The sequence below is a fragment of the Chenopodium album genome, chromosome 17 (assembly GCF_948465745.1).
Source record: "Chenopodium album chromosome 17, dcCheAlbu1.1, whole genome shotgun sequence".
In the NCBI taxonomy this organism is placed as follows: domain Eukaryota; kingdom Viridiplantae; phylum Streptophyta; class Magnoliopsida; order Caryophyllales; family Amaranthaceae; genus Chenopodium; species Chenopodium album.
The window spans coordinates 45,725,771-45,797,859 of NC_137850.1; the positions used below are offsets into that span (position 1 = coordinate 45,725,771).

A 72,089-nucleotide genomic window follows, 5' to 3' on the forward strand; every position below is an offset into this window, starting at 1 on the left:
GGGGTGGTAGCGACAGCCACCACGGCTGCTGCTTGCTACCGGCGGTTGGCGCTGCCGGTGGTGGTCAGCGGTGAGGGGGAGCCGAGAAGGGGAAGGGGGAAAAAGAGAAAGAAAAAAAAAAGAAAAATAAAGAGAAAGAGAAAGAAGTTTACCTTGGGTTTTCTCCACTCTGAGCAAAGTTTGATTTGTCTCAAATGTTGAATATTTATATCCCTTCTCTAGAAACTCTTCTCCCTAAACTTTCCTTTTTTTTTTTTTAATCTTTCCTAATCCCTTCCCTAATAAAACTTTACTAAAATAAAACTTTCTTAAATTAAATCCCAACTTAAATAAAATAATTAATTAAATAAATTTTCCTTTTATAAAATATTTTTAAACTTCTTAAAATGAATAATTAAAATACTTTAAATAAAATATTTCAATTTAGTTAAATACTTCTCAAAATACTTATTTTAATTAAAATACGTATAAAAATACGAGGTATTACAGTCGTGGGCCGTGCCATGAGCACGATTTCAAGAATCTAGCACGAGCACGGCACAAACACGCGGGCGGCACGGTAGTTTGGCTCGCTAGCACGTCACGCCAAGCACGACTATAAATTAACATAAATAATAATAAGGAACTATAATAATAAAAATTAGAATAATAAAAAGAACAATAATAATATAATAAAATATATATATAAATTAATAAAATTATTTAAATAGTATATCCATTTAAAAAGTTGTTCAAAATTTTTTTAAAAAATTTAAAATATTATGGGTGGCTCGATGCCTGACACGTCAGACACGTGGGTTGTGCCGTGCCGTGGGTTGGGGTGTGCTAAATGGTGGCCCGTCACGGCACGACACGCCAAGATGCAGGCACGGCACGGTACGAGCCACCAACAGGCACGGCCCATAACGGTCCAGCACGACACATTGCCCACCTCTAGTACACCGTAATAAAATATTTCAACGTTTGGTTTGGGTTGCGTTTGCGCTCATGTCATCAACCTAATAAAACAAAACGAAATTAAAAGTAGTCATAACGTGAACACTTAGTGGTGTGATTTTTAGGATAACGGCAAATTATGTACACAAGTACATGCTATACACTTAGGTTTATTTTAATGCAATACGTTTTATAATCACTGACATTTTTGGTTAACCAATTAAGAAAAAAATGAATGTATGGAATAATTGATTGATAAAGTTTATTTTTAATACAAAAGGATCATGATGTGAATTAAAGTACTCATCAGTACTTTAATAGTAGTTTAATCTTCCAGAAAAAATTGACAAGAATATTATGACCTTTATCCGGTCCATCATAAATAAAATCACCTTTTGATAACCCCCAGGCCAATAAAACGATCTTTGCACATTATCTTTAATAAATGGGGCAAAACTGGTTGGTAACTTGTTGAATGGGTTAGTATGACACGTGTCACTTTGTAATTGGTTTTTTTTTTACATTTTTCTTATTTAGAAAAAATAGATTTAAATTTTAAAAAAATTGATTTTAATTTAAAAAAAAGAAAAAAAAAATTAAAACAAAATGTCCCATTTATGTGAACCCCCATTCCCGTGAATCCCCACACCGTCACCACCGGATTTTGGAGGGGTCTCGGCTGGGGTTTGGGCAGCAAAGGAAAAAGAGGTGGTCGGGTTTTGGAGGGGAAGGGGGTGGGATGGTAAGAGGTTAGAGGTGGATGGAAAGGAGGGGATTTTGGAAGGAGAGGTAGCAGGCTCCGATTTACTCTTTTTTTGCGGTCTAAGTTGCTGTGAGCTTCTTCGTTGGTGTGCTTTGGTGGTGGTCGGAGTTTTTGATGCTGCTGATTGTGTGCGATTGTTGTTGGTGAAGGTAGAACGGGGGTGGAGATTAGCTCGGTGATGGTGGGCATGAAAGAAAGCAGGGGTTGCGGGTTGCTTTACGGTGCTGCTGAGTGGTTTTGTGCGGCTGTTCGATTGCGGCATGGTGGTGGAAATGTGGAGGTTGGAGTTGTGTGGCTGAGAGAAGGTGGAGCTGTGACTCTTTGAGGTAGTTGATGGCTGGGCGGTGGTGTGGTTGCTGCCGGATTTTGGAGGGGGTGGGGAGGTGGTTGGAGCCTGGAGGGTAAGGATTTCTTTTAATTAATTTTTTTATAAATTAATTCTTTTTTAAAAAAGAAATATGCTAAAATTGAAATAAATAAATCTACCCAATTATAATGTGACACGTGTACAACAAATTACCGGTTTTTTATCCTATTTTTGAAAGATTATGTGCAATGATCGCTTTATTGGGGGATTATTAAAAGATGGTTTTATTAATAGTTGATCGGACAAAGGTTATAATATTCCTATCAATTTTTCCAATAAAGTACTCGTTAGAATAATGTGGTTCAAACTTACTCCTTGCATCAATATGGAACAAGCAGTTAGTTGATCTGATGATAGGTCAAATTGATATATTTGAGATTTCAACTTTAAATGGCCATCTTTTCCTCACCTTACAAAAGGATTACATTTTGGGTGGATCAGATCAAATTCAAAATGTTTTTATTTACAGTATTATCTTTATACATTTCTAGAGTACACACTGCTGCTTTCCATTAACTGTGAAATTGAGAAGCAAACATTTAATTCATTCCATTAATCAAGAAAATAATACTTCCTCCGTTTCAAAATGAAGTGTTCATTTCTAGTTTGCATAGTCTTCAAATTGTTTATTATTGACAAAAATCATAAAATTTGATATCATTGTGATAGACAAAAATTATAAATATTTGATGTTATAAAAGTATACATTGAGATGAATTCAACAATAACGCACTGACATTAATAACTTAATAAAGAATACTTAATTCTCCCTCTATTTATATCTGTTTGCTCCATAGGCAAAATGTGCTTTATTAAGCTAAGGATTAAATCAAATTACAAGTGAATGAAGGTGTACTTATTTTTAATTTTTCACTATTATGAGTGAATTATAATGGGTTTAGTGATAAGAGCATGTTACAATATTAGAAAAAAAAGGACAATCGATCTTTAAGAAAAAAATCAAAATAAAATATGGGGTAAACTAAAAATAGAAGAAGTAAAAGTTATTACTCCCTCCATTTCAGAATATATGAGACGTAAGACTTTTTTCACCATTTATGTATTAACTTTGACCATAATTTTTTTACTAACATAATAAAACATATTTTATTATAAAATACATTGTTTAATAGGTATTAATATAAAATTTTATAATATAATTTTCATCAATATTTAATTATATAAAGATTAGGTAAAATTAGTGCATTAACAATGTTGACTGTGTTATATATTATGGGACAACGAAAGTAAAATTTAACAATAAAAAGTAAAATTAACCTATTACTTTGAAACAAGGAGAGTCTAATGTCATAATCAACCTGTCAATAGTGTCGACAATATTAACTTTCCACGGTTCCACTTGATTTCAAAATTATTGTCGACTAACATTATATGGCCGGTTGGCCACAAATAGAGCTCGTATGTTCTTGATACGTACCAAACTTTATTTCGGTTTGGGAATTGAAAACTCCCGCTTCTTATATTGTTACCAAATTATTGATTGCATTGCAATAATCAATTATTTTAAGTTAATTTTTTATTTTTTATTTTTTATTTTTTTTTCGATTTTTCAAAAAAGGTATTTGCTTTTGTGCTTATGTCAGCATTCCTCAACATAATTTTTTTTTTTTTTTTTTTTTTTTTTTTTTTTTTTTTTGTTTTTTGTATCTCTAGCCTCTCCTCTTCTCTCCCCCTCTCTTTTAGGGTTTCTCCAAAATCTTGACTGTTTAGGTCGGAAATAGTCAATTTCCGAAGATATTAGACTATTTCCGACCCTTTCACTAAATTTTCTTTAGTTTTGCAATTTAGGTTTCAACAAATCTACACGAGTAAGTGTAGATATGTCCGTCTCCCTATGGTGGAGTCGTTACTTTTTGTTGGTTTAGTTGTTTGTTTATGTTTAGGGTTTCTTTGTGTTTTAGGGTTTATCAAAAAGGTAATTATCTTTTTCTCTATTATCAGTTCTTTGGTAAAGATTTGTTCGGGATAGCAACGGTTGTCAAGTTTTCAAATGCGTTCAAGCGAATTAGATGAAAATCATCCTTACGGCTACAACAAATCGTTAGATCGTCTCTCCAAAAAGGCTGTATATTCCAGCGATGTGTGCGAGAGATGTACCACAGTGCAAGATTTTTTCAACAATCGTAGCTTTGATGAAAGAAACCCCAATTTGATTCAATTTTATGTATTTGTTAATGTAGATTTCATTTGTAGATGCCGGATGACTTTTTATTAATGAATTGATTTGTTAAAAAAAAAAAACAAACTAAAGAAGAAAAGGTCTGGTACATAAGGTCTGGTCTGATTTGATCTGATCTGAATTTATTAAGGAATAAGTAATAAGTATCTGAAATAAGTTGAAAAGAACAAGTCCTTACTTGCTCAATCTAGTGACACATAATTCATGAATTTTGAATCAGTTTCAAGAGTAGCCATAAAACTAGGTCTTAGGCAAATTTCCAAATCAACACTTCCACCACCTTCACGTCCTGGGTTTGCAGTCACCTTACCATCTTCTTTGTTTGCATAGCCCATGCGAGCGGCAACAGCCCGGCCCAACCCAAATTCAGGCCCAAACATATCAAACCTCATTGACCCTCCTATAATTACTCGGTTCGGCCCATGAAAGTCCGATGTCGCTTGGCGCCCAAATACTACTGGATTATCAGAAAATTCTTTATACATATCTAGTATTGCTTTTCCATCATGGGCCACAATAGTTTTGTGCAAATTCAATGAAGCCCAACCCAAACCATGGCCCAATAATTCATCCACGCTACAAACAAATTGAGCTACCGATATAACGTTTCCAAAGTTTTCATCTGATAAAGGTGGGTCCAATCTATTTCTCCCATTGACTAAAATGGAACAACTAATTGATTGATTTAATGACAAATTTCGTGCTCGGGTGATGGATCTCCATACAAGAGCACTTAATGCTTGAAATGTGGATATGCTGGCGTGCGTTTCACATTCTTGGTTAGCTTTTGCCTTGAGTGCAATCAATGATGCAGACGAGAAGTGAAAGATTCGCTCTCTTAACGGACCAGTCTTATACCCGTATTCTATAAACTCCGCTGGTTCTAGATAGGGTAGCTTGAGCGCATCATTCGGACTAACATAGTTATTTATCCAAGGCTTATCATTAAATATGGGGACACGAGATATTTTTGTGGCATGATCATCGGATCTAAAAATTTCTGACAACGTGCTAACAAAATGGGTAAAAGATGTACCATCGACTACACTATGGTTCATAGTAAACCCTATAAACACCCCATCTAGGAGTTCTGTAACCTGGATCGATAACAAAGCCCTCGTATGCCCATCATGATTAACTATTTCTTCGCCGAGTTCAAAGAAAGAATGAACAATTTTACTGATATCAGTTGAAGATATAATATCAGAAACTGTAACCTCTTTCAAATGGGTGGTTGCATGGATGAGCCTTGCTCCGGGGCCTTTGTTACAATCAACGTATATCGAACAAGCGTGCTCGTCAGGGAACTTTCTCGTAGCAAGACGACCTGCTAATGGATAGAAATGAACGAGGGCGATTGAGAGTGAATGTTTGAGCTTCTCTAGCAAGCAAGAGACTAGTTTGGTTCGATCTTTAGATGTTATTGTATTATTATGGGTAAAAAGGAGACCTTTTTGAATGGGATCAATGGATAACATGGCAATCTCAATAGGTGATAAATGGTAAGGATATTTTGAAGCTTTAACTTCATATTTTGGTTTGATAAAGCTTTCTGAGATGAGTATTATATCAGCCATAGAAGCAGAGAACACAAATTATTGTTCAAGTGTTGATATAGCTTGTACTTGTTTTTGGTGGGTTTGTTAGGCTTATTAATTACTTTCGCACCGTTATATATATATATATATATATATATATATATAGAGAGAGAGAGAGAGAGAGAGAGAGAGAGAGAGAGAGAGAGAGAGAGAGAGAGAGAGTTGATTGTTACATTTTTTTTTGTTACATTTGTCATTTATTAAGTCACGCTTACACTGCATAGCTTCAATTGTTCATACTGGGTAATGTCGTTATCTTTAATTTTTTTATTGATACAAATTATTTAAAAATAAATAAATGTAACAATATCTTATACTTTTTCTGTTCTTTAGTTGTATCATTTTGCAGTTTTTGCAGATTGCAAACTTCTAGGTAATTTTTGTAGATAATAATAATAATAATAATAGAAATAAAATTAAAAAAAATGGACTGATGTGATAAGATAGAAATAGAGAGAGTTTATTAACAAAAAAAAATAAAAGTGATGCAAATAATATAAAACTTTCGCTTTAACTAAGTTATGCCAACTAAAAAGAAAGGAGCAAATAAATGTAATTAAAGTGTATATAATAAGATCTCATATGCTTAACTTGTATGTAATGTCAAACCAATTGAGAAAGAATAGTCATTATTAAATTCTAGCCTCTCTTTCCCCTCTTCTCTCTCTAAAACCCTAGCCTCCATTGTTAAATTTTGAAGGGGATTCCATCGATTTTTATCGGATGAAACCTCAATCGTTTGTTTTTGTGTGCTTTTTCTATTGTTTTAGATTTATAATAATTCTTCCTCTTCTAGGAGGAATATTTCTCGCTCGAAAGACAGGGTTTTTCTTCTTCTTTAGGAGGATTTGGCTCTTTTGAAAGACCGGGTTTTTTTTCTCTCTTTTGAGGGAGGATTTTCTTTTTTATTTCATGGATTGCTATAAACTTATTTCATGGGTAAAATTTTGTGCGGGATCGAAAAAGAGGTTAATATTTCGAATACAATCTAGCGAATCAGATGGATATTTTTTAAATGACTACAACAGATCAATAGATCCCCTCGCCGATAAAGGCTGTAAGTCACAGCGATACGAAAAAGGGTATGAAGAATGTACGATTTGCAACAACGATTGTAGCTTTACTTACGGAATATTTTTATTTGATTCAATTATTATGTATTTATTAGATTTAAACCTCTTTGTAGATGTCGTATGACTTTATTTATGAATCAATTTTATTTAAAAAAAAAGAAAAAAAAACTTGTATGTAATTGAAGTAAAATATGTAAATAGTGTACAATATCTTGAATTACTTTTTTTTTTACTTGCAACACTTCTCTTATCACACTTATCAATGCGTTATTTCAATCACTAATATCTTTAATTATCAATATCTAAAAATTATAAACATTTGATATTATTAAAATAGTATAAATCGAAACGAATCTAATAAGATTATATATGATTATATATTTTTTAACTATAAATCATCAATGTTAGTCAAAGAAAAGTAAATACATAGTGTAAAAAATACAAAAGAAGGAAATTTTACACTTGCTTTTATTTAGGATATAAATCTGCCCCTTCTTTTATTACCACAATAAATACCACCTACAAAAATCCTTTTTGTTTTTGTTTTGTTTTTTTTTTTTTTTTTTTTTTTTTTTTTTCTTTTAGTGGTAGGGTCTCGGTGAAAATTAGAAAAGACAATTCACTATATTTTTGCCCCAAAACAAAACTTGCTTCGAGTCTATGAGCACTAGCTTTTCTATAGTAAAGCACAACAATTCAATGAAAGGAAATTGAGAGAGTAGCACAATTTTACACGTCTTAAAAATGGAAACTTCAAAGATGATATACTAATCAAAACAAAAGGCGAACCATTTACTTGACCAAAACTCGTTTGTAGAATCTTTCTCAAAAACAAAAAATAAAAAAAAAAAAATTATTTGTAGAAGAATTTCCTCTATCCTTATCTTAATTACAACAATCATCTAGACTCTGGACTTGAGAGTGAAGGATAACTCAAGCGGTTAAAGCTTTCCTTTCGGTTCTAGGTGATTATAGGTGATCTAAAAGTTTCTAATAACATGCTAACAAAATGGATGAAAAAGGTACCATCGACTACACAATGATTCAATAGGTGACAAATGTAAAGGTTGTTTTAAAGCTTCAACTTCATATTTTGGTTTAACAAAACTTTCTGAGAGGAGTTTGATTTCGGCCATGGTAGTGGAGCTCAAATTGTTAAAGTGTACTTAACTTAGCTTGTTTTAGGTGGATTTATTTGGATTATTACTCTGGCATGCACCGATAAGTATTTCATCCGTCTCAATCAAATGGTGACATTTTTCTTTAAGTTTGTCATAACTCAATCACATGTGGTGCAAGTAATTTAGAAATTATAATGTTTCTATAAACAAATAGTGCAACTAATGTGAGCCGAGAAACACAGAGTATAAGTAGATACACTTGGATACATTCAGTTTTCGAGAGGAAAGTGTTACTCTGAGGATAAGAGTCGTTCTCCTTACCTTAAATACATAAAAGTAACGGTATTACATCAAAGTGATACAAATTTCATAAACTCGAAATCAGATTCAAGGGCAGCCATAGTATGGGGCCTTAAAGAGATTTCCCAATCCATACTCCCTCCCCCTTCACACCCTGGGTTTACAGTCACCTTTGCATCTTTACAATTTGCGCAGCCCATACGAATAGCCAAAGCACGGCCGAGCCCAAACTCAGGCCCAAACATATCAAACCTTCCTGACCCACCTACAATGATACTTTCTGGCCCATTATTAGTTGGGTGCAACGATGTACTTCAAGGGCCTTAGTAGGTTCCATAACTCAAGTATTCGTTTTTCATCTTGGGCTAAAATGGCTTCCTGTAAATTCTTTGCAGCCCAACTCAAACTGTGGCACAACAACTCATCTACAGTACATTCACATTTGGCTTTTTGTATAGGATCAAGTGATAACAAGGCTAAATCCTTAGGCGACAAGTGATAAGGTTGTTTAGCAGCTTCAACCTCATATTTCGGCTTAACAAAGCATTCTGAAATGAGTTTGATTTTTGCCATGTAAAGCTAAGCTAAATTAAACTATGTTCATAAAATTTATAAGAACAATGAAATAAATATGATATATTTCATGGGTTCATCTTGTAATTGTGCTGAATTTTTAGTGCCGTCTCGGAAATTTTTGGAGACCGGAGCGAAAACTAAACAAGGGCTCCTAAATAATCGAGTCGTATTTCATAATAATACATCAACAAAATCTGAGAAGTACAAGTATATCATCTTGATAAAGATATTTTGTTTGTTAAGTGGTAAAACTGTAAACAAATCAACAACTTTTTTTATAAATATGGCGGGCACAGTTGTTGATATAAATAAGAAAATGCCATACTGACTCCGGATACTTTTGTTTGTTTATGAATGTGATAAATTGGGACTTCCTCCATAAATTTTCATTTTTCATGAACTTTATGTTAAAAAGTTTATCAAAATAACGAATGCACGATAGTCATTTGAGATTTTGCTAACTCTTCTTTCTATTTTTTTTTCTTTTTAACAATAATGATTTTAACAACTTGACTAACCTTTACTCTAATAGTTCATAATGTTACTTTTTTGAAAAAAAAAAATTAAGAACTTACAAAAGTTAAGTAAAGAGTTTTAATAACATAATCATAAAATTGGGAAGGGAATGAAATGATTGAATTAGAGAAAAATCTTGAGCTACCTCCTAAAATAAATATTGTGTAATTTTCAATTTATGCCTTGTTTTGATTTATTTTTTTTTTATATATTTTTTATAAATTATTTTTTCTTAAAAGAAAAATAAAATAGATATAGGCCCCTTAAAGTGAGGGCCTTGAGCGATCGCTCAAAGAGCTCATGCTATTGAGCAGGCCCTGTGAAATTTTCATTTTATATACTACTAGTAATTATCAACCTATATGTTTCTCAATTTTCCAACCGACAATGATTAAGTACAATAATATGAAAACACTAATCAACACGGCATAATAATACAACAAAATTATTAGATCTAGCTAGTCATTTACTCAAGAACACAGCTAATAAGACACCTTTCACATTGTAAAAGCTACAAATATAATTGTTTATTGTTATATATGGTCTGTATATACAACTTTAATTTGTCATGTTATAATTGGCTAGAATTATAGGCCCAAGTTTTATTTGAATACAATTTATATTTGACTTCTAATTTTCTCCCCTCTTTTAATGATGTGTCAAATTTATAATGGTGTTGTAAATAGGGACAACATACAATGGTTGCATGTGTATCAGTTCTTGAAAAACAGACTCAAAAAATGTAATTATGTTGTCGCATTTAATTAATTTCAATAATTAGATCTAACGCACTTGGATCGGATTTTGTACAAAATCTTTAATGCATATATTTAAATCTTTAATGCAAAATCTTTAATGCATAGATTTAAATATTTAATTTCAGTAATAACTTTGATTAGGCGACTAAAATCTGTTTGTTTGTAAACTTCCTCTGTGAAGAAAACATTGTTATTATACCCTCATAGAGTCGATGGGTCATGGCCAAGTGCTAATATTGAAAGAAAATTAAGATTTATTTCAAGTGAATTTTATAAAATAATTGACTTTCCAAATAAAAATATAATTAAGAAAAATAAATAAATCATGGTTACAATTATTAAAGTTTTGGGAGATGAATATTCAAAAATTGAAATCAAATTCCATGTACATCATTTTGCCGAGACAAAACTCATAAACTCCTCATCAGATTCAAGAGCATTCATTATCTCCAGTTTAAGACATATCTCTAAATCTACACTTCCTCCTCCTTCGCGCCCCGGGTTCACGGTTACCTTCCCATCAGCCTTGTTAGAGTAACCAGCTAAAACAGCCACTGCTTTACCAAGCCCAAATTCGGGACCATACATATCAAATTTAGCAGACCCGCCTATTAAGACGCCATTAGGCTCATAATATGTAGAGCCTGTTTTTGCCAAGAAAGGAGCCTTAACATAACTACAAAGGCGTTGTCGGATTTTACTATCATCTACAGCCTCTACACTTCGTGGAATCAACAATGCAGCCGAACCCAACCCATGGCCGAGTAGGTCGCCTACCTTGCAAGCACATTGCAATCCTTCAACGTAGTTTCTGAAGCACTCTTGTGTTAGTGTAGATGAACTACTACAAGGGGGGGTGAATGGTAGTAGGTTCCAATCGCGAAACTTAAGCGGAAATAAACAATTAAAACGTAAAGGAACTTAAAGCACACAACAAGTTTTACGAGGAAACCATCTAGTGCCCAACTGGAAGTAAAACCTCGACCCTATTGGGACTTATAAACAAATTCCATTATAATAGGCAACTCTCCTAGTACAACCTATTACACAGACATTTACTTCGCAAGTTCCACCACGGACACTTGACTATATGATAGGACACCTCCTACCAGACCTAAGACACCTCTTAGGACCCTTTTTCTCCCTTAACCCAGGACACTTCCTAGGTGACCCAAGACACCTCTCAGGTTCCTTTCACTCACTGTGCACTCACAGCTACCACTCGAATTTTACGAGATTTCAAACTCATCACTTGCGTGAATTTAAGAGAATTCACAATCTCACCCCAAAATACAAAACACTCAAAACCCTTTTTCCATTACAAGATCTCATTGAACATCCCTAAATACATATCTATGAATAAAGAGATAAAACTAATATGTTGGACACTCGAGACCTGTCTGGAACTCACTGGACGTACTGTGACCAAAACCTGATAGGAACTTTGACCAGGAGAACTGACTTAGCTTCGTGGTGAAGGATAAAACTATTAAGCACGACCACCTCACTTCGTCAGCCTCAACTTTGAATGAATACATATGAGCATATTTATAGTACACTCGAATTATTCATTTCATCTTGAAAAAGATAGATTTTCTGAAAAGATAAGTTTAAAAGATATTTTCTAAAAACAAGTTTTCCGAAAATATATCTTTTTGTTAAGAATAAAATCTGTCAATAATAACACGATAAATTTAACATAAAATCAGATTTTATTTCAATCTTATCTTTTAGTTTAAAAATACTTTTTAAACAAAATTTATCTTTTTCCAAAAGGGATTTATTAGAAGATAAATATCTTTATTCAGTAAAACCAAATCCCTAAAAGATATGCACGTATAAGGTAAATATATATATCATTAAAACCGACTTTTAACAACGTGCACACTTAAGTTCCTATTAGGTTCCTGAACTCTGACAGTCTCCGAGTTCCTGACAAGTCAGTTACTCTAATTTCATTGACTGTTTGGAGTTCACCTTGGTTCTATAAAGACTTGTTCCAGACCGACTTTTATGTCCAACATACTTACATGAATCCTAGAGCAATATACTTCTATTTCTCTGTCTTCATGTTGCTTCTCTGAAACTCTTGTTCTGGAATCCTGTAGTCTTGATATATTCTGGATCTTAGGGTTTGCCCCAGCATTACACTGGAACCAGGTCGTTACAACCCGTTTTGAAGTTCCTGTTAAGAAACTTCTGGAAGTTCCATTTCTGGAACTCTTCTTCTAATTTTACTTGTATCCTCATGGATCTTCTAAAGTTCCTTTGTTTCAGTTCCTACTTCAGCCCTCAACGCTTACTGAACCTGCAAACATCACAACACTAGAAAATCCTTATTAAATGGAAGTTTGCTCAATTCTTAACATCATCATCAAAACCTCATAAGGGTCAACAAGTTGCCCCTTTTTAATGATGACAAACTGAGCAAACTTCTGAGGATAACAAAGTAACTCAAGAAGGTTAGTTTTTTCATTTATAAAAACAATAAAGAAAACTAAACTAAATTAAAAGACTTCTACACATACATGACATATATATGTATAGGATACTTACCTCGTGAAGCTAACATATGTAAACACCTATTTACATAGTTACCTTCATGGTTCCTTAGCCATCATCATGCTTATCAACCGTAACACTTATCATTGTTCTTGGTCCTCTATTGTTTATCCTATATTGCTCAAGTTCCTTATATATATACTTGTCATTGCTCAGGTTCCTTGTATCCTGTTCCAAACATAACTTGCTCTTTCTATGCACAACTTAACATACACGTTAGATAGATAATCATCATTAGTTTATAATCATCAAAACCTAATTGCTCAACAATTTCCCCCTTTTTGATGATGACAAACTAATGATGCTTATCACATATTAAAGGATAATCGTTGTACATTTATTCCCCCTTAGTTTTTCAAGGAAATAACATTTAACAAAGTTAGGAACATACACAGGAACTTAACATAGTTAGGAACTTAGCAATACACATCATTATCAATATATATATACTTTCAACGATCATGATGTAAGAACTTTAGACTTAATTACTGCATACCATAAGCATCATACATAATCTTCCCCCTTTTGTCATTATCAAAAGGGTATTGTTCCACACGTTTGTTTTTCGTAAATTATACACACTTAAAGTCATATGTCACACCTACCACCATATAATAAGTAAATATATAATGGTTAAACACTTGTTGTTCCTAAAAGACTCAAGGTACTCACTTTTCAAACACGGATACCATTTTCACACTAATTTCCAACTCACAATCCAAAGGCCCAACTTCAAAACCCTTAATTGAACTTGACAAATAAGAGGTTAAGAATCAAGTAAATATCAGAGCTAAAAAGTTAGGAATGGAATACATGAATAGACAAATGAAAGCGCAAGCTCAAAGGATATATAAAGAAGCATATGGAACAAAATAAGTAGAGGGAACATGAGGTGGAATTTGTGCTCTTCGTTTAGACCTTTTGAGATGAAGAGGTTTACCACATTAGTTCTTCATTTCATACTCTTGAAACTCCTGCTAAACACAACACATATTCATCTTACCAATTGATAACCAAATTCCCTTACTTCAACCACCAACTTTTTTGAGGAACATTCTGCATACTGGAACTTAAATAGATTTCAGTTTCATCATAGCCAAGTTCCTTCAACGTTTGTCGTTGTTCCTTCACTAGCTCACCAAGTATACGAGTACTCCACATCAAAGTCAATATTCTTCATCTTTAGATATCCAGGAAATTAAATATTTGATCACCCTTTTCTTTTTCTTTTCTTTTCTTTTTTTTTTTATTTTTTTTTATTTATTTTTTTTAAAGGGTGTCATTATACAAATTTTGCATACTTTCCTGGAATAACACATTTTTAAATCAATGAAGATATTACTTACTCATACACTTGAGTTCCACAACCAGATCTGAACCATTTTGATTTCTTAGTTCCTGCCTTATTCCCCCTGAGTCCCGTACCATTCTTCTTCCTTTTCAAGTACTTACTTCTTTCTTTATCTTCAACTTCCCCCTCAAAATATAATCACCATTTTTCATGTTTCATCAAATCATAAAAAATGATCAACAAACTTAGAGCACATGGGAATCAAGAATAAGAAGTAAAAGTGTGTGAACGGAAAGAGGAAATTGAATTGGGTGAATAAGAATCTTCGATTTTCTGAATATGGGACAATTAAAGTATATGCAACACGGACACACAACTTAGAGTTGTAGAATAATGTTGCGATCGAAGATATATGGCGTGGATGCTTGAAAGTTGGCTAAAAGATAGGTTAGTTCCCTCTGAAATTTAAACAAGTGAGTTACAAACGGTCCGGGAACTTACCTGTCTTGTTCCATCAAAGTTTCTTCCATTGTTCCTTTGGCAACTTAGGAACTTCGTGTTTGACAGAACCCATAGTTCTATTATGAGACCTCTAATACTCTTAGGCAAGTGAGTATGTCTTTTACAACACACGAACTAAGTGTGACACATAAACAATAAGCGCACATTCTTTACTTTATGCTTAACATGCATAGGAACCCCAACTTGACATACCTTAAGGGAAAAATACTTTATACTCATGTTATGTTTTATCAAGTCTTGTTCCATTAAGCAATAAACAAGAATATGATAAGTCGAGACAAATCATAAGAGAATCAATTCACAAATTCACATATTGCATTCATACCAAAGATATATCAATTCAATTCATCTAATGCCGACATGTGAAAAGGAACTTATATCTTATGTAGTCTTTTACCAGTAAAAATATAACTTTAAAGCATTGGTTGAATATGATGGCTTACCTTGGAGTTCTTGAAGTGGTTGTTCTATTCCTTGATGATCTCGAATCTAATATGAACTTCCACTTCTAACTCAAGTTCCATTGTTAGTGGTTAATTCTTACAAATATATTTTCTTATCATAAACTAGCAAAAACCAATACACAATGGCTCGTTAGTAGTACCAGAGATATATCAATGTACACAAGTACTACTAATAACTCAGTCCATCTTGAAAACAAAAATTGATACTTTTAAAGCTTAATTTTCAAGAAGGAACTTGGATAGCGATTTATCCTAGAGTATGTTCCACATAGACGTCTACGAAAATTCATCTCGAGACATACAAGACATCCATGTGGTACAACTCTAATCCCATATAAACAGCAAGAACAAATATTATTCAATTTGCTTCAAGTCTTGCTACACACGCAACAAGTTCCTTAAAGACAATACATACCTTTGTATTGGTTGTTTCTTTAAGAACCAACCTGTCCTTGTTCTATTCACGTGCCTTACTCAACAAGCTTTTTCCAGAACACCCTTTTTAATCTCCGATCCTTTTTAGGTGTTCTAGAATAGGTTCAGGATGTGACATGCATCCTCTTCCTTTTAAGCTTATTAAGTTCCTGCTGCACATCTAACTTGATAACAACCAATTATATGTTTACATCTACCTTAAAAACAAACTTATCTTTTATACAACTATGAGTTATGAAGTCCATCTTTTTCGGTTGATATCTCGAGCTCTTCTCTGATCCTTGGTTGTTGAGGTTTTCCCCTTGGTTACATATGCATGAAGGACACTTTAGTTCCATAGTTTGTTGAGATATTGCTGGTCGGAACAAATATTATCTCAGCTCTGGAACTTCGTTGGAACTTGCTTTCTTGTATTGAGTTCTTTAAACTTTGCTGCATGAGTTGGAACTTAACATCTCGAAGTTCCTCAACATATGTAGCTATCCCTTGCTGTTATTCTTAGTGACATATTTCTTTACTAGGAACTCAGTTAGTTCTTCAAGAACTTGCGAGTTCACCTTTTATCACCTGTCTGATGGGAACAAACATGTGAGTCTCAAAATATGTTCACTTATTGCACATTAAACAAGATAGGGTAAACTCTTTATGTTTTGCTGTTCTTGGCGTTTATGGATAAATAGCCTTGGCACTTCTATCATCAAACATCCCTAAGTGGAACATAGGGTGTCTTGTTAATCAAAGATGTATTGCTTCATTGTTGATGATGTAGCAAGAGGCATTGAAAACTATTCCAAAGAACCTGCAAAGACCATTAGTATATAACTTTGTTCTCTTCTTGTCTTTCATGATTCAAAATTGGAAACTTGTTATCAATCCTGTGTTCCTGCAACAAACACTAAACATGACTAGAACTAGGTTCCGTTGTTAGATCTATAACCTCATAGATGATGAACACTTAGCCACTTACCCTGTGATAGAAAAGACTTTCAACAAACAATTCATCGTCTCTTCTATTAAGAAAAGTAACCAAGTGCACATTTGCTTTCATTACTTATAAACAAGACATCTCTTTCAATTAGTCTCTACATATCACATGGTAAACATATCCATATCACTAAGATCCAATGGATTAGTGTTGCTTACCATCTACCTGATGTTGAAAGAGAATGTAACATGTGTTTGATTCTCATGCTTCTCGATCTTAACCTGTTTGGAACTTACATATACATATACCTATTATCGAGTTCCTACTAGGTTTATCAAGCATGAAAAGATTTACATGTTCACAGTTTGAAGCATAGAAGTATCTCATCTTCAATAAAGCCATCGGTAAAATACCGATAGGTCAAAGCCATCGGTATTTTTATTTTACCGATGGCTTTTAACCATCGGTAAAAAACATTAATTTTCTTTTAAAAAATTAGATTTTACCGATGGATGAAAACCATCGGAAATAATTTACCGATGGTAAGGCCATCGGTATTTTAAAAAATACCGATGGCTTGATAAAACCATCGGTAAATTATATTTTTACCGATGGATTTTAGTGGCCATCGGTATTTCCCATCGGTAAACGCGCGTATTCTTGTAGTGGTGGTTGTTTTGAAGCTTCAACTTCATATTTGGGTTTGATGAAACATTCTGAAACTACTTTTATTTGTTGATGATTTAAGTCCACCATATTTGGTTTTAGCAGCAATTAAGCTAGTTGTATGATTAATTATTTGATTTGTTAAGAAGATCAAAAGTTGTGGTAGGTGAGAGAATGGCCAATTTCCATTGTATTAAAAAAGTGAAGCAAAGAACACCAACAAGGTCTTGATGACTTTGTGATTAACACTGAGAGTCTGAGAAGTACGATACATTATAGGTCCAAACCTCTCAATTCACTTGTAATAATTTGTGTTATCCTCATGACTTATTTAACAATAAAAATAAAGCAAAAAGTAATACAATTTTATACGTCTATGATAGTAGTAAAAATGTCCAAGAAGATCCATTTTATCGAAACAAAAGGATAAAAGGTGGACTATTTGACTAAAACTAGTTACTGTACAACAATTTTCTAGAGGATAGAAAAAGAAAAAAGAAAGAAAAAAAGAGGGGGGGGGGGGGGGGGGGGATATTACATTATTGGGCTTATAAGGAAAATTGAGGCCTTTTTGCATTTGGTCTAAAGATAATAATTGGGTCCGTATACTTTGGTTGATTTTTAAGGATTCAACTTCTATTTTGGGTCTAACAAAACATTCTGCAAAAATGATTAAAAATTTGACTAATTACTTCACAATAGTTCAGCTTAATGTTGGATGCTTATTTTATTTTGGATGAAAATGATGAATAAAAATAAGTTTCTATATTTTGTGCATAGGCTGCTAGAGCAGATGATGATTATTTCCTCGCAATTTTCCTACTTATAATTGAAATTAAATTAGAGCGTAGTTTAAAATTATGCATATTAATATATTAAAACTCCTAATACGTATTTTACATAGGGGTAGCATCATAATGATATGTGCTAATCAAGATTAGATCTGCAAAAACTCAAATTAAATTAATAATTCAAAAGTATTAGACTACAGTCTGACTAGTCACTACACCAAAGCAATTGTTTATTTTTATGATTAATCTCCATATAATACACAGTACTATTCGTGATCTTATTATCGTTACTTCATAGATGCCAACTTACTGAGATGGTTAAAATATCAGAAGATAGATAATCAAATAAAACATGAGACCGAATCGATCCCTTCTACATCATTTTACCGAGACAAAACTCATAAACTCCTCATCGGATTCAAGAGCATTCATTGTCTGAGGTTTAAGACATATCTCTGCATCAACACTTCCTCCCCCTTCGCGCCCCGGGTTCAGGGTCACCTTCCCATCATCCTTATTAGCATACCCAGCTAAAACAGCCACTGCTTTACCAAGTCCAAATTCCGGACCATACATATCAAATTTTGCAGACCCGGCAATCAACACTCCATTAGTCTCATAATACGCAGATTTTGAGCCTGTTTGCGCCACATAAGGAGCCTTAGCAAAATTAAGAAGGCGTTTTCGAATTTCAATATCGTCTATTGACTCCACACTTTGTCGAACCAACAACGCAGTCGAGCCCAAACCAAGGCCAAGTAAGTCGCCCACCTTGGATGCACATTGCATTCCTTCAATGTAATTCCCGAAACACTCTTGGGAGAATGGAGGTGTAATTCGAGTCCGCCAACTTAAAGCAAACGAACAAATAATCTTTATACTTGGTTCCAAATTTCTAACACGGGTAATAGACGTCCATATAAACGCAGCTAAGGCTTGAAAGGAGGATATAGTAACATTGTCATCATTAATATTTTCACATTCTTCGTTAGCCTTAGCTTTCAACATTGACATTGCCTTAGACGAGAAATGGAAAATTCTTTCTCTTAATGCGCCTGGATCAAACCTATATACGAACTCGTCTGGTTCGAGGTATGGTAGCTTGATGATCGGACCATATCCTTCAGGAAAATAAGGCTTGTACATTGGTTTTCGAGAGACTGTGATGTCCTTGGAAGAATCTGCATAGACTGCATTATTTAACAATGTCAATAATTTGGCATAGGTTTATCTTATTGAGTATATATACCAAATAAGTGAAATGTATAGATAAATACTAATTTAAGGCCTCATTTGTTTGACACGGAAAATAAATTCCCGTAGGAAGTTGTATTTCATGGGAAATCATTTTCCAAATGAAATTCCTAGGAAATTTCTTTAGGTTGCGTTTGGATACAAGTAATTAATTTTAAATGATTCATTTAAAATCTAGAATTACAAATCATAGAATTCAATTCCAAAATATACGTTTGGGAAACATTAGAATTTCAATTCTATGATTTCAAATTCTAAATGGTGTTTGGAGCCTTGGAGAGTAGGAGGTGAGTAGAATTTGTGAAGTAAATCTGGAAATTTATGAATGATATATCTATCAATTTCTTTGGTAATCAATTAATCATCAAATCATACAATGATGCAATCAATTTGATTATTTGAATTGAAAAAAAAAATCGGATGTAAAATTACCAAAGTAGCTTAATATAGATGACATCAATGCTTTGCTACTTGTAATTTGCTTCATATCTACCAAAAATAGCTTGTAATTACAAGATTTATTGTCAAAATTGTTCGAAGATTGAGATATTCTGTGCGTAGAGCATAGGTTGGTGATAAGGTGCATGTATAACAATCGTTGAACAAAAGTTGGAGACAAGCAAAATTCACAGTAGTGAGTGGTTGTAGTAATGGAGGATAGAGAGAGAAGGTTGTGGTTGTTGGAGCTTTAGAGGAGAGAGAAAGGAAAATAGCACCAAAAGAAATTGAAATGACATGTATTAAGTTGGAATTTGAAATTAATCAAACTTGACTGATTTTGTAATTCACTTGGAATTGGGCCAAATACAAATTTAACTGTTAACATTATCCAAACAAGACACTTGACCCAATTCCTGGATTTGAAATGAAAACCTTAAAACCAAATAGGCCATTAAGTTGTTTGGTTGTGCAATGGGAAGTTGGATTTCCCTGGAACTTTGAATGACTAAGGGGAGCTAGGTAATTCACTTTCTATATTTTGTGGGAAGTGAAAATTCCCATGTATTCCAACTTCCCCTATTTTTACTTTTTTTATGTCAACCAAACAACACTCCAAATTATAAAATCTCATGAATTTTCACTTCTCCCATTTTACTTTGTTAACCAAACAACCCTTAAAACTTTGTTTACATGTGGGAAAATTTGACAATAACCACCTAATATTGTTATTATTTTAGGAATTACCCATACAATATTTTATTTATTTATTTTGATTTCACTACCAACTACTTCCTCCGTTTCTATTTAGTTGATACGTTCAATTTAGGCACACATATTAAAGAGATGAGAGAGAGTGAGAGAGAATGATAAAGCAAGTGGGGTACACTTAAAATGCAAGGTATAAAACTTACCCAAATAGTAAACGTGTTAAATAAAAAAAACTTCCTAAAAGTAAATACGTGTCAACTAATAAAAAACGGAGGTAAGTATATTTTAGTAAATACCAAATTTTCCTACCAAATCGCCCTAAACCTTCAATATGACATGAAGTACGAAAAAAAAAATTACAATAAAAAAATTGTATATCCTTTGTAAATTTCAAACCTTTATCTTTTAAGGACCAAAAAAACTAATTTCCCTCGATGTTCAGATTATTAAAAAAAAGGATATATAGTTAGATTAATAAACCCAATTTTTTTTTTTAAAAGAATCAGAGCTATTGAAATACTAAAAAAAGTCCCTCGTGCTAGGGTTAGTCGTCCCGTACTAGGGTTTGTCGTTTTCCTGTGCGTATCTCGTTGATTTCTGTGCCAATTTCTCTGTTTTTTCGTGTTTTTCTGTTCGGATTCTTATTTTACGAGTGCATACAATTCTGATTTTCGTATGGAGGAAGAGCTGTTAAAGGATTGGGAGAAATTCTCTCTCACCGAGGATGAGAATGTTGTTGTTGGAGGTGCGCTTGATTTTGACGATGGAGGTGGAACAACTGAACCTTGCTCTGGTAGGGAAACTGCTGACTGAGAAGACTTTCAGCGTCGAAGCAATGAAGCGTACTCTGAATTTTGTTTGGCGCCTGCAAGATAGCATCGTTATCAATTCGGTGGACACAAATCTTTATGTGTTTCAGTTCTTTAAGGAGGGTGATAAGCAGCGTATTCTGGCTGGAAGTCCTTGGTTTTTTGATGGAAAACTTCTACTGCTGAAGGAGATTCAAGGGGGCGAACAACCATCTGAGGTGTGTTTTAACGATTCTCCTATGTGGGTTAGATTGCTAGATGTCCCTTTTAATAGAAGAAATAAATCTGTGATGCATGATATTGGTGAAGCTCTTGGTGGTTTTCTTGAATTTGATGACTTTAATCCGTTGGATTGGGGTGAGTATATGTGAATTAAGGTTCGAATTAATGTCAATAAACCGCTGCGAAGGGGTCTATTTATTTCGGTGGGCAGTTCGAAACCGAAGTGGATCGATATCAAGTATGAAAGGCTAGGTGATTTCTGTTTTTTCTGTGGAAAACTTGATCACATTGACAAGGATTGTCACTAGTAGAAAAAACTAAATGGGAAGCCCCTATTGGCAAGCGGTTTTTCAAATCCGCTTCGAAAGACCCAATTTTTTTTTTTAAAAAAACTCTTTTTTAGAATGGCAAGCGGTTTTGGCGCGAACCGCTTCCCATTACAAGTATTGGCAAGCGGTTCGGGGTTGAACCGCTTCCCATTTGTTATAATGGTAAGCGGTTCAACCCCGAACCGCTTGCCAATTCAAAAAAAAAATGCGGGAGATCGGGCTCCTGTACAACACTTATTCGAAATTTTCGGTGAAAATTTCAATCCCCCCCAATTGAAACATACAGTAGCTGCTCAACTCCTCTCTTTCACTCCCCTCTCTTTCTCAGCCATACTCCTTCACCACCACGCCGCCGCCACCACCACTCCTTTCACTCCCTTATCTTTTTTTTTTTTTATTTTTATTTTCATGGGTTTGTATGTAAGTAGCTGCGAATGGACTGTGCGAGCTGAGGGTTTCTGCGTTTGTGTGGGTTGCTGCGCTCGTGGGGAGGTGTTGCTGGTGGTTGCTGGTGTTTTCGTGGGTGTGGGTGTCATCAATTCGTGGGTGGCTGGTGCCTGGTGGTGTGCGTTCTGATTTTTCACCCCACCACCACACCTTTCTCTCTCCCTGCCCTAATTGAAGCTACTACCTCTTTCAAAGGCACAACAATTAACTCTCACTCTCAAATTAGGGTGAGCTCTTGCTAAACTTTACTTCAATATGTATTAATTGTTTGTTTATTCCAAACTTTAAAGTTAGGGTTTCAAATTTAGTGAACACATTTATCTTAATTGTTTTATTAATTGTGATTTTTTTTCCATAATGTATGTTAATTATTACTTTAATTGTTTAAATGTTATATATATATATATATATATATATATATATATATATATATATATATATATATATATATATATATATATATATGTTGTTTGAATATGAGTAGCTTTAAAGTTAATTTTTTGAAGAGAATAGTTATTAGTTAACATGTTAATTAGTTTGTTAAATTTGGTTAGTAAATTATAATGTTTGAATGGATTGCTATGAATGAATGAATGGATTATTAAATAACCTTAGTTTGATTTTAGGTAATTTAATTAGCAATATATGAAATTATGAATGAATGAACTTGTGTATTTTTGAATGTCATATAAATGCAAATTATTGAATGCTTGCATCATCATTTGCCTAGATACCCGTTCGAGTCTTTCTCATTAGGAGAAAGTCTTGAATAGTCCCCGGTTGGGACTGTTCTTGGGCGTTTAATCTCACTTAGGTAGTGAATGTATGTCTCTTTTTCGATTTTAAGGAAATCTCGGCTTATCATTTTCTCACCATGTTCTCTGGGTGCATATTTAGGTAAGTAATTGCCTACATTGTGTACTTGGAGAACTGGGGGGAAATGCTGCCGGATTTTCCTTAAAATTGAAAAGTTGACATACCTTCACTAGTGAGATTAGACGTTCAAGGATGGGTTAGGTTGGAGTGATAAGGACCTTTTGGGAGCATTCATTTTTACGCGATATGGATGAATTATATGATATATGTACTTTGATTGACATAATTCATGTTACATTTATACATTATTTGAAATGTGTCGGTATATTTAAAGGCAATTTAAAACGGCAATGGATCGCGGTTGGATGTATGGTAGACGTGATACATTCGAATTCTTTAATGGGCTTCAAGAGTTTTGCAAGAGTGCTTCACAGTATCAGCTCAGTACGGGTGAAAATTACCTTTATTGTCCTTGTGTCAATTGTAATAATGTCACAAGGGTCGATAGTGTTGATACCATCATGGCTCATGTTCAATGTCATGGGTTTAGGCCTCAATATCATGTGTGGGTTTGGCACGGTGAAAAGGGATCGTATAGAGAGAATGTTGTTGGGAATGAGACGCATTGTAAAAGTGTCGAGATTCGTGTGGAAGAGGAATATGGGAGTGATGATGATGGAGATGGGGATGAGGATGGGGATGAGATCGAAGATGTTGGTTATGATCACTTGGATGAGATGATGCGTGATGTTGAAGGTGAATTTAGTGACCGATCTGATGTATTTGACTCATTATCAGAGGCTGCCAAAAAGCCTTTGTATCCTAGGTCCAAAAAATACACAAAACTCTCAGCCGTGCTAACACTTTTTAATATTAAGTCAAAGCATAACTGGAGCGACACTAGTTTTACTTCTTTGTTGATTGCGTTATGTGACATGTTGCCTGATGGGAATGAACTTCCTAATTCCTACTATTATGCAAAGAAACTCATGTGTCCATTTGGTTTGGAATATAAGAAGATACATGCATGTCCTAATGATTGTGTTCTGTATCGAAATGAATATGAAGAGTTGGAGGAGTGTCCACGTTGCGGTAAGTCGCGCTACAAGCAAACAAGCTGCAATGTTGGTATGAATGGACCTCCTGCCAAGGTGTTGTGGTATCTTCCCATTATTCCAAGGTTAAAACGTCTATTTTCAATACCAAAAGATGCTAAGAACTTGAGATGGCATGCAGAGGGGAGAAAGAAAAATGGTTTGTTGAAGCATCCGGCTGATTCTCCACAATGGAAGAACATCGATATGAAGTTTAGGGAATTTGGTGATGAAGTTAGAAATTTAAGGCTTGGGTTGTGCACGGACGGTATGAATCCATTTGGCACTCTTAGTACCAAACATAGCACATGGCCTGTACTTTTAGTGATCTACAACTTGCCTCCGTGGTTGTGCATGAAACAGAAGTACATAATGCTTTCACTTTTGATAACGGGGCCAAGGCAACCTGGAAACGACATAGATGTTTACCTTGAGCCCCTTGTTGATGATTCGAGAAAGATGTGGGATGAAGGAGTTTCTGTTTTTGATGCCCATAAGAACGAGATGTTCATATTGCGTGCTGCCCTTATGTGGACCATCAATGATTTTCCCGCATATGGCAACTTGTCCGGGTACAAGAACAAAGGGAAGAAAGCATGTCCCATATGTATCGATGACACACCAAGCGTGTACCTTCACAACTGGGGCAAAGATGTGTACGTGAGGACCCGATGATTGCTTAGGCGCGATCACCCATATCGTAGGCAGAAAAAGGCCTTCAATGGGAAAGTGAAAGAGGGGGTTGCACCTAGGGCATTGAGTGGAAAAGAGGTTTATGCTAGAGTGAAGGGTATACCATGTGTTTTTGGTAAAACAACGAAACCAATAGACCCACATGCTCTCTTTAAAAAGGAATCAATCTTTTGGAAGCTTGAGTACTGGAAAGAACACGATGTTAGACATTGTCTCGATGTGATGCATATAGAGAAGAATGTTTGTGATGCAATTGTTGGGACAATTATGAACATTTCTGGAAAAACAAAGGATGGAAAGAGTGCGCGATTAGATTTGCAAGCTTAGGGGGTTCGTCCGGAATTGTAGGTTAACACAAAGGTAGTGAAGGCAACGGTAAAGGAAAAGGGAAGCGAAGATGGTGGACAAAAACGTAAGGGGAAGCGCAAGGACAAGGCCACGGGTAGCTCAAAGAAGAAAGTTGATGGAAAAGGCAAGAATAAAAAGGTTTATTTACCTCCAGCTTGCTACACATTGTCAAAGGAAGAAAAACGAAAGTTTTGTGCTTGTTTGTATGACATTAAAGTTCCATCTGGGTTCTCGTCAAACATGAAAAGATTTGTGTCCTTAAATGGAGAATTGAAGTTGACAAGTATGAAATCCCATGATTGTCACATGATGATGCAAGTATTCCTACCGATTGCAATTCGTGGTATTTTACCGAAGCACGTGAGAGAAGTTATTACAAGCCTTTGTTCCTTTTTCAATACTATATGCAGCAAAGTGCTTGATCCCTTTACACTTGATGCTCTCCAGGCGAATGTTGTTGTAACTATGTGCAAATTTGAGATGTATTTTCCACCGTCACTTTTTGACATAATGGTGCATTTGATTCTTCATTTGGTTTGTGAGATTAAGTTGTGCGGTCCAGTCTTTATGAGGTGGTGCTATCCTTTTGAAAGACACATGGGTACATTGCAAGATAAAGTCAGAAATCCAGCCCATCCGGAAGGTAGTATGGTACAAGGAATAGTGGCTGAGGAGATTGGTAATTTTGTGGAAGAGTATGTTGACGTTGCCGAACCTATTGGGCTTCCCACTTCCCGACATGAAGGGAGACTTGATGGTCATGGCACAATCGGGTCGAAACGGATCTCACCTACTCGAGATCAGTTCTTGCAAGCTCACCTATTTGTGCTTCATCATGTTGTTGAGGTTCACCCTTATTTAGAAGAGCATATGGATAGTTTGCGTGTCGAATTTCCATCTAAAGGGGAAAGGGCACTAATGCAGTTGCATAATAAGATGTTTTTGAAGTGGTTCCATGATCGTGTGATGCATCAATTGGATGAGGGTGTCTCTAATACAATAAAGTGGCTAGCTTATGGTCCAAAGGAAGATGTTCATTCATTTGAGGGATATGACATAAATGGATACACATTCTGGACTGAGCGTCGGGATCAGAAATCCTCATCGACTCAAAACAGTGGTGTCACTCTTGTGGCTTCATCAACAGAATTTGCAAGTGCAAAGGATACATCACCAGTTGAGGCACTATTATCCTACTATGGACGAATTCAGGAAATATGGGAACTAGATTACCGTGAGTTCAAGGTAGGTCTATTCAAGTGTAAATGGGTCGATAATAACAGGCGCAACGTCAGACATGACGACTTCACTCTTGTAGACCTTGGCCACTTGCGGGATAGTTTGGAACCATTCATCCTTGCATCTCAAGCTAAGCAAGTGTTCTATGTAACTGACCCAGCCGATCCTAAATGGTCCATTGTCCTTGCTGGCAAAAGAAGAATTTTAGGGGTTGGAGATGTTGAAGACGAGGAAGAATATGATGCATTTGATGATTCACCCCCTTTCACTGCTCCTAGACTTGATGTAGCAAATGATGCAGACAATGACACTACTTATATTCGATCAGACCACAACGAGGGAATACTCGAATGAGGTACTTTTATTGATGCATGATTATAAAAATCTCTAGCTTGATTAGATGTGAACTATAAATTCATGTAAATAAAGATGTTGGGAAAATTAGAACCTCATTTATGTCATTTTGAGCTTATATCGCTCCTAAAACCTTGTTTTTGCATGAAATCAATGACTTTTAAGCATTTTCAACTTATAAACATGTTATGTATACCAAATATATATTGTTAGAAGGATTAGATGTAAAGGTGGAATGAAAAGAAAGAAGTTGGGAAAGTTAGAACATGTTATATATAACAAATATCTTTCGCTCTTAGCGCCTTGTTTTGTAATGAAATCAACGACTTTTAATCATTTTCAACTTATAAACATGTTATATATTCCAAATATATATTGTTAGAAGGATTACATGTGAAGGTGGAATGAAAACAAAGAACTTGGGAAAGTTAGAACATGTTATATATAACAAATATCTTTCGCTCTTAACACCTTGTTTTTGCATGAAATATTTGACTTTTAAGCATTTTTAACTTATATTCATGTAATATACACTAAATATGAATTATAAAGAGGATAACATGTGAATTCGTTGTGAAAACAAAGAAGTTGGGTAAGTGTTTGATATTTTGGTGAAGCACCTTTGATTACTTTTAGTTATGACTAACAATTTGCTTTGCTTGTGATCGTAGGTGTGTATACATCATGGGTAGTGATGAGAACCTTCATTTGGATGAGGATATGGATGATGAAGACCGTAGAAGTTCTCACTCTGATGACCCGGAGTATGATGTTAATAAGGAGACAGATTTAGGTGAAGAGGAAGACCAAGCTCATGACGAGTTGCAACATAGGCTTGTGAAGTATGAGATATCAGCTGAATGTGCCCCCCCCCCCCCCTATTAATGATAATGTTGTATCCGAGTTTGTATGTGATTCACAAGGACAAAGTCACATGCAAAGTCAAGTGAAAACCACCGGTGGTGGAGGGGGGGTAAAGGAACCGGTGAAGAGAAAAGCTAGGGGTGCAACAAAAGCTTTTAAGAAACCCGGGGTACCCATGGTTCTTTAGTATGACGAGTTCGGTCAACCTGCTGGCCAATGGCGCGACAAATATTCCCAACACGTTGTCATACTAACTCGTAAAATACCCATTACACTTGATTGGGCCGAGGTACCACCCGGGTTGCTTCAAACGGCTTGGGACGATACAATGGTAAGTCTTTTGAATTTGCTGTTTTATTTTGGCTTACAAATCATGTAGTACAAGAAAGAGGCAAAACCCGCAATTCCCCTCGGCAATTTCCATGGCCTGCTGCTTCTGCCTACAAGCTGCCTAGGCTTCTGCAGCTACCTGGGCAGTTGCCTGGGCCTGCTGCAGCTGCCTGGGCCTGCCAGGGCTGCTGCTGCTGCCTGGGCAGTTGCCTGCCTGGGCCTTCCAGGGCTTCTGCTGCTGCTTGGGCAGTTGCCTGGGCTGCTGCTGCTGCCTGGGCAGTTTCCTGGGCTGCGGCAGTTGCCTGGGCTGCTGGGCCTGCTTCTCCTTTTTTTTTGTTTTTTTTTGTAAAAAACTATTAACGTTGACAGTTGTCATTCTTACAGAGTGTGTTTAACATTCCTGATGAGCCAGCCAAGAGAAAATCGTTTGAAGCTTTTGTACAAGAGAGATTCAAAAATTTCAAAAGTTACTTGAGAACTAGATGGATCCATAAGAAAAAAAGGAAAAGACCAAAGAAAAATAAACAAGCTACTGAAGGAGAGGAGAAACCTGATATCAAACCGTGGGAGATATATCCACAAATACTTCCGGATGACTGGAACAAGTTTGTGGAGAAATCAGTTACCGCGGCTGCACTTGTATGTTTTGTTTATATATATATATATCAGTTTGAGTAGTTGTTTGATGTGATTTTGGTTTAGTACAAATATGGATGCTAACATTTCTTGATATGTAGGAAAAAAGTGAAAAAGCTAGAACCAATGCTCAGAAGAAATTGTATAGCCATCATATGGGTTGTAAGACATTTGCGGAATCTAGACCAAAGTGGATCAAAGAGGGTCTATACCCCATAGACAAATTATCAAAATCTGATAAACCGCTTTCTTCCACGGTCTCCACTTTGGTATGTCGTGCAATTGACTGGTGGTGTGCTATGCATGGGATTGACAAGAACACAGGCAAGTATGTCATGCATCCGGATACAAAAGCAGTAGCAGATGCACTTGTAAGCAACCTAAGCTACTTTTGCTATTATTACACCCTTATTATTAAATATTTTCATATAAACTACTTCTTACTTGGAATTTGTAACTTCTTGTTTTGTTACAGCTTGATCATACATTGGAAATAATTGAAGGCAAGCTCACTCCAAGCATTGAGAATGATCCTTTTACCTTGGCTTTGGGAAAACCATACCACCCTGGGCGAGTTATTGGTTCAGGAGGGAAACACCTAGGGTGGGAAAAGGTGATGGGTTCAGAATACACTAGATCGGGAAGAAGTAGATCAAGTGTTAATTCACCATATCGTATGGATGACAAGGAAAAGGAATCACTTAAGGCGGAGATACGCGCAGAGATGCAAGAACAAATGCAAAGTCAATTCAATGCCATTTTGAAGCACATGAACTTGCCAAACTTGCCATTACCCTCGATTACCCCGGTGGACTCATGTAGTCACCCAGACCGCGCCGTGGACGATCTAGTTGTTGAGAGCGAGGTAATTTCATTACAATCAAAATATAAAATATGAACTTAATTGGTCTCTTTAAGAACTTGGTCTAACGGGGTCTGTTGCATGCCTAATTATATTACCATTGCAGATTCATAGTCCTCCGCATGCAGAGTTAATGAAGATTGCAAATCCAACACCAGAACCTTTCCCTGATGTTAAGGTAAACTCCAGTAGCTAATCATATGTGCTTCTATTAAACTTTCGTCGGTTAGTTCATAACTAATGTCCTAATCAACTGTGTAGGAAGAGACGCCTTGTGAGCTTCTTCACCCCGGGGAAAACAAGGATGGAGAGTTGCCTTTGGTGGGGTATGGTAGCGCACAACCGTTTGACAAGGTCCATTTCAAGTCTAATACTAGTACCCACTATATCTCGGTCGGGATCAATTCTATAGTAGTTGGGTTTGAGGACTTACCACTACCGGTGCCTAGAGAGGAATATGATTTCTTTAACCTGATTGATGCGAAAGGTAGCTTTGTGCAATGGCCACGTGATCGGGTGAGGTTGTTAGGAGTGGTAAGTATACACTACTTGTTTTTAATTAAAACATGTCTACATAAACAATAACTTGTAATATGACCATGTATTTTTATGTTACTAGGTTACAAAGGAAAATCAGCCCGCTAAAAGGAAGAAGGTGGAGAAGCCAAAATCCAAGGATGTCCAACCTCCAAAGATCATGGAACAAGGATAAGGGTCAAAGGGTGAACACTTGTCGAATAAGAGTTCGAGAGCTTCTTCGACTCCACTCGTAGAAGCCGAAGTCCTTAAGTCGCTCTCAAAAGCTTTTTTTTTCTTCACAACCGTGTTAGTGAGTTGCCCATGGATAAACAAATTCAAGTGTTTTTGCCTAAGGCATTGTTCCACTATGATGAGGATGCGATCGCATTTATTTCAAGAGTGGATGTGAAGGAATTTCTCACCGGTTCAGAGATTAACATTTCCATTATTCAAGCGTTCATGAGGTGATGCAATGCTACCATTCCTAATGATATTGTTTTCTTGATATTTCTGAATGAAAACAATGCAAATACTAATAATTTTCCCACATTACTCTTATGAAGGTCACTACAGGTGCTCATTATTAGTAAACCCAATTCTCAGGCTGCAGTTGGGTGGTTATGCCCCGAGGAGACCTCTGGAACCAGATGCTTACATAACCCTCGTGAGGTGGTAGATTACCTTGCGCGGAGTTTGAAAGAATCAACGCATGCGGGAGACAAGTTCATATTAGCCCCATGCTTTGAGGAGTACGTTTAAATATGTCATAATTTAGTTCTTTGTTAAGTATATATGTTGACGTCTAACACTGATGGATTGTTATTTGGTGAAAATATATATGCAGTGCTCATTGGAGCCTTATGGTGGTATGTGTTGCTAATAACACAATCTACTACTTTGATTCGGCTAGTACTTGGCCACCACGGAAGTTGCTAGTGCAGAACCTACTGAATGGGTAAATATTGATTCCTGTTGTTGAATATCCTCACCTAAGTTATTGAGTAGTTATGTTTCTTACTTTGAACTTATTTTCCTAAAGTGTGATGAAGAAGCTAAATTGTCGTTCTGTTGCGGGTCCAACGTGGAAATATGCAAAGGTAATGCTTTGAACAGTGCTTTGTTTAATAAACTTGGCTTCGATTATGGCTATGCATGACTAGATTACCTTTGTATCATGTAAGTGTGCGCAACAAGACAACGGAGTTGATTGTGCCCTATACGTGATGAGGTTTATGTTTGCCATAGTCAATTGTTGCACGGAAGCTCAACACGTTGAGGAGGCATGGGTTTTTTTTTTCCAGATCAATAATTGCTTCCATGGCAGCTGCAGCAGCCACGGCAGCAGCAGCAGCAGCCCAGGCAGCTGCTGCAGCCATGGCAGCAGACCAGGCAGCTGCAGCAGCCCAGGCAGGTGCCCAGGCCGTTGCAGCAGCCACGGCAGCAGCCCAGGCAGGTGCCCAGGCCGTTGCAGCAGCCACGGCAGCAGCCCAGGCAGCTGCAGCAGCCACGGCAGTAGCCTTGGCAGCAGCAGCAGCAGCCCAGGCAGGTGCCCAGGCAGCTGCAGCAGCCCAGCTAGCTGCAGCAGCCATATGGCAGCAGCCCGGGGAATGTGGTAGTATTTTATGAACTTGGTGCGTAATTGAAAGTGAATTTAGCCATTGTGGTAAAATTTTTTGAACTTGTTGCGTAATTGATAGTGAATTTGGTAATGAAGTCATACATGTCATATTTGGGCCATTTTGGGTAAATTGCGTCCTAAAACTTAGTAAATTGTTATTTTGATGTGATTTCGAACCTTATACACCTAATACTAGGTAATAGTGACATGTTATGAGAAAGAAATAGTCCATTTGATAAAAAAATGTAGAAATTGGGCAAAGTAGTGGTCAAATAGGCCTTATTTGGGCCATTTTGGATGAAATCCGTCCTAAAACTTAGTAAAATGCATTTTGATGTGATTCCAAGCCTTAAACACCTAAGAATAGGTAATATTGACATGTTATGAGAAAGAATTAATTCATTTAATAAGAAATGTAGAAAATGGGCAAAGTAGAAAATAGGCCTTATTTGGGGCATCATGGATAAAAATGCGTCCTAAAACTTAATAAAATGTTCTTTTGATGTGATTTCAAGTCTTATTCACCAAGTACTAGATAATATTGACATGTTATGATAAACAATTAGTGCATTTGATACAAATTGTAGAAAATGGGCAAAGTGGAAGTCATATAGGCCTTATTTGGGCCATCCTTGTATAAAATGCGTCCTAAAACTTAGTAAAATGTTCTTTTGATGTGATTTCAAGTCTTAGACACCAAATACTAGGTAATATTGACATGTTATGATAAAGAATTAGTGCATTTGATAAAAAATGTAGAAAATGGGCAAAGTAGAAGTCATATAGGTCTTATTTGGGGCATCTTGTATAAAATGCGTCCTAAAACTTAGTAAAATGTTCTTTTGATGTGATTTCAAGCCTTAGACACCTAAGACTAGGTAATATTGACATGTTATGAGACAGAATTAGTGCATTTGACTAGAATAGTAGAAAATGGGCAAAGTAGAAGTCCAATAGGCCTTATTTGGGGCATCCTTGGATAAAATAGACCCTAAAACTTAGTAAAATGTTTTTTTGATGTGATTTCAAGTCTTAGAAACCAATTAATAGGTAATATTGAAATGTTATGATAAACAATTAGTGCATTTGATAAAAAATGTAGAAAATGGGCAAAGTAGAAGTCATATAAGCCTTATTTGGGGCATCCATGGATAAAATGTGTCCTAAAACTTAGTAAAATGTTCTTTTGATGTGATTTCAAGTCTTAGACACCAAATAATAGGTAATATTGACATGTTATGATAAAGAATTAGTGCATTTGATAAAAAATGTAGAAAATGGGCAAAGTAGAAGTCATATAGGCCTTATTTGGGGCATCTTGTATAAAATGCGTCCTAAAACTTAGTAAAATGTTCTTTTGATGTGATTTCAAGCCTTAGACACCTAAGACTAGGTAATATTGACTTGTTTTGATAGAGAATTAGTGCATATGATATGAAATGTAGAAAATGGGAAAAGTACAAGTCATATAGGACTTATGTGGGGCATCAATGGGTAAAATGCGTAATTTTCTTTTGATGTGATTTGTAAATGGCATAGTGCTCTTTTGATGTGATTTGTAAATGGCATAAATTAGTCCTAGCTAGCTAATTATTTGAATTTTTTTTTATAATAGTCAAGTGTTATATATATAATGTTTGTTTTTTTTTCCTAAAGGTTTGCGCGATTCAAAGGGAAGGCCCGTTAACAAGCAAAGAAATCGATGAAATTCGCGACATGTGGGCTTATTTCGTGACATTTGATGGCATCTATTAGTATTGTCGGAGTGGGTGCACACACACCAAATTAATTAGTGAGCTTGAGTTTAGTTATTAGTATGATGAACATTATTTTAGTTAGTATATGTTATTTTTTATATTAACATTAATTATGATTAGTACGTAGCTATTGATGGTGTTATATATCTTTACACATTTTGGTGTACTTACATATTATTGTTAATTCAATATTACAATGATGTTACTTTTGATATGATATATATATGTAATTTTTATTTCATGTATGTTATTATTGTATTATTATTAATAATATTAATATTATTAATAATAATAATATTATTATTATTATTAATAATATTATTATTATTAATAATATTAATATTATTAATAATAATAATATTATTATTATTATTAATAATATTAATATTATTGTGACAGGTCCCTATTATAATTAAGACATGACTATTTATATTAAAACAGGTCACTAATTATATTATTACAAATTAATAATAATTTTGGCAAAAAAAAAAAAAAAGAATGGCAAGCGGTTTAGGTTCAGAACCGCTTCCCATTTGAAGAGAATGGCAAGCGGTTTGGCGCCAAAACCGCTTTCCATTACAATTGATATAAGAGTATGTCAAGTGTAATGGCAAGCGGTTTTGGCGCCAAACCGCTTGCCATTCTCATCAAAAGGCAAGCGGTTCTGAACCGCTTGACATTTGAATGGCCATTGGCAAGCCCCCCATTAGGGAGCGGTTCAAAACCGCTTGCCATTGTGGGGTTTGAACCGCTTGCCAATTTGTTTTTTCTACTAGTGTGTGCTGCAAGGGAGGTAGGTAGGGAGGACGGTTGCGAAATTATGTACCAATATGGGGCGTGGATGCGTGCATCTCCAATGAAACCTCAACAAAAATCTTATGCGGTTCGGGAGAAGGAAAGAGCTTGGTGTGAGAAGTTTGAAGAGGCAAAGACGGGCTCAAACAATATCAGACCTAAAACTATCAAACTTGGTCCTATTGGTGCTGCGAGGAGGTTACACTTCATGAACGAGAAAATTAATAAAGTGGTGACTCAACCGAAGGTGAGAGAAGCTGCGCTGGCTCTTGTCTTTGATGAACAAAGTAGAAAGAATGTGCTGCGAACTCAAAGTGTTATAAAGGATGTTGCTGGTGGAAAGGAAGGGGAAGGTCATGGTGATGAACGAGTGAGCAATGTGGGTAATGTTGATGATAATGAGAAAACAGGTGCTAGTGTTGGTGATTTAATAGGTGCCAAGGGTGCTTTGGTGGTGGAGGACGGTGTGTCGAAGGTATCTACTGGGGGAGGGGGCGAGAGTGGTGACACGGGTGTTGCTTCGAAGGTGGAGGGGGGTATCATTAAAAAAACACAACTTGGGGGGTGAGTGATAAGAAGAAAAATAAAAAAACATGGAGAAGGGTGGAAAGGATGGAAGAGGGTTATAGTGGGTTTGATGGTGATGTGGGTACTGGCAGTAAGTGTGGGGAGGGTGCAAAAAATAAAAAAAGAATCCACATTAGTGAGGGGGAGGAAGTACCAGTAGATAAAAGGAAGAGAATGGATATCGATACTAGTTCTGGGGACAGATTCATCCAAGTAGAGGGAGGTGGTGTTGACCACTCCCTCGAAGGACAATGAAAATATTAAGTTGGAATGCTCAAGGACTTGGCAACCCTTGGGCGGAAAGAGCTCTTCGTGACTTGTGTTGGAGAGAGCGGCCGGATGTGGTTTTTTTAATGGAAACTATGATCGATGATGGTAGATTGGAGAAAATTAAAAGAAGGTGTGGTTTTGATAGTGGAGTGTGCTTGAGTAGTAATGGTAGATCAGGGGGGGAATTGGTTTTTGGTGGCGTGGTGTCTCTATTAATACCGTATCTTTCTCTACTCACCATTTTGCAGTTGATGTTTGTAACCCGGATGGCACTCCATGGTGGAGGGTGATTGGTGTATATGGATGGCCGGAGACGGAACATAAACATAAGACGTGGGACTTAATGAGATCTCTTAAAAATAGTTGTTCTTTACCGGTTGTCATGTTTGGTGATTTTAATGAGATTGTGAGTATGAGAGAGAAGGAGGGTGGTGTGGCTCGACGTGAATCATTAATGGATGCTTTCCGGGGTGCCATTGATGATTGTGGGTTGAGGGATTTGGGTTACAAAGGGACTATTTTTACATGGCGTAGGGGAAAGACGGTTGACACATTTGTTAGAGAACGCCTTGACAGATTTTTGGGTGATGATGCATGGTGTGAATTGTTCCCTAATTTTGTTGTGCGGCACTTGGTCAGCGAAGAGTCCGATCATACCCCTATATTACTTGATAATCTTAATTATTTTGAGAGGGGGAGGAAGGGTAAGTTGTTCCGTTTTGAGAGCATGTGGCTGTCGAATGATGATTGCGCCAAGGTGGTTTCGGAAGCATGGAAAAATAGTGAAGGCTTTGCTCCTCATTTGAGAATCGATCAGTGTGCAAATGACTTGAGAAAATGGGCTTCTAAAGCTTTTAGGGACACAAAAAAGGAAATAAAAAAGCTGGAAAGTGAGCTGCTTGCGGCTCAAGGGGGACATGTTGACGCAGCTATGCTTGATAATTGTGAGAAGCTATCGAGCAAAATTAGTGATCTCCGAAGGCTTGAAGAGTCCTACTGGTATGCAAGAGCTCGAGCAAATGAAATGCGGGATGGTGACAAAAACACTTCATATTTCCACCGCAAGGCTAGCCAGAGACGCAAGAAGAATAGGATCGATGGTCTTACTGATTCTGAAGGAAATTGGGTCACTAACGAAGAGCGCATCAAGGGTATGGTGGGGGATTATTTCTCACAACTTTTTTCTTCTAGTGATCCATCTGGTTTCGATGAAGTTCTTGAGGGGTTAGATCATGTAGTCACAGAGGATATGAATGTCGCACTTATGGTGGAGCCGAGTGGAGATGAAATTAAGGAGGCGCTATTTCAAATGCACCCGAATAAGGCTCCGGGAACTGATGGTATGCATGCTCTATTTTTTCAGAAATTTTGGCATATTATTGGTTCGGATATTATTACTCTGGTTAAAAATTGGTGGCGTGGTTCTGTTGATATTTCTGAAATTAATAGGACTTGTATTGTGCTGATTCCGAAATGCAATGAGCCGAAATTTTTAACAGAATATAGACCCATAAGTTGTTGCAATGTGATTTATAAAATAATATCAAAAACACTGGCAAACAAGTTAAAACCTTTTCTGAATGATATTATTTCTATAAATCAAAGTGCTTTTGTCCCTGGGCGTCTGATTACCGACAATGCTCTAATTGCTTTTGAGATCTTTCACTATATGAAGAGAAGAGGGGAAGGTAGACATGGCTCGGTGGCTCTGAAACTTGACATGAGTAAAGCATATGATAGGGTCGAATGGGTTTTTCTGGAAAAGGTCATGGGTAAATTGGGTTTCTGCTCAGGATGGATTGCTAAGGTCATGAATTGTATTGCGAGTGTGTCTTTCTCCTTCAAGGTGAATGGTGACATATCGGGGAATGTAGTCACATCTCGGGGTCTTCGTCAAGGTGATCCTATTTCTCCATACCTTTTCCTATTTTGTGCTGATGCTTTTTCTGGCTTAATTTCGAAAGCAAATAGGGACAAAAAGATCAGTGGGGTAAAAATTTGTCGTGCTGCTCCTAGTGTTTCTCACTTGTTTTTTGCTGATGATAGTATTTTATTTGCAAAAGCTACTCTGCAGGAATGCTCAAAGATTGCTGAAATAATCAGTGTTTATGAGAGAGCTTCCGGTCAGAAAGTTAATCTAGATAAGACGGAGGTAGCTTTTAGCAAATGTGTGCCAGGAGATAGGAGGAATTTGATTATTGATACTCTGGGTGTGAGGGAAGTTGAGAGACATGAGAAGTATTTGGGTTTGCCAACGATCATTGGTAAATCTAAAAAAGCGATTTTTACCTGTTTGAAGGAGAGGATATGGAAGAAGGTGAATGGGTGGAAGGAGAGACTTATGTCAAGGCCGGGAAAAGAAGTTCTAATCAAGGTCGTTGCTCAAGCCATCCCGACTTACATGATGAGTATTTTCAAGGTGCCGGAGGGTTTAATTGATGAAATTCATTCTTTGTTGTGTAAGTTTTGGTGGGGCTCTAGAGAGGACGTTAAGAAGATGCATTGGCAAAATTGGGATAAGTTATGTTTGCCTAAATCGAGGGGTGGGATGAATTTTCGAGACCTCACTTGTTTTAATCATGTACTCCTAGCAAAGCAACTGTGGCGTCTACATTCGAATGAAACAACATTGCTTCACAAAATTTTAAAGGCAAAATACTTCAAGCACTCCTCGGTTATTGAAGCTAATAGAGGTTTTGATCCTAGCTTCTCATGGAGAAGTATATGGGGTGCTAAAGGGTTGCTGCATGATGGCCTTGTTTGGAGAGTTGGGAATGGCTCAAGCATAGACATTTGGGCTGATACATGGCTGCTTGTAGGGGGCAAACCGTGCAAAATTCCAATGACTACTGATGGTCCTGGTAGTATGTTGGTGTGTGAGTTAATGGATGATGATAGAAGAGGGTGGGATAGTGAAAAAATTTCGAATATTGTAGGTGCTGACTGGTGTGCGCCTATTCTTGCTACTCCCCTCCCTGCTAACCCGTGTGCTGACAAAAAATATTGGGGTTGGACAAAGACGGGAATTTATGCTGTTAGATCAGGGTATTGGCTCGCAAAGATGGGTAACTTCGAGGGTCACAACGATGGGTTGAGTGAGGAGGTATGGAAGTCAGTTTGAAAGATCAAAGGCCCTCCAAAATTGCAACATTTCTTATGGAGTGCTGTAAAAGGCAACTTGGCAGTCAAAGAAAGGTTGCGATTTCGCCACATTGTGAATGAAAGTTCATGTCCTGTTTGCGGGGCTCTGGAAGAAACTATTTATCACACCTTGTTCGAATGTGAAGCAGCAAGAGAAATCTGGGATCATAGTGAGCTGAAGGATAATATGGTTGGTGCGCCTGTTGGTTCGTTTGCTGCAATTTGGGAGTGGATTATACACAAGTATAGTGCTGACATTATTAGCTCTATGGCTACTCTTATGTGGGCAGCATGGAGATGTCGAAATCTGCTAATTCATGACAGCGAGAGACCCCATTTCTTCAGGTTAGCTGCTGGATTTTGTAAGCTAGTCCAAGATTATAATGTATACTCCAACAAAGTGATACAACGAGTGGCTGCTGCCCCTGCTACTACAAGCTTCAGCTCGTGGCATTCTCCTCCACCAGGGTATGTGAAATTTAACTCCGGTGCTCATGTTCCCATATCTGGTGTGGCTGGTCTTGGCGTAATAGGACGTGATGAGAAGGGTAGCCTATTCTGTGCAGCAACGAAGAGAGCCTATGGTACTCAACCAGAGTATGTTGAAGCTATGGCCGTGTCATATGCGTTGAGACTTGCTAGAAGGCTGGGATATAAGAAGGTGTGGGTGGAATGCGACTCCTTGAATGTTGTCAAGAAGGTGAATGATGGTGCCGAAGGTCTCTCTCCCCTGTTTGTGATCTATGATGATATTAAGTCCGATAGAGCTTGGTTTGATAGTTGTATTTTTTCACATGTTAAGCGTTCTTGTAACACCCCCGCTCATCTAGTTGCTCGATGGGAGGTTGGTGATTTTCAGGAGGTTGTTAAACTTGATTCCTTTCCCCAAAGTATTCTAAATTTGGTGGACTTGGATAATGCTTAATAAAATTGCTCTATCGGTTTTCAAAAAAAAAATAAAATAAACCCAAATTTTTTTTTTTTAATATTTGTTTTTTCTATGCATTTATGCATAAAGCTAAGTCAGCTAAATGAATGGATATGATGATGAGTCTTAAAGATCAAGATTCACTCAATTATAGTAGCTACTCCGATCCCTCCGTTCGTTTTTATTTACAGTGCATAATGAACATTTTTTACCACATAATTTAATACTCCTATGATAATGAGTAAATTTAAAATTCTAAAAAAATTATATTTGAAAAATATATCAAGCCAAAGCTAACAAGATTCCACCTAATATTAATTTAATGTTCATAATTGTGATTTTTTATAATCATATTTGTAAAAAGTTATTTATTTATTTATTTATTTAACCAAATATTTGTAAAAAGGTGAACACAAATGTCAAAATATAAGACTAAAAAGGTATGGATTGAGTTCTTTAATTATTTTGTTGTTGTTGTGGCTAGTACAAGACTACAAGTGTCCACTAATTATGTGGTTTCATGCAGAAACTTTCAGAAATCCAAAATGCTCAAAAGTCACAACTGATGGTGATACTACATGCATGTCTTAGTCAAGTAGCAGTAATTAATAAAACAATCAATTCAAGCAAGTTCTAAATTAATTAAAGAAAGCTAAGGACAATGAGTTGAATGAAGATCTACCTAATTGGAAATTTGTACCTTCAGTTTTATTGAGATTATTATCGTAGTGATTTTCATTATCCTTCAACTGTGAAAAAATCTCGGACAAGGTCGAGATAAAATGCCACAAGGAAGTACCATCTGCTAAACAATGATTCATGGTAAAACCGATGAAAACCCCGTCAAGTAACTCGGTTACCTGGATCGACAACAACGGCCTCGTGTGACCATCATAATTTACGGCCTTCTCACCAAGATCAAACAAGGAAGGTACAACCGGATGTATGTCGCAGGATGATAGGAGATCGGATACACTTAAGTCGACGACAGCGTGGATGAGGCGAGCTCCAGGACCGGTGGTGCAATCGACATAGACCCAAATGGCATGTTCATCATGGAACTTTTGGGTAGCAAGTTGACCTGCTAAAGGGTAGAAATAGACAAGAGCATGAGATAATGAAATTTTGAGCTTGCCCAAAAGTTGAGATTGCAAGTTTTGTGGTTTAGCATGGAATAGTAGACCCTTTTGTATATGGTCTAAAGATAAGAACAAATAATCAATTGGCGTTAAGTAATGGGGTTGTTTTGAAGCTTCAACTTCATATTTAGGTTTGATAAAACATTTTGAGAGAATTTTTATTTGTTGATGATTTGTTTCCACCATTTTTTTTTTTTTTTTGCTTGCAATTAGATCAAATAAACTAGATAGAGATTTCCCCTCAAAAAAAAAAAAAAAAAAAAACTAGATAGAGAGATCAATTTTTTAAAACGAGTAATATGGTGAATTGGTGATTGTAAAGAAAGAGATCCCCACATATCAGTATTTTATCACTACTACTTTATTTCCACATGAAAATTGTGTCTACGATATGTCAAATAACAAACACCATTCTCTTCCACATAAATTACCACTTCATTTTTTTTTTTTTTTTTTTTTTTTTTTTTTTTTTTTTTTTTTGCCATTTATTAACTGTTTGTTACGGTGTGTCGGTGTAAATTATATTGAGAGAGTGTTACATACACCCGGGTCCACGGCGCACCCAAGGGTATTTGTTTGCTCATTAGATGATAAAATGAGCAATAATCATCGAAATGAGCAAACAATACCCTTGGGTGCACTGTGCACTTGGGTGTATATAACAATTTCTGAATTATACTACCTTCGTTTTTTTTTTATTTGACACGTTTTAAATTTAACACTATTTATACTTTCTTTTTATCGTCTTTTGTGATTTATACATTATGAAAGATATAGTCATGTGGGATCTTGTTAAATTCATCATGGTATATATTTTCAAAATATCAATTTTTTATAATATTTGTTTATCGATAATTAAAAATATTAACGGTTGAATTTGTGTATTGATAAACGTGACTAAAGAGACGTGTCATCTAAAAAGAAACAAAAGAAATAAAAAATATTAAATAATGACTAAAAAACAAATTATATTTGAAGCCGGACTAAAATTAATAAATATATTAAGATGATTGTTATGTTGATTTATTATGTGGCATGTGCATAATTAAAAATTAAAAAAAAAACTATTTAATACATGAAATATTATACTCTCTCTGTTTGTTATTTTATTTTATTTTATTTATTTATTTTTATGCATCAGTTTGACCAGTACATTTGCCGATACCTAATTTTGACCATTAATATCTTTAATTGCGTATTAGTAAAAATTGTAACAAAATTATATTATGAAACTAGACATTATGACTAATCTAATGATATAATATATAATAATATTTATTTATTTTATAGATGTGAAAAAAATTAAGTCAACTATGGAATGTGAATAGTGCAAAAATCAAAGTGATGCATTAAAAAAAACGGAGGGAGTAACACATACAATAACATATTCAAATTAACAACTCGGAGTAACACATCTAATTATGTTCCTATTTTGATATGAGGTTGTAAATCTTGTAATAATTTGAACATGTTAAACTATTGTCTTTTATCTTTTGACTATTAACATATGTTAAATATGCTACACAATTATTTATGTTTACACTCATCTAAATCAATGGTATATATGCACTTAATAATAATAATAATAATAATAATAATAATAATAATAATAATCTAATATATATAAATAAAGTAGGCATTTTTGAAGAGTATTCGGAGCGCCACGTAGGTAAAGGTATTATTTTAACCAATAAGAAATTAGATTTCTATTTTATTTTAGAATTAAAAAATTTACTCGCCACCTAGATAAAAGTGACGAATTAGATTTGATATATCTCTGATTTTAATGCCACGTAGATTAAAATCAACGAATTAAAATATTTTCATTGGAACAAAAAGGTAAAAATTCAATTATATAGATAAATTACAATGTACACCAAAAAGATAAATAAATAAAACAAAAACCCACAATTCAATCCCCAAAATCCAACCAGCAAACCACGCAAATAACATATGAATATCTAACTTTATTAATGATAATTAAATTAAATAAGGGATCCCATTAAATAAAATTAAATTAAATTAAATTAAATTTTGTTACACGTACTATTATAAATTGACACATTGTACGACACCAACAAAATTAAATTTTTATACAAAATTCACATCTAGAGAACTTTTATTAGTAATTTTGCGTCAGTTTTAGGTCATCAATGGTAGTAGTAGATATAAATATTAATGATAATACACTATGTATGAATGTTGGTACTTGATGGTTGTATATTCAAATAATGTTCAATATTAGGATTTGATGAAACGTAACTATGGGTTTTTTTTTTCTAATTATTGATAAGTATTTTTAATTTATTATAATAATAACCCAATAAATTTAGATTTGTATTTTATTTTAGAATTAATAACTTTACTTGCCAAAAAAAAAACAATAATCTTCAATTTTTATCTTATCTAGCAACCCATATTATGATTAGATAATAAAAATAATTTATAAGAGATTTATTTGCTACTCTACATATATCCGTAGTATAAGATACGATGATATTAAAGATTTGTATACATCCTCTCAAAAATACAATTTCTTTTTCTATTATAAGTAGACACTATATATATATATATATATATATATATATATATATATATATATATATATATATATATATATATATATATATACTACACACGCACAACCAATCCACCACGAGCTTTAATTCATTAAAACTATATATATAATACAAACATGTGAATATTATTTATTTACTCTTTCTCATGGTGTGATTTTTTTTTTCCCCAGGTCTAATTCGTTGATTAACAAATAATATTGGGATAAAAATGTAAGTATACCAATGCTTTCTATTGGTAAACAAAATAAATTGATCGTTCTTCATTATTTTCTAAGATGTATGTTTTTTTTATTCTGCCTAATCTAATTGTGTTACTTATCATATTAAATTTTGTTAAACAACTTAATTATAATTTATTATTTATTCTTTATTTGAAGGGATTATGTCCATGCGTCAATTGAAGGAAATTTTGTCAAGTACTTATAAATCTAAAAGAGGAATGTGTAGATTGGAAAATTAAGTTTACAACTATAGTCTTATAATAGAAGGGAAAAAAATTAAAAGTGGTAAGAGATGTCTCTAATAATTTTGATTTGTGTATTATATTTTATGGTAGAATATATGTATTATTATTGTAAAAATCATTATAGTAGTGTGCTAATGAAACTTCTTTATAAAGATTTAATTTTATTCAATTAGATTAATTTCAGTAATGCAACATTCTTGGTATATACTTTTTATTTAACTATTTAAAAATTTACAAAGTCAAATAATTTTACTATTACTCTCACCATCTTTATTTTTAGCTTATAGTTTTGGGTTTACTTTATTAATTTTTCATTATACAAAGTTGATATGGAGTAAAAGAATAATGGTGGTTTAAGTTATTATTGTTTGTGAAAGAATATAGTGATTTTATAACTATATATGTATAGAAGAACAATGTATTTTCGTTATACAAACGAATCATAGTTGAAAAAAAGAGGATTTATGATTTTTATTAATTAAAAAAACAAAATAATATCTTAACAAATTAAAAATTAAATTCATATTTTATTTTAAAATTAAACGAATAGTAATTAATTAGGATTTAAATTATTTAAAAAACTAAAAGTTTTCTTTTTATTTAATTTTCTTTAGATAAATACGAATAGTGATTTATAATTTAAATTATTTTTGTTTAATATTAATATCTTATTCTAATATCCGATAGATTAAATACCATATAAAAAGGTATGACAAATCATAAAAAATATTACAATTTATTTTAATTTAGAATTAAAAAATCAATCACCACTTGAGAAAAATTAACGAATGAGATTTGAGAGTCAACCAATGAAAAAAAAAAAATTTCACAATTTAATTTTTAAAAGTTATTAATTACCCCATCAGAAAACTTCATGAATGAGATATGAGTGTTTAATTTGATGTGTCATGTACGTAAAGGAAAAATATCAATATTGATTTAGGATTAAAATTATTTTTAAAAAATATATCTTTTAATGTTAAAAATTTTATCCGGCATATTTGGTAAATGCTTAATTAGTGATAATGAATTTTGTAAGGGTTAGGGGAGGGTCCATCATAATTAGTGATTTAGGATTTTTTTTTTTTTTTAAAAAAAAAAACTTATATTTTAACTTTTTTTCCCTTCTATTATTCGACAAATAAGATATTATATTTATAATTCTTTTATTAATTATAAATTCAATTTTCACATAATTAGCACCAACAAATAAGATCTCTTTTTAAATTATGTTAAATAATAAAAATTAACCTTTTCCTAATCAACACAATAATTTAATCAACATATCGTATGATGTAATTACAAAAAAATAAATTATCCTTACATGAGATTTACATATGAAAACCGTGCATCGCACGGGCTTTCATCTAGTAATAATAATAATAATTTGAAGCAGGTCAAGTATGAATCCAGTTGTCGAGCAATTGGATATGGTTTCCTTTTTTTCTCTTTCTCTTTTCTTGGGGAGTTAGAAAAGGAGGTTGTTGTATTGCTGAAGCGGATTCAGAAGTTCTCGAAAACTCAGGACATTGGGGCGCGTGCTACAGCTCATATTTTTACTAGGATCGGCTTTTCTATAGCTAGAGGAGTGGGGACCCATATTGTATCTCGACTACCCACTTAATTTTCCATAGGTTGTATAACTTTGTAGGTTTTTGAGATATAATAATAATAATAATAATGCCGAAATTTGCTCTGCCGAAATTTAATTTGCTATGTTAATCCATGCTCTGTTGTGTCCAAAATCTCACAAAAAAGAGGACCTAAATACATGAAACGTAGTTCACACATTCTACAGTACTCCACACCTTCTACACTACAATAATTAAATAATGATACAGATGGGAGAGTAGTAGTCCACTAGGGCTACTAACAGAGTACAACAATAAATATTTGAATTCAATTATACGAGACAAAACTCATGAATTCCTCATCTAATACAAGAGCACTAATTTCCTCTGGCCTAAGACACATTTCTAAATCGACACTTCCACCTCCTTCACGTCCTGGATTTGCAATCATCTTCCCATCTTCTTTGTTACCATACCCAGCTAAAACTGCCACCGCTTTACCAAGCCCAAATTCAGGCCCTTACATATCGAATTTTATCGATCCACCTATTAACAAGCTATTGGGCTAATAGTACACACTAGTCATATTGGGCTGAACCACAAAAGGTGTAATTATTTATGGCTAGACTCTAGTCTAGCCATCTAAACCTACACCCCCCCTAAAACGACGACGCTTAATAACTTCCCACTAACCCCACACATTCCAAACTACCCCACAGTAACTTCCCTCTACCCCCACACATCCTAACATATCCCACAGTAACTTCCCTTTAAACCGCCACTACCCCACCCATATATATATATAATTAAAAAAAAAAAATTCAAATGATCACATTTACTCTGCATTTTCTCTCTCATCTTCTTTCTCCATTTTCTCACTCAACCTCCATTTTCTCTCTCTACTCCATTTTCGTACATGCAATAGCAAGTAAAATCGTCTAAAAATGTCCGACATTAGAGACGAAATTGCACAATCGCAACAAAAATCACCAAGAACAAAACAAAAATCTAAAGAGTAAGTATGTTTTGCAAGTTTAGTGTAAAATTAATTGAAAATTGCGCAACAAAAACCCTAATTTTTTGTTTTTTGTTTTTTTGATGATGTTTCAGGAAAAAAAATTGAAGATTCTGGAGTTCCAGAACAATCAAAGTAAGTATTACTGATTTTTTTCGAATTATAAACATAATTTTATTGAAATTTGCTCATATTTAAACAAGTTACTGTTCAAATTTGAATATAAACATAATTTTACTCTATTTTTGAAACGATACTTAAAATTTAAACAAGTTATTGTTTATATTTGAATGTATGCATAATTTTGATTAAATGATCAACCAAAAACTATATAAAATATACAAAAAAACGAAATGTGGGAAAAATATAATGTCTAGTACTGTGAAATATAATGAACAAATACAATAAAGTACATGTTCAAATTGGTTTGTGTGCATATATTTGTGCATATATATGTATACATATGTTCAAATATGTATAGTATGTGTATAGCATGCAATTTATGTTTGTTTATATACATTTACTGACATATTAATTGTTCATTTCTAAATTTCATTATGTACAAGTGGAAAACATATACTTTGTTCATATATGTAGTAATGAACATTTACAAAACACTATATGGTCAAAATTCATATTATGTTATATATATCCATATATTTGTATACATATGTTCATTGGTACAACTATACTGATCATTTATGTGAACTATTCTGTACATTTGTCTAACATAGAAACATCATGTCAATTTTTATGATTTACAATATAAATTTACATTGTAGTGATGTACCATTTAAAGTGATACACTTGATGCAATTTGACAATGGAATGTTCAATCCCTATCCTATAATTCATGAGAGAAAAGAATGTTCTGAAATAGACAACAAATTGGATAGAAATGAAGTTATAAAAAAGTGGGAACCCTATTTATTAGAAGACAACCTACATCCTAAGTAAGTTAATGTACTTGCAAATATTCATATATGTAATATTTAATGTACAATCATTTGTAAAATTCAATACTTAATCTCATAGTTGAAATAAATTGTAAAATTTTAGTGAACCAAAAAAGTTGAAAGTGAAATTTGTATTGTCAAGATCAAGGCCAGAGACAAATCAATCAATGAGGTATAAATACTTCATAAAATTCAATAATTTACTTTTATACTGTTACATAATCATACTTTTATGTATTGACATCCAAAAAATTTTCAGTGAACAAAAGAAGGAAACTTCAAAAATAGATGATGCATCAACAAATCAAGGGTATATTCTACCTCAATGTGTTTAATGTTCATTTTCATATTACTTTATAAAAATTTTTAATCATTTGAAATTAATTAATTTTCAGAAATGAATCACCTGAGGAAGAAGCAAGAGAGGTTGAACAACTACAACCAGAAAAGGATGAATCAACTACAGGGTATTTGATTCAACTAATGTTCAATTTCATAATAGTTGATAAACATTTTTAATCATTTTCAATTTTAATTTTCAGAAATGAATCAAATGAAAATTCTGCACCAGAAGATGAGCCTGCACCAGAAGATGAGCCTGCACCAAAAGTGGATGAGCCTCCAACAGAGGATGAGCCTCCAACAGAGGATGAGCCTCTAGGAGAGGATGAGCCTCTAGGAGAGGATGAGCCTCTAGGAGATGATGAGCCTGTAGGACAGGATGAACCTGTAGGAGAGGATGAGCCTGTAGGAGAGGATGAACCTCAAGGACAAACACATTCATATATAATGCAAAGGTATGAACTTATATAACTTATTTAATGTTTCTATTCCACTTTTACAATATTATTGATCATAAATTATAAACAAATGTTGCCAGGAGAAAAGCAAATGTGTCAACCAAGGGAATACTTAAAAAACTGATGAAAAACATGACAACTGCTCCTGTTGGCAAGACCACATCTAAAAAGCCTCCTGCTAAAAAGGTCCTTCCTAAAAAGGCCCCTGCTACAACTGTTGATGCTGCTGGAAAAGCCACTGCTGCTGAATTGGCCCCAGCTACAAACATTGAAAAGTCTACTGCTGCTGAAGCAGAAAAATCCCATTCAACAAGTTCTGCCATTCCACAACAAAAGGCCCCTTCTGAAATTCAAAAAATCAAATTAGGTAATGTACATACTTCTTATATTAAATGTTCAATTCCTTTTATCAATAACACTTACATTGTAAATGTTCATTTACTAATTTGTAAATGATCAAAATGTATAGGTGCTGAAGAAATTGTGATTGAGGATGAAACAGAAAAAGAATTAGAAAGAGAAAGACAAGAAGAATTGCAAAGGGATGAGGAGTTGGCAAGAATATTGAGAGGTTTAAAACCTGTTGGAGAGACAACTTTGTCTCAAAAGAGTGAAGAATCTTCACAAAATTCAAAGCAACCAAGAAGGAAAATGGTTGCAAGGAAAAATCAGAAAAAAAAAAAAAAAAAGAATTGGAAGAAAAGCAAAAACAAAAAGAAGAGGAACAATCACCAGCAACAAGAACAAGAAGTAAATCACAAGGTAAATAAATGTACAATTCCTAATACAACAATGATCATATTAAATATAATATTACAACTATATTAATATATACTTAACAATGTTTAGTTGCAGATGTTAAGCTGCCTAGCATATCATCTATTGCAACAGCTGCTGCAGCAATTGCTGGAAACCTACCAGCAGAAACACCACCCAAAAAACCTGGGCGTCCAAGGGCTGCAACTGCAGTTGCAGAGAAACATGCTGAGAAACCTGCAGGGCGTACAAGGGCTGCAGTTAAAGCTGCAGAGAAACCTGCTGAGAAACCTGCAAGTTCTCCTACTTCAAAAGGGAAAGCAGGCCAAAAAGGTAAAAGAACATTTCTAAAACACTAAATGTTCAAATACAATCTTTCACTTTGAAAATGTTCATTTTACTTAATGTAACTGATCAAATAATTAGGTGGTCAAAAAAGACCTGCTGCATCAGCCAAAGGCCCTGCAAAAAAAAGAAAAATCATAGATCAAGTGCCTTATGATGAACCATCAGAGGATGAAGAACAAGAAGAAGGCCCTGCAACAAGTTCTGCTCCTGCAGAAAAGAAAATTCTGAAAAAAGATGAACAAAAAGGTAATGTACTTATTAATAAAACTAAATGTTCAAATACAATCTAGCAAATTAAACTGTCATATATATGTTCATTTTACATATTATAATTGATCATATGTGTAGGTGGTCAGAAGAGGCCTGCTGCATCAGCTAAAGGTCCTTTGAAGAGAACAAAAGTCACTGAAGAACAATCAGAGAAGGAAAGTGAAGAAGATGAGGAAAATGAAGAAGATGAGGAAAGTGATAGTGGATCAGACAGTGAAGATCCGGCTTTTAATGTTGAAAAAGAAGAGGATGAAGAAAGTGAGGAGGTGGAAGTAGTGCAGGGAAAGAAAACATTGATAAAGCCAAAGTCTGAAGAAAAAAGAATGGTTTTGTATGATACGGAACCAATAAAAAAGATTGTGAAGAAGAAAACTGAACTTTCTTTGCCTAAGAAGAAAGTAGAGGAGGAAGAAAAGAATGAGGAGGATGTTGGAAGCTCTACAAGAGGAGGCCATGTCAAATTCATGCAATGGGTTAAAAAAATGAGTAATACACAGAAGAAACTAGTGCATGAAATAGGACTTGGGCCATTGTTGGATATAAATCTTCCTCAGCTTGACAAACAATTCAGCCATTGGGTTTTAGATAGCTTTGAAGTTAGTAGTTGTAGTTTTGAGCTGCCTAAAGGTGAGAAAATTGAAATTGAGGTGGAAGATGTGAGGATTGTTTATGGTTTGCCAATGGGAGACATTCCCATTGTTGAAGGCAAATCTGACAGAGCAAGTGAAGAGTTTGGTGTTTTCATGAAAAATTGGAGGTCAAAATGGCAAGGCAAGATACCTTCTGTAAACCAAATTATTGCTCAATATACGAGTGATAAATTCAAAAACAAAAGGCCTGCAGAAGAAGATTTTCTCACCACTTTTTTGGTAGTTGCTGTGAATTGTTTGATGAAGTGTATTTCAAACAACCAATGCCATTTCAAGTTCCTGTTTTCAATGATGGACAAAGAAAAAATAAAAAACTTGAACTGGTGTCAGTACGTGTTTGACTCTCTCATCAGTTGCCATGTCACATGGAGAAAGAGTGGAGGAAAAGGATTCTACAATGGACCACTGCAATTTCTGATGGTAAGTTTACAAAACACAATTGTAAATTATAAAATGATCATTTTCGTAACAAAGAATGTTCATTAACAAAATGTTAAATATATAATTTGTCTAAAATTTTCATCTTTTATATTAATTGCTCATTTGTATTATATTATATGTTCATTTATAATAATGGATTTTGGTGCAGCTGTTCTACTTTGACAGAGTTCAAAGATTGAACAAAAAACAACCAAGGACAGTTCCAATCATTTCTTGTTGGACAAGGGATATGTCACTTGAAAGGATAAAAACAGAAAATGATTTGAACTATGGATATGGAAAAATCCTTCCAAGAATAGAAGAAAAGCCTAAAGACAATCCTAAGGTACACAAATGATCATTTATGAATTATGAAATGTTCAATATCAAAAAACAGAATGTCTTATATGATTTTATTATATATTCTATAAATGACAGGTCTTTATGAACGAATTTGCATCAATGGTACAAGATGTTGGTGCGTCTTTGGCAAGACTTTCAACAAAATTGGTGAAGGCAAAAGAACTCTTCCCCGGGAATCAGTTGGTGAAGAAGGTAGATGAAGTGTTGGGAAAGATGGCACGAGAACCATCAATTCTCAGCCAAGATGAAGAAATATTTGGATCAGAGGAGTTTTTGAATGCCATTGCACAAATTGAGAAGGAACTGATGGAGGCAAGTGAAGCTGAAAAAAAGAAAACAGGAAATAAGAAGGATTATGATATAAGGAAGGCCTTCAGTTTGGGTTGCAACTTAACTCCCCCAACTCCAACAACTGGTAAATAGCCATTAATTTGAATATCCTGACTTAATATAATATAATTAAAGAATTAATTTTAAATTTATTTGAACACAGAAGCACAGATTAATCTTGCAGCCACAACTTCAACAACAACTGATGCAAATGTTCCTTCTAAACCAGAAAAAGGTAAAGCCTTAATATATATGTACAATTATGAAAAGTATAATGGTCATTTATAAAATAATAAGTTTGTTTATTGTAAATGTTTAAAAAATATATATATTTAGAATAAAAAATGTTCATTTACATTAACAATTGCATATATTTTAAATCAACAGAAAGAGTTGGAGGTCCAACTTCTGAAGAACCACAAGATGGAGGAACTTCAGGAAAAGGTAAAATGTTCACATATATAGTAATAAATGTACATTTATGATTGTGAAAAGTTCTTCTTTAATGAAACTAAAACTATGTATGTGTGAATGCAAATTAATACAAAAAGCATTAAACAAAGGTGAAGGTTCAAAATCTGCAGCATTAGAAGAAAATGTTGAAGGAAATTCAAAGAGTGGTACAATGTTCATATATTACAAATAAATGATCATATTATTAAATATAATGTTCATTTATAGTCATATAAAATTTCTTTCATATATTTTCTTTGCAGCATCTGATTCAAAAGTTGATGATCCTAAGACACCAACAGAAATGAAAACTGAAAATAGGGAAGCTGCTGAAGATTTTTCTACATTCTTGAAATCTCAAACATGTCCAACTATGGAAGATGTGCTTGATGACTCAAAAAAGAATGAAGGAAGCATGGGGTAAACATTGAAGACCTGTCTTATTAGAATGATAGAATTTTGAATGCACATGTAAAATGAATATGGTTATGAAGTGTAATTATTTTTGGACAGTTTTTGGTTATGAAGTTAGTAATGGACTTGTAATATAAGATCATAAGGGAATATTTTGCTTAAGGGTAGGAATGAACAATTTAAGTTATGTAAATTATGTATTTTAATTTAAATGTCTTAGTAATATTTTAAATGTTCATGGTTCAAAAAATGAGAATAATGTTTTTTATTTTAATTACTTTTCATTACTAACCATGATTAATATTTCAGAGAAGACAAGAATAAACAATTATATGCTTCAAATGTGAAGGGGAGGTAAATGATCATTCCATATATACATGTTCTTTTTCATTAAACTGAATAATCATTTATACTATATTTATATTCAGTGGGACAAACAAGGAAACACAAGAAATTGAAGCAGAGAAGATTCAAGTTGCCAAAAACACAACAGGGCAAAGGTAAAAGGTCTTTACATGTGTATAGAGTTATAATGTTCATTATCAATATATGAAATGATCATTCATAAATTGATATTTATTCAGTGATAGAGAAAAAACTTTGGAAAGAAAAAACTCAAGAGAAGCTGAGAAGAAAAAAGTTGAGATTCCAAAAGAGAAAGAGAAGATTCAAGTTGCCAAGAACACAACAGGGCAAAGGTAAATGGTCTTTACATGTGTATAGAGTTATAATGTTCATTATCAATATACTAAATGATCATTCATAAATTGATATTTATTCAGTGACAGAGAGAAGAATTTGGAAAGAAAAAACTCAAGAGTAGTTGAGAAGAAAAAAGTTGAGATTCCAAAGGAAAAAGAGATAAGGTATTACTATTTGTTCTTTATATAAAGTATTTGTTCATAATTACAAAATTCATAATTGTACTAATATATGTTCACGTTAACTAGGCCACAAAGGGACAACACAAATGTTCCTATTGCTTTCCGATCTCCATACATGGTCAAGTACAAGGATTTGTTCAAAGATGAAGACACAATGAACAAACTTGTTACAGACTATGCTTCTAGTGGGAAAGATCAAAGGTATACATCACTAACTTCATCTAAATTTTAACAATATGTTTGTTGTAAAACTCAAAAATTAAAAACTTGATAATTTGCAGTGAGCTACTATACTATGGTGGAGTGAATTTGATCAATAGGGAAGAGATGAAAACTCTTGAAGGGGACACAGAAGTAGTTAATAATGTGATTGATTCATGGGCAGTACTTCTGAATCAAAAAAGGTCAAAGAACAAGCTATACTTTTCAACATTTCCACATGTAAGTATTGGTGTACTAAAATGATCAATTCAATTACACTAGATGATCATTATGAATATTAAAATGATCCTGTGCATCACTTGCAGCAAATTATGTATGCAAACACAGTGTGTCCTGAAGAATCATCAATGGAGCTTAGGCTGGAATACTTCAAAGAAAGAATAACAAATGAATTAAGGTTATACAAAATCAAGAGCGCAGTTGGATATCAACAGGTATTAATGAACAATATGGAATTATAATATGTTCATTTACAAAAATGTGTATATATAATAATATTGTGTACTATGTACAGATTTTTTTTCCAGTGGCCATATATGGACATTACTATCTTCTATGCATTGATCATATAAATGAGACAATGCATATAATTGACAACAGGAAACTGCCACAACATCTAACAGTTGCAGCAAAATATGAAAACCAACCCCAATTGGTGGTAAGTATATTGTTTAACAGATATAAAAATGATCAATTTGTTTACAAAAAATGATCAATATTGAGTACTAAAATGATCAATATAAATATGACCCTTTTTTTCTGTATTTGTTGCAGTTAAAAGGACATGCAGAATACTTGAAAGGGTTGGGGTATGAAGATGCAGATTCTATTAAGAAATATAAGGTGGTTTTGCAAAAAATGAAGTGGAGGAGCAACGAAGAATACATCAACTGTAGAGTTTACATTATGAAACATATGGAAACTTTCACTGCTGATCCAAATGAAGAATGGGTTTGTGACCTAAAAGCAAACAATGTAAGTAAATTTCAACATAACAAAAAAATATACTTCATGATCACTTTATAATACATAATGATCATTTATATCACAATTAATGTTCATGTTTATAATAAATTATTTTCCTGAAACAGGTGAACCAAATCAGAAAGCTCAGAGTACAATACACTGCTCAACTAATGTTGAATGAACAAAACAGGCAGTCACAGAACAATAGAAGAGCAGCAAGAAGATTTGCACAAACTTAATAGAATATGTTCATATATAGGCACATATATGATCATACTTGCTTTCAGTTTTTGTATGGACATAAGTTTTTGTTGTTGTTCTAGTAAAGACAAAATTAATTATCTTTTTAATATTAACTAATGTTGTTGTTTTTGTTGTTGTTCTAGTAAAGTGTCACATTATAATTGCCAGTTTGAAATGATCTAATATAATTATTACTATTAAATAATGGTTCATACTATTTAAAATAGTAAATGATCACTTCCAAAAGCGATAATAAACATTTATAGAACATTTAAGGATAGTTTTGAAAAAAAAGGTTCAAATTACATAATGAATCTAAATATTAAAAACTTAGAGCACTTGAATCTCTATAAAGTTGAGACAACTAAAAATGTTGATAGTTAAACAGCAAAACATAATTGCATATTGATCTGATCTCTTATTTACCATTTGTAGCCAATCTCTTAGCCACACTAGTATCAAAAAACGCTAATAACCTATCATATTTGGTTGAAATATGTGGAGAACCACCTTGAGTACTTCTTGAAACAGTAGGAGATCCTTGAACATTCCTTGACAAACTAGGACAATCTTGCACATTCCTTGAATTTCCTTGAGTACTTCTTGGAACATTAGAAGGAGCTTGAACTTTCTTCGGAATACTAGAACGAACTTGAACTTTTCTTGGAGGATTTTTAACAATGCTAGAAACTTTAGAAGGAGCTTGAGCATTGATTTGAGTTGTGGGAAATTGTACATTTCTTGGTTTCTTTGGTGGCAACTGAGAACTTGTTGGGACATTATTAACATCATGAGCAATTGTAACTGTTTTACCCTGATGATCAAAATTAAAATAATAAATGATCAAATTCAAAATAAATAATGACCTTATACAAAATTAAAAGGTAGATGATTAATATTTTACCTTCACAATAGAAGATATGTCTGGATCAACAGCAACATTTGATTGCATAGAGCTATCTCCATATTCCTATAATACAATGAAAATTATAAAAACATTATAATCCCAACTTAAAATACTAAAATGAACAACTACAATTATATACATAATCATTTACATAATACCTGTTCAAAGTCATTTGAAACACTATCATCTGAAGGGATATCTTCTACAATGCCAGTCTTTTTATTACCAACCTTGTAAAAAAATTAAAAGTAAAAATGTTTTATATTCTACAAAATTTGATAAAAACAGATAAAAAAAAAGAAAATAAGTTTATATTTACCTGACCAATTGGATATTCAATCACAATTAACTTATTAGGATCAGCCAAAGAATTAGCATAAGATATAGGACACCCATTCTCGTCCAATTCCTAAGGCATAACAAAAATGTTCAATTCCTGAACATAAATAATCAATAACAAAAACATAAATGTTCATCATTACCTGAACTATTGCTTGACCTTTAGATCTTTTATAAGGAGTGTATACTGACTTTTTCTTCATCCACTGACCCCTGGCTTTGTTATAAGCCTTCTCCATATTACTCTTAGGCCTATAATTCCTCTCTCCAATAGGTCTTGATTTTTCAGGATTCTTAACTTCATGATCAACAATTTCAATACCTTCAACTGGTTCATTAAAATCAATAGTACCAGTAACACTCTCAATCTTTTCTTTTAAAAGATTGAAATAACATTCAACCTCTGCTCTAGCATTCAAAGAGTGTTGACAACTTGTTACCAACTTAACAAATTTCCTTAGTGTTTTTGTCCTCCAAAAACTTGTAGATACTACATTGGTTTTCATTGTAGGTTCATCAAGGCCATGACTACACATGGCAGCCTTAGTCCACCTCTTACATATATAATCATCTGGAATCTTACGAACACAATTCATATGATAAATTCGAAGAGCATGAGAACAAAGCAAACCCATTTCACTAAACAACATGCATGTACAACATACTGCATGTGTTTCTTTATTAAAAACAACCTCATGCTTGATCATATCTTTCCCAGGTCTCCACAAATGATAATAATATTCAGGAAAATTCACACCAGCATCTTTATGATCACAAGCAGTCGCCTTAATGAACTCTTCCTTAAAAAGCACATAAGCTTGAATAGTATACAATGACCTAGCATGAACAAGAATCCCAATGTATGCAAAGGCCAAATGACGATTACCTCTGATTGTATTATAATCTCTCCCTTTTTCTTTGCTTCTCCACTCTTGAACCACATCGAGAAACACTTGATAGAAATCACATAGACCTTGTGTCTTGTTAAGCCTTTGAGAAACAGATTTGTTAGTTGTCTCACTACGTTGAGATGAAAGCACACCTCCTGACCAATGTTTCTTTGAAAAAGCTGGACACCACATCTCCTTGATTTTATACAAATCATTCAACCAATCAACATTTGCACAGTCATATTTCAGCACCATTCTGTAAATCAAACATGATCATTAAGCATAACAGTTATGAGCATTTCAAATAAACATTTACAGACAATTAAATGTACATATCTGTAAAATTTTCTTAAGCAGCTAAACAAGTATATAGAAGAAGTACCTTTTCCAAAAATGCTCAAATTCTGGTGGAGTTTCACAATACTTCAACAAATAACCAAATAAATCAGTGAAACCATCCAAAGCTCTCAACGCCCCAATGTGTTTCTTAGAATTTTGTTCAATATGCCACACACACAATCTATGATGAACACCTTTGGGGAAAATATTTCTTATCCCAGCTGCAATTGCTTGAGCTTGATCAGTCATTATAGTAATAGGACTTCTCCTTCCCATAGAAGTTAGAAAAGTATCAAATAACCACTCAAATGATTCTGTTCTTTCATTAAGTATAAATCCCATGCCAAACATCACATTATTTGCATGATGATTCATACCAACAAATGGAGCACAAATCATACCATATTTGTTAGTCCTATAAGTAGTATAAAAAACTAACAAATCACCAAAATAATGGTAATCTCTCATCATCCTTCCATCTCTCCAAAAGAAATTAACCAATGCACCATTTTCATCTTGTTCAAAATCATAATAGAAATCTGCTTCATCAATTTGTCTCTTAGCAAAAAATTTGATTAGTTGATTACTGTCACCTCCCTCAAGTTTAGCTCTCTTTTCAGCAGAAATAGCATTATAAGCATCAGGAGCTGTAAAACAAAGATTAGGAGACCCTCCAACCTCCTTCTTCAAAGCTCTCAAAGAATCAGAAACTTTAACTCCACTCAATCTAAGTGTAGAAATGAAATGAATATGTTCCTTAGAAATATCCCTTTGAGACCTTATTAAATGTCTCTTGTCAACAGGAATCATTTCATGATTATGGACCATTTCATGTCTTGTACATGTATAAACACCTGAACGGTCAATACTAAACTGCACAAAATCCAAGCAACCAGTCCTTATGTTAATTCTCTCATAAAGCCTATTATTCCTACACTTATCATCTTTAAAACCCTCATTTGTACAAACAAATCTTTTCATAGAGAATGAATCATCTCTTCGCCTCTTACTTTTTCCAATTCTAATTCCAAATCCCTTTCTAAATGCATATTCATTAAACATTTCATAAGCAACATCTTCAGAAGGAAATTGTTTCCCATAAAATTCAGAACTAGCTGCTTCTTCAAAAACAATAGCATCCTTTTTTTCCACTGCAATATTAAAATGTAACAAATGAACACATACAGTAGCAATAATGTTCAATTACAAAAATGATTATCATAAATTACAACATGTAAAGTATTAATGATCATTTATCATTACATAAATGATCATGTACATGAACATTTATTATTACATAAATAAATATAAATTACAGTAAGTACACCTATGTACACGTAAATGTACATATAATATCACATACATGAACATAAATTTAATACAACGAAAAACTATAAACAAATTAATTGAATGCCAAATTTTATAAAACTAAAGCTAATCAAAAAAACAATAATCACAATCATGCGAAAAAATAGAAACAAAATCAAAATCAAAACAATAATCACAATCACAATCACAATAATAAAAACAATAATCACTATAATCAAAACAATAATCAAAATCAAAACAATAATCACAATAATAAAAACAATAATCACAATAATCAAAACAATAATCACAATAATCAAAACAATAATCACAATCTAATCGAAACATTACACGCGAAAAACAGAGCATAATCAAAATCGATTGATTGAGAGAAATATTACTCACATTGTTTCGAAAACGAGTCGACTAAACCAACTCCAGCAGGAAAAATAGAATCAGAATCACGATCAAAAGCAATTAAGCTAGAATCACAGTCAAGATCAATCGCAATTGAGCTAGAAATTTCCATGGAATAAGAGAGAGAAAAATTGGGGGAAAAATAAAAAATGCAGGAGAGAGAAAATGAAATCAGTAAAATAAGAGAGAAATAAAATGGAAATTAGGTTAAGAAAATCATTATATAGTTACTTGAATAGAAAGTTAACAAAAATGAAAAATGAAGAATGAAGAATGAAGAAAGAAAAAAAAAAAAAAAAAAAACGCCAATACGCAAGGTATTAAACGACGTAGTATCATGAGGGTGTAGGGAAAGCTGACTAGCCTAGAGTCTAGGCAAAAATTTGTACAAAAGGTGCTTCAATAAGCCTTTCATGAAAATCACTTATTGCTTTATCATCTAGGCCCATAACAAGCTCATGGATAAATGTTGCAGTCCAATTTAAGCCTTTGCCAAAATGCTCTCCTACTTTGCAAGTACCGTGGGCTCTATTAATGAACCCCCCAAAGTAGTCACCGGTCAATGGCGGGTTGATTTTGGGTCGAAAATTTATGGCCACTCCGAAGGGGGTCTCTTGATCGGATTCCAAGTTCCGAGCACGTGTGACGGATATCCATAGAAATGCACACAAGGTTTGGAAGGAAGAGATAGTATGGTGGCCTAGTCTGCATTCTTGGTTAGCCATGATTTTGATCTTTGAAATTGAAGTGGACGAGAAGTGGAATATTTTCTCTCTTAATGGACCAATGTCTATATTTGGAGTTATGAACTCATTGGGCTCAAGAAAAGGCAACTTGATTGGGCCGTGTCCTTCAGGAAAAAAGGGCTTGAAAATGGGCCTCTGAGAGATGGACACGATGGCATTTTCTTTAGGCCCAACATTGTTATCATCCAATTGAAGGAAAATTTGGGACAAAGTAGAAATGAAATGCCATACTGAAGTACCATCAGCTATAGAGTAGTTCATAATAAACCCAATGAAAACCCCATCTAGAAGCTCGGTTAACTGAATTGACAATTGATAATTGATTAATGAAATGCTAATATAACCTTTTGGTTGATTTCATCTGATACTTTTAAGCCAAAGATTGTCTTTCGAAGTTTCAATTATTAAGAGATGAACAATAGAGCAATATCTTATGACATTAAATTGATGATTTACAGGTGATGGATTGTTAATTGACTAAGTTACATTAATTGTGTATGATGTATAAAATTAGACAACTATATCTTCATTAAGAGAAGTCAGCAATTTAAGCAACATAGTCAAAGTTTAAGTGTTTAACAGAATTATTGCATTGGATTGATAACATTTTTAAGAAGTATATATTCCAATCCGTACCACACGTCTATTATAAGATAATAGTAATTGTAAATTTTAAAGTTGTGATCACTTCAAATCACATAAAAGTTACCCTTTTGTAATGTCAACTAGCGTATTCTTTGTAATTACTATGTAGTATGTACTTATTTTGATGGAATATAAAGTCAAACATAAAGTTTCAACCACACACTCAAACTTTAATTTTGCTTAATTAGTTCGTCCTTTAACATGTTATAATCCCTAAGGTGAGCTGAGCGAATACTAATTGACCTGTTGCGAGCATCCACCACCTGCCTTACCTCTAAGTCCTAAAGATATAGGACACTTGAAATCTAGAAAGCCAAAAGGAGCTTTTCAACGAAGAATAAGCATTAAGAGCTAGCGTAATAAGAAGGTCACAATCTAAAATCTCACCAATCTAAAGTGGAGTATTTAGTGTTATGTATGAGGAGATCCATCCATACTTTGTATTTAATGGACTCTCGTATGAAGCTAGTCAAATTAAATTAGAGCGTAGTTTAAAATTATGCATATTAATATATAAAAACTCCTAATCCCTATTTTACATAGGGGTAGCATGTAACACCCCGAAATCTCCCTCGACGGAAATACTAGTATAATACGTATAATTATACCGTAGAGATAGACTTAGCAGTGTTACCGCCGCGTGATTACGCAAGGCTACTCAAAATAATTAACTCAATAACAAAACTTGCAGCAGAAATTCAACTTTCTTTTATTAATACTTAAAACTAGTAACATTGTTATGAGTACTCAAAATAAAGACAAGACCAACATTCCTAAACTAGGTGAAGCAAATCTCGGGACTCCCATATGCTCATTCATGACTCCACCTGAAAATAGTCAACACTGCTTACCATTACGGTAAACAGGGCGAACCAAAACAAATAAGAAATACGGATTAGCAAATTATGCTAAGTACGATAAGTGCAAGATAACGTAAACTCAATTTATTTGCAAACATGCTTTAAAAATCAATTCCAATAATTAATCCAATAATTTCAAAACTCATTATTCCAAAACCGATTCCAATGATTCAATATTCAAAATAATAGGTAATAAAACCAATTCCTTTATTAAGAACCAATTCCTTTTAATCCAATTCATCACCCAAGTGTGCACACCCCCCAATCTAGTCTCCTTATATTACAAAGATATTCTTGAGGAAAGACCCGGTCATACAAAGTCCAAGGTCTTATCAATAAACCAAATCCGCATAGTGGGATTACCAACATGCTTCTAAAGCATTAATAATAATAATAATTCAATGGTTCAGTAAATTCTTTTAATATCCAGTAAATTCCAATATAACTCAAACTCCTTTTTAGAATAAAATCTCATATTAATAACTTTTCAAAATCAATAACTCTTCCTTGAAAAATCTTTTATTTAATTCAACAAACCTTTTAAATCAATTCCTTTATTTAAACATGATAAGTAATTCAAACCATTTAAAACATGATTTAAAAATCAATCATTCAAAATACTCTTATTAAAATCAATACCTTCAAACATAATTTATTTCAAAATCATAATTCAATCACCAATCAAATCATGTAAAACATGTTATTCAAACCAATCACTTTCAAAGGTATCTAGCTACCTAAACGTACCTTGATCCTTGCTAGAAAACCACACAAAAAGAACCTCAAGAACCTTGATTCCGAATATCAATCAACACTTCGCACTTTCAAAGTTCAATCACGAATACACCTTGCAAATAACATAACCATAAGGTTATCACAACATAAACTCAAATCTAATGTGTATGGACTATAAAACTCTTTTAAAATAATACTTTAATATAAAATTATAGCTTATTTGTATTTTAGAAAACTAACCATGAAGAAGATAAAAGAATAAGATTAAAGAGAATTGAATTTTCGTAGGAAAGAATAGGCAGAACTTGCAGAGGTCATAACTCCTTCAATATAACTCCGAATTGGGTGATTCTTGAGCCTAACCTCAAGGATTTTTTAAGAGGAACAATCTTCTGTGAAACACCAATACCCCAAAAATTGACCAGAAGTGCCCGAAAACTGGATTCAAAGGTATACGGAATAATATTTGTATGAAAAGAGGAGAAGAAAAGTATGAAAAGGTTTAGGGAAAAAAAGAATAAGAGAGAAGAAGAGAATTGGGTTTTTGGTGTGAAGAATATGAGAGGTATGAAGGGGTATTTATAGGCTAGCACATGCAAGAATTATAGCAAAAGAATGTGGGAAGAATCATGGTAAGTAGGATTTAAGGGATTACTTGGAGAAGTGAGTAAAAGAATGAAGGAAGGTTTTGATATTAAGGTGATTGTGTATAATTGAATATGGAATGTATGTATGTCATGAAAAATAATAAGGACATTAGAATTACTTGGGGAATAATTAAGAAGAATGAATGGCAAGAAAATATGATGATTAGATATTAAAAAGATGGAGAAATAGAATTAAGGAAAATAAGAGATTTTGGGGAGATAATTAAAAATATAATTTACCAAAATAAGTCACCCAAAAATCCATCATGGTGGCTTTAGATATTTAGGGAATTAATTTGCTAGTTTTAAGGAATTAAAAATAATTGTGTAAATAATATTTATTGTATAAAATAATTAATTAATAAAATTCCAATTATTCACTAAATAAAATAACTAAGAAAATCAGATTTTCTACGCATAGAAAATCCAAAAATCATAGTTAATAATTTAGGAATTTTCGGCTCTTTTAAATAAATAATAAAATATAATTTTGTTTAATTAAAATATCCGAAATATATATAAATAATCCGGTTTTTAAAATAAAATAAAAATGGATAATAAATCTTATCCAAAATCCAAAAATAATAATTGAGTTTTAAAATACTTTTGGCGCCAAAATTCAAATATCATTTTGACTCCAAAATTCAAATAGTAAAATAAATTACTAAAATACCCTTTTAAAGAGAATAGTAATTAGAAAATACGTTTCAAAAATGCGGAGTATTACATAGCATCATAGTGATATGTGCAAATCAAGATTAGATCTGCTAAAACTCAAATTAATAACTCAAAATTATTTGACTACAGTCTCACTAGTCATTACACCAAAGCAATTGTTTATTTTTATGATTAATACTCCATATAATATACCGTAGTATTCGTGATATTTTGTTGTAATTATCCTTACTTCATAGATGCCAACTTACTGAGACGGTTAAAGTATCAAAAGATAGATAATCAAATAAAACATGAGACCGAATCGATCCCTTCTACATCATTTTACCGAGACAAAACTCATAAACTCCTCATCGGATTCAAGAGCATTCATTGTCTGAGGTTTAAGACATATCTCTGCATCAACACTTCCTCCCCCTTCGCGCCCCGGGTTCAGGGTCACCTTCCCATCATCCTTATTAGCATACCCAGCTAAAACAGCCACTGCTTTACCAAGTCCAAATTCCGGACCATACATATCAAATTTTGCAGACCCGGCAATCAACACTCCATTAGGCTCATAATACGCAGATTTTGAGCCTGTTTGCGCCACATAAGGAGCCTTAGCATAATTATGAAGCCGTTTTTGAATTTCAGTATCGTCTATAGACTCCACACTTTGTCGAACCAACAACGCAGTCGAGCCCAAACCAAGGCCAAGTAAGTCGCCCACCTTGGATGCACATTGCATTCCTTCAATGTAATTCCCGAAACACTCTTGGGAGAACGGAGGCGTAATTCGAGTCCGCCAACTTAAAGCAAACGAACAAATAATCTTTATACTTGGTTCCAAATTTCTAACACGGGTAATAGTCGTCCATATAAACGCGGACAAGGCTTGAAATGTGGATATAACATTATGATCGTTAATATTGTCGCATTCTTCGTTAGCCTTAGCTTTCAACATTGACATTGCCTTAGACGAGAAATGGAAAATTCTTTCTCTTAATACGCCTGGATCAAACCTATATACGAACTCGTCTAGTTCGAGGTATGGTAACTTGATGATCGGACCATATCCTTCAGGAAAATAAGGCTTGTATATTGGTTTTCGAGACACTGTGATGTCCATGGAAGAATCTGCATTATTCAATAATGTCAGTAATTTGGCATAGGTTCGTCTTATTAGAGTATATATCAAATAAGTGAAATGCCTGGATAAATATAATTTAAAACTTAGTTATTGTTATTGTTTTAGGAATTACATAACATATAATATTTTTGAAAATTTTACAATAGTCTTTTGAAATATGACTACCATAATATTTTAATGATTATATAGTTTATTTATTTATTGTAATTTTAATATCAATTATATTTAAAAAAAAATAATATAAAAAAAAATCAAATTTTCCTAAGAAATTGCCCAAAACCTTCTACTATATGACATTAAGTACTAATCAATTAAAAAAAAAAATTACAATAATAAATTGTATCCTTTGTAAATCTTGAACCTTAGCTTTATCTTTTAAGGACCAAAAAAACTAATTTTCCTCAATGTTTAGATTGTTAAAAAAAATGGATATATAGATTAATAAATTCAATTTTTTTCCTTTTTAATATTTGTTTTTTCTACGCGTATATGAATAAAGCTAAGCAGCTAAATGAATGGATATGATGATGAGTTTTAAGGGTCAAGATTCACTCAATTGTAGTAGCTATTTTGATCTCTCCGTTTTTATTATTCTTTAAAACGTTTTTTTTCAATTTACAGTCCATAATGAACATATTTGACCATATAATTTAATATAATAATGAGTAAATTAAAAAATTTTAAAAATTTATATTTAGAAAATGTATCAAGCAAAAGCTAATAAGATTGCACCTAAATACTTTATTTTATTTTAATATTCATGATTGTGAATTTTTATAATCATATTTGTAAAAAGTTGAACACAAATGTCAAAATATATGGCTAAAAAGGTATGGATTGAGTTCTTTCTTTATTTATTTTATTACTTTTTTGGTTGTTGTATTTGTTGTTGTGGCTACTTACAAGACTACAAGTGTTAAGTTCCACTAATTATATGGTTTCGCGCAGAAACATTAAAAAATCTCTTGATGAAAACAAAATGCTCAAAAGTCACAACTGATGGTGATATTAGGCTGTGGCTATTGTACAAGACTACAACTCTCCATGATTTGCGTTTTGGGTTTAATCAAATCATTGGATATTAGGCTCTAATTAATATATTTTGAGCCACGCCCAAGTAATCTATGCTTCGTTTTATGTTAAAAAAAAAAAAAAAAAAAAAAAAAAAAAAAAAAAAAAAAAAAAAAAAAAACAGACGGTGATATTGGAAATTTGTACCTCCAGTTTTAGTGAGATTATTATCGTTGTGATTTTCATCCTTCAAGTGTAAAAAAATCTCGGATAAAGTCGAGATAAAATGCCACAAGGAAGTCCCATCCGCTAAACAATGATTCATGGTAAAACCGATGAAAACCCCGTCAATTAACTCGGTCACCTGGATCGACAACAAAGGCCTCGTGTGACCATCATAGTTTACGGCCTTCTCACCAAGATCAAACAAGGAAGGTACAACCGGATGTATGTCACATGAGGATAAGAGATCGGATACTGAAAAATCGACGACGGCATGGATGAGGCGAGATCCCGGATCGGCGGTGCAATCCACATAGACCCAAATGGAATGTTCATCGTGGAACTTTTGGGTAGCAAGTTGACCGGCTAAAGGGTAGAAATAGACAAGAGCGTAAGATAATGAAATTTTGAGCTTGTCCAAAAGTTGAGATTGTATGTTTTGTAGTTCAGCATGGAAAAGTAGACCCTTTTGCATATGGTCTAATGATAAGAACATAAGATCAATTGAGGCTAAGTAATGGGGTTGTTTTGAAGCTTCAACTTCATATTTGGGTTTGATAAAACATTCTGAAAGAATTTTTATTTGTTGATGATTTGTTTCCTCCATATTTGATTTTTTGCTATTGCTAAGATCAAATGAATAGAGTAGAGGTCAATTTTCTTTATAATATGGTACTTGTAAGAAAGAAATTTCCACATTATTACAGTAGTAATTAAATTATTATCACTACTTTATTTCTAGAATTGTCCTCAATTTTCTTCTGAATACTATGTTTACATATGACATATTACAAACACTTTTCTCTTCCACTATATAAAGCTGCAACGTCATTCATTGAGAAAAGAGAAAATGATTTATTATACGTGGCAATAATTAATTAGAGGTAAAATTTGGTAGAATAGCACAAATTATTATTTGGGTGCACTCAATAGCATGAATTTTGAGTGAAGTAATAAAAAGTACTAACTTTTAGGGTTGGGTGTGGTTTATGGCACAAATTAGTGAAGTAATAATGACGTACATATGCGCGTAACAAATTACATAAATTACATAATGTAATATATTGAGAGTGAGGGATAGCTGAAGTGGTTAGAACTTCTCTCCCGATTCCATAAGATCCTGGGATCTATTCTCACCCCTGCCCTTGTGGATCTCTAAACACCAAAAAAATAACATAAGGTAATATATTAATAATAACAAGGAAAAGAATTGCCTCAGCCATAGACAAATCTTAATTACAAAGGTTTTAGTAGTTGCATGAGTGGGGTGGGAGGTGGGGGGGGGGGGTTAAATTATATATATGGAATCCGGTGGAATATCCGACATCAGAAATCATTTTATGTTATTTAATGCACCCAACCTCCAAAGTTCGTGTTATTTATTGCTTTATTTAAAATTCGTGCTATTGAGCGTACCTAAGCAATATTTTGTGCTATTCTAACCAATTTTGCCTTAAACATATGCTTATATCAAAGTATTTTAATCATTAATGTTTAATTAGTATTTAACAAAATTTGATAATTTATTAAAAATTACTCTAGAGGAATCTACTGAACAGAGTAATCTCACATGACAAAATGTATTACTCGTATTCTAACACATAAATCACAAAAATGGTAAAATATGTATAAGTATGTGAAAATTGTAATATTTCAAACATTACAACTATTGATCATTTTTTTTTTCACACGCCTCTAAAATTTACCTTTTTTTAATATATATTTTACACTTTATACCGTGTAAAACTATGTCTTCTTCACAAATAATGTAATTTCCACACATGAAATCACTCAGCTCTGTTAAAAAAACTTTTAATTAATGTAGATTGGAGAATAGTAGTCCTACTAACTAGTACAGAGTAACAATGAATAATTGAATGTGAATGAGGGATAGCTCAACTAGTTAGAGTCCTCCTCTCGGTTTCAGCCTTTCAGGTGATTTTGGGATCAATTCTCATCACTCGCCTTTGTAGCTTTCTTAACACATCTCACACACACATTTAAAAAAAAAAAAAAAAAAAAAAAAAAAGACTAATTGACTTCAAATATGCAAGACAAAACTCATGAACTCCTCATCTAAAACAAGAGCAGTCATTGTCTCTGGCCTAAGACACACTTCTAAATCAACACTTCCACCTCCTTCTCGTCCTGGATTTGCAGTCACCTTCCCATCTTCTTTATTTGCATACCCGGCAAAAACGGCCACTGCTTTACCAAGCCCAAATTCAGGCCCATACATATCGAATTTTGTCGATCCGCCTACCAACAAGCTATTGGGCCGATAGTACACACTTGCCATATTGGGCTGAACCACAAAAGGTGCCTCAACAAGCCTTTCATGAAAGGCATGTATCGCTTTATCATCTAGGCCCATAATAAGTTCATGGATGATTGATGCAGCCCAACCTAAACCTTTGCCCAAAAGCTCTCCTACATTGCAAGTACCGTGGACTCTTTTGATGAACCCCCCAAAGTAGTCACCCGTCAAGGGCGGGTTGATTTTGGGTCGTAAGTTTATGGCCATTCCGAAGGTGGTCTCTTGATCGGGTTCCAAGTTTCGAGCACGCGTGAGGGATATCCATAGAAATGCACACAAGGCTTGGAAGGAAGAGATAGTATGGTTGCCTAGTCCACATTCTTTGTTAGCCATGACTTTGATCTTTGAAATTGAAGTTGAGGAGAAGTGAAGTATTTTCTCTCTTAAGGGACCTATGTCAATATTTCGAGTTACGAACTCATTGGGCTCAAGAAAAGGTAACTTGAGAATTTTGCCGTGTCCTTGAGGAAAAAAGGGCTTGAAATTGGGCCTCTGAGAGATGGACATGATGGCATTTTCTTTAGGCTCAACATTGTTATCATCCAATTGAAGGAAAATTTGGGACAAGGTAGAAATGAAATGCCATAATGAGGTACCATCAGCAATAGAGTGGTTCATAGTAAACCTAATGAAGACCCCATCAAGAAGCTCGGTTACTTGAATTGACAAAAGAGGTCTTGTATGACCACCGTGATTAACCGCTTTCTCACCAAGGTCAAAAAAAGATCGGACAATTGGATGAACATCATTACATGAGATCAGATCAGAACACATCAGATCATCTACAGAAGCATGGATGAGGCGAGCACCAGGGCCCTTGTTACAATCAGGGCCGGCTATTAGGCTGTGCAAACAGCCCAACAGCACAGGGCCTCACAATTTTTGGGGCTCCAAATGTCTGACAAACTTCATTAGTATAATAAGAAACCAACGTTACTAAAGTCATGTAATTAAGCATGGCATAATTGGTATAAGATCTCTGTATAAGATCCTTGAGGGGCAGGGATCGAATCCTGCTGCCTGTGCAAGTGTGCATACATTCACTTTATTTTTTCTTTTTCTTATTATGCTTAATTTTTTTAAGGCTTTTTTCCCCCCAAAATCTTAATAGTTACCTCTACATAGTATATTTAATGTATATATCATATTGTCTATAGTTATGTCATTTTAAAAGTGAACTACCTATTCTTGTAAATAGTAATGAATGCAAAAGTGTCTTACCGAATATTCATATGAAGTAGAGTACTTCAAATATTATTTGTGACTTAAAAAAAATAGCTAATGGTTTACAGTGATTAGCTATTGTGTTAAAAAAAAAAAAAAAAAAAAAAAATAGCTAATGAAATTTACACTACTATATTGTGTAAATAGCACATGGCCCCCTAAATGTTTAAGACGGCCCTGGTTACAATCCACGTACACCCAGATGGCATGTTCATCATGGAATTTTTGGGTGGCTAATCGACCAGCTAAAGGGTAGAAATGAACAAGGGAAATAGACAATGAGTTTTTGAGCTTGGCTAAAAGATGAGATCTGATATTTCTGGGTTTAGAAGGAAAAAGTAGACCTTTTTGCATATGGTCCAAGGATAATAAGGCAAGATCAATAGGGCCCAAATAGTGAGGTTGATTCGAGGATTCAACTTCAATTTTGGGTCTAACAAAACATTCAGAAATGAGATTAATTTGACTAATTTCTTCACAATAGTTCAACATAATGTTGGATAATTTTTTTAGATGAGAATGATGAAGGAGAAGAATAATTTTCTAATTTTGCTAGAGACGATGAGGAATCAATACCTCATAATTTTCCTCTTTATTTATTATGATGATTGGAATTAAAGCTAAAGTACTTCATTTGTTGTATTGCTTTATATTGCAGGTTAGAACTAATACTGGACAAACTTTTAAATAAATCGGATGTACAATAAATATTGAACATCCGTTATAAAGTTACCCCTAAAATGAACAAAAGTTACCCTAATATGAATAAAAGTTACCCTGACATAAATAAAAATTACGAAGTATTTATGCTTTACTGATAAAAGTTACCCAAAAAATTGTAAAAGTGACCCTAAACTTAATAAAAAGTGACCCCCGATGTACAGTAAATTACTGTACACCGGATGTATACAAAAGTTATTCCTAATACTGTAACTACTGGGCTTAAGGGTATTATTATACTCATAAGTGTAGCAAAAGTCTTGGACTACACGTCTACACCAAAGCAATTTGTCGATATTTCGTGGTTAATAATATAAATCACGTGTTCTATCAAAAAAAAAATATATAAAAATCACATGAAGGAACAATGTCTCTTTCAACAATCATCATTATTGTACAACGTAATTTGAAAATTTTCCCCCTACATCATCACTTCAAAATAAGTATTGTAGTTGGTTAAAATAATTAGAGATGAGAACCCCCCATAAGCCATAACCTAAAATAATAATATCTTATTATCATTAATTATAAATTATACTGTAACAATTTTTTTTTTTTTTTTTTTTTTTTTTTTTGTGACGAGTATATTGTAATTGTCTATGTGTTTTTTAATTGATACGTATATTTCTCCAATGGAAATTACATAATTAGTCAATTTAAATATATAATCTATTAGAAAAATATACGGAGTAGCTAGGAAAAATTAATAAAGAGTGGAAACCCTAATTATATAGGGCTTGTTTGGTAAATGGCTTTTCATTGGCTTTTTGATTGGCTTTTGGCTTTTTCATTTGGTCAAACATCTAAAAATTGTGTTTGGTAAATGGCTTTTTTAGCCAGGTGAAAAGCTAGCTTTTAAGCCAAAATGAAAAAGCTACTTGGAGTAGCTTTTGGCTTTTGGCTTTTGGCTATCTAAGTTATAAATAACATCCAACAGCCAATTTTACCAACACATGTTTTTAAACTAATAAAAAGTCAAACAGCCAATAAAAAAACCAATACAAACAGCCAGTCAAACCAGCCAATCAAACCAGCCGACAGTCTACAGCCAGCAGCCAATTGCCAAATAAGGCCATAATATGTATAAACCTAAGGATTTGTAAACACCTTAAAATATTTATAATCATGTAAGGATTTGACTTATCATGTAAAGTTTATAGGCATGAAAATGACTCGACTTGGCATGAGAGCATGTTGGTGGGCCATATGCCATTCATGAACTTTATTTTCCAAAATTTAGCACAAACCTGACACAACTATGACGTGCTAGCCCGCATTTCTGTCGCCGGCTTATATTACGCGCCAAAAGTGTTAAGAGGAAGACTAAAACAACATAAAATATTAAATAGAGACCTACTTGAAGTCCATTGGATATCCCACATTTGTCCACAAATAAACACAACATCTAGTATATAGACCTATTCTTCACCCTAACATGTTTCTTTTCCCTTCTTAATTTCCACCTTAAATAATTAGTTGATTAATAGGAGTCGTCCACACTGTACAAATAATCATATGGAAAATCATATCAAACAATTCATTATACACCGCTATCATTGCCCTTTATTATAGTCTTTTTATGATTACCGCATCTCAAAATCGAGAGTCCAATGTAAATTAAAAATCATCATAATCATCACAAATCCAATCTTATTAAAAAAGATAAGAAAAAAAATTATTTAGTGGTTCGTTGACATTATACAACACAACTAAGCATGGGAGACGCACGACATAATATAACATAACCAAACATAGTAGCCGTGAATCCCCGTTTATATAAGATTGACACAAGTTTGATATGACACGCCTTTTGCTGTAAAAGCTCACCAACTTAAGCACGAGATACGCTAATGCCATACACGAGCAGTCGGCACGGCCCATGTCCATCTTTAGTTGCCCGGGCGGCTGGGCCTAAACATATGACTCTATCACTCTATGAGCTACTCCGCGAAACTTTCTTATACTTCTTTGAGTCCTTCCCCCTTTCCCACCCTATCGTAATCTCTACTTCTCTAGTAGTCTAGTACTTCCTCCGTCCCTAAATTACATTCCCGTTTGGAAATTTACACGGGAATTAAGGAGGAAAGAATAAGACAAATAACAATAATTAGATAATGTAATGGGAAGTACAAAACATTAAATAATGTTTTTGATTAAAACAAAGATAAATTAGTTATTGCTCATGACATGTCATCAATCCTTTGCAAAAAAAAAGGACCAATCACATGCTCCTAATTGAAAATTTTTAACCAATCATATTCATTGTAATTTGGCACAAGGATTATGAGTGAGATTAGAAAAGGATGAGTGAGAAAACATTAAATATAAAACAGAAAAAGAGAGTTGTTTTACTAAAAAAAACTTACCAAAAATAGAAAGGAGGAATGTAATTTTGGAATTACAAAAATAGAAAGGAGGAATGTAATTTAGGGACGGAGGGAATAACTAGGAACTCTAGTTCATTCTTTTTCCCCACCATAGCCGAAACCCTAGAAATGTCAATTTCCAAACACAGCATTCCGTCGAGTTTTTTGACCGGCAAATCATTAGCCACCATTTACACCACCGCAAACGAACCTCCGGTCTAGTCAGTTTCAACTTTTGCTTGCACTTGACCAGATTCTCCGGTTCAAGGCGGTCCAAGTGTCCAACCGGTTATCTCCTCGGAAGCCACTGGTCCTCTGTCGTTAGATTGAGACTCAAAGTCAACAGTGATAGTCTATATCTCAAATTCACGCCATTTCTGAATCATTCGTATCTTTGATGAGCTAAAAAGGTTAGTTATTTTGAATTTTGCTCTATTTCATATAATTTGATTTTAGAAATTGTGGATTATATAGATGTAGTTGAATTGTGTTGTTTGAAGAATTGTATGAAGAATCATAAATTTGCGGTACTCTTTGACCTAGTCTGTGAAGCATTTCATCGAACAGTTTGTGTGCGTTGCTGAAACTTAACAATTCTGAACAGCGAGGATTGATCGGGACTTGATCACTTGGTACAAGCTATAGGCAATTTTTCAAAAATTAGTATAGGATCAATCTTTTTGGGTAAGGTGCAAGTGAGGACTAAGGAGTTATTGTAGCATTCTGGATAGTCGATACTCGATATAATGCTTCACTTGTTGCATTACCCTGGGACATGATTCTAGTTGGTGGTCAGAGTGACTCGAGTCGCTAATTAGTACAAAGGACCAGAAGTTGAA

General features: G+C 33.9%; 6 protein-coding genes across 6 annotated transcripts; all 6 read right to left on the reverse strand.

Moving 5' to 3' along the window:
- Positions 1-4,288: 4,288 nt before the first annotated feature.
- Positions 4,289-5,899, reverse strand: LOC145588198 (uncharacterized). Its single transcript, XM_081644844.1, has one exon. It carries the CDS (start codon positions 5,841-5,843, stop codon positions 4,449-4,451), a length of 1,395 nt encoding a protein of 464 aa, XP_081500970.1. The 5' UTR covers positions 5,844-5,899; the 3' UTR covers positions 4,289-4,448.
- Positions 5,900-10,598: 4,699 nt separating this feature from the next.
- LOC145589135 (BAHD acyltransferase DCR-like) lies at positions 10,599-15,381 on the reverse strand. The gene is made up of 3 exons (XM_081645693.1): positions 15,350-15,381; positions 15,188-15,233; positions 10,599-10,985 (listed from the first exon to the last, which is right to left on the reverse strand). The coding sequence occupies exons 1-3, from the start codon at positions 15,379-15,381 to the stop codon at positions 10,599-10,601; spliced, it is 465 nt and encodes a 154-aa protein (XP_081501819.1).
- A 2,629-nt stretch (positions 15,382-18,010) lies between these two features.
- LOC145589136 (putative acetyltransferase At3g50280) lies at positions 18,011-40,230 on the reverse strand. The gene is made up of 2 exons (XM_081645695.1): positions 39,606-40,230; positions 18,011-19,054 (listed from the first exon to the last, which is right to left on the reverse strand). Exons 1-2 carry the CDS (start codon positions 40,228-40,230, stop codon positions 18,243-18,245), a joined length of 1,437 nt encoding a protein of 478 aa, XP_081501821.1. The 3' UTR covers positions 18,011-18,242.
- An 18,091-nt stretch (positions 40,231-58,321) lies between these two features.
- On the reverse strand, positions 58,322-58,957 carry LOC145589137 (putative acetyltransferase At3g50280). The gene has a single exon (XM_081645696.1). It carries the CDS (start codon positions 58,955-58,957, stop codon positions 58,322-58,324), a length of 636 nt encoding a protein of 211 aa, XP_081501822.1.
- A 3,607-nt stretch (positions 58,958-62,564) lies between these two features.
- LOC145588199 (putative acetyltransferase At3g50280) lies at positions 62,565-65,230 on the reverse strand. The gene is made up of 2 exons (XM_081644845.1): positions 64,609-65,230; positions 62,565-63,377 (listed from the first exon to the last, which is right to left on the reverse strand). Exons 1-2 carry the CDS (start codon positions 65,228-65,230, stop codon positions 62,578-62,580), a joined length of 1,422 nt encoding a protein of 473 aa, XP_081500971.1. The 3' UTR covers positions 62,565-62,577.
- A 1,251-nt stretch (positions 65,231-66,481) lies between these two features.
- Positions 66,482-68,656, reverse strand: LOC145588200 (putative acetyltransferase At3g50280). Its single transcript, XM_081644846.1, has 2 exons — positions 68,350-68,656; positions 66,482-67,776 (listed from the first exon to the last, which is right to left on the reverse strand). Exons 1-2 carry the CDS (start codon positions 68,654-68,656, stop codon positions 66,665-66,667), a joined length of 1,419 nt encoding a protein of 472 aa, XP_081500972.1. The 3' UTR covers positions 66,482-66,664.
- Positions 68,657-72,089: the final 3,433 nt, after the last annotated feature.

What these genes read in the sequence shown, in the direction of transcription:
- LOC145588199 (XM_081644845.1), bottom strand. Translation starts at nt 65,230, where the DNA reads ATGGAGGAAACAAATCATCAACAAATAAAAATTCTTTCAGAATGTTTT. An exon ending in TAATCTCACTAAAACTGGAG is followed by an intron (nt 63,378 to 64,608) that starts GTACAAATTTCC and finishes TGAATAATGCAG; the next exon opens with ATTCTTCCATGGACATCACA.
- LOC145589136 (XM_081645695.1), bottom strand. Translation starts at nt 40,230, where the DNA reads ATGGTGGAAACAAATCATCAACAAATAAAAATTCTCTCAAAATGTTTT. An exon ending in TAATCTCAATAAAACTGAAG is followed by an intron (nt 19,055 to 39,605) that starts GTACAAATTTCC and finishes TAAATAATGCAG; the next exon opens with TCTATGCAGATTCTTCCAAG.
- LOC145589137 (XM_081645696.1), bottom strand. Translation starts at nt 58,957, where the DNA reads ATGAACTACTCTATAGCTGATGGTACTTCAGTATGGCATTTCATTTCT.
- LOC145588198 (XM_081644844.1), bottom strand. Translation starts at nt 5,843, where the DNA reads ATGGCTGATATAATACTCATCTCAGAAAGCTTTATCAAACCAAAATAT.
- LOC145589135 (XM_081645693.1), bottom strand. Translation starts at nt 15,381, where the DNA reads ATGGGATTAGAGTTGTACCACATGGATGTCTT. An exon ending in TTGTACCACATGGATGTCTT is followed by an intron (nt 15,234 to 15,349) that starts GTATGTCTCGAG and finishes TTTGTTTTCAAG; the next exon opens with ATGGACTGAGTTATTAGTAG. An exon ending in TGTACATTGATATATCTCTG is followed by an intron (nt 10,986 to 15,187) that starts GTACTACTAACG and finishes TGTGCTTGCAAG; the next exon opens with GTAGGCGACCTACTCGGCCA.
- LOC145588200 (XM_081644846.1), bottom strand. Translation starts at nt 68,656, where the DNA reads ATGTTGAACTATTGTGAAGAAATTAGTCAAATTAATCTCATTTCTGAA. An exon ending in CATCTGGGTGTACGTGGATT is followed by an intron (nt 67,777 to 68,349) that starts GTAACCAGGGCC and finishes ACAGCCTAATAG; the next exon opens with CCGGCCCTGATTGTAACAAG.